Source organism: Trachinotus anak, unplaced genomic scaffold (genome assembly GCF_046630095.1).
Source record: "Trachinotus anak isolate AG129_WGS33_773 ecotype Australia unplaced genomic scaffold, CSIRO_AGI_Tana_v1 ptg000008l, whole genome shotgun sequence".
Taxonomy (NCBI): domain Eukaryota; kingdom Metazoa; phylum Chordata; class Actinopteri; order Carangiformes; family Carangidae; genus Trachinotus; species Trachinotus anak.
In genome coordinates, this window is record NW_027273859.1 from 24,003,224 (window position 1) to 24,075,312 (window position 72,089).

Genomic DNA, 72,089 nt, shown 5'->3' on the forward strand with positions numbered 1-72,089 from the left:
GTGGCTGTTTGGACATCTGCTTACTTGTTATTGTCTCTAATTATAATGATAAACAATTAGTAATGCAGATATGCATCCCTTTGGTTTTTGGGAGCAATGCAAACATGTTTTGCTGGACATGTAGCCTGACTGTGATCTGCATATAATGAAATGAATTATTTTCTGCACTTGAAATGTTTAATCATCGGAGGAAACAAGACAAAGAGCCAACAGCCATACTCTGGGCGGCTGTACAGCAGTGCTCTGAGCTACAAGCTCACAATATGACTATCTTACTGATGCAAAGCAGGTGTAATATCTACCACAATCACCATTTAGAGTGTTAGCATTGACATTTGCTCACAACTAAATACATGGTAGAGCTGAGGCTGATGGGAATGTCATTAGTTTTGCAGAGACTAAGGTTTTTGATAAATTTTGACGTGATGACCTGGAAGTTAATGGATCATAAATCAGTACAATTCATTCTGCAAAGGGCATGAATGTCTGTATCAAATTCCTGGTCCTTACATCCTGTAGTTGTTGAGATGTTTCAGTCTGAACCTAATGGGTGCACAGACAAACTAACACTGCCAGCCCTAAAGCCACGTCTCTCGCACGGCTAAAAAGATTTGGCGAACATCCAGTCATAGGGTGTAGGATTAAGATTAAAATGTTAATATTTAGCACGCAAGCTGCGATGTAAACTCCTACTAATGCTCGCTTTAACTTTCAATAACAGCCCATCCCTGCAAGAACTTTCTGAGAGACGTTAAGCTGCAATTCTCCATTTGGTGCATGGTTTGATCTCATGCCAGACGCCGTGTGTCAGATGTTTTTGGATGGGATTCAACAGCCTTTTTGATCTGAAGATGGTAACCACTGTGTATAGACTAGAAAATTCAGGCGGAGGATGTAATTCTTCCCCTTATCATAACTGCATTGTTTTCTTTTAAAATCCTGTGGCAATTTAGCATATTTTCTTTTTTTTTTTTTTTTTCCCCCACTGATGCCGTCTACATACATCATTTGACACCCTATTAGACTGGATAACACTGTGGAAGAAAATGCAGCGAAGACGAGGAACTCTGGCTGTGAAGTGATATACTGCACATCAGCCTATACAAACCTCTCAGATTACGCTTTTTAATCACATATCCGCTCCAGCAGGGCATTAGGTGGTGGATCTCATTGCAATGACGGGGCATTATATTCGGGCTTCAGTTGTGTGGGATATTCCATCACTATATTTCCCCGTTGCTGTCCAGGAGACCTCCCTGCTGCCGAGTTTATCATAACAGCTTGAGAGTGGATGACTGGCCAGATGTTTTTAATCTCATGCCGAGAAGCTTGCGACTGGGGTCACAATCAGATAAGGGAATATAGGAAGGGATTATAAATGCTGACAGTGGGGAAATGGCTATAGATCCCGCCATAATCGCTGATAGATGCCAATTGTCCTCTTTTACCCCCCAACACGGGCTACTCAGTGTGTACACTGACTCTATATCTGATAAACATGCCTGTTTATTTTTCAGTTTATGAAAAAAAAGCACCTAATGATTATGTCGCCATTACTGTGAATAACGTGAGTGAATTTAGAGCTCACACCCAAGGTGCAGGCTCATTCTTTCTTGCTAGTTTGTAAGGCCCCATTGAGAGTGTATGGTTGTGTGGGCAGGTTAATGATATCAGCTTGAGAGTAGTTTTTAATCACAAACAGACTAATGAGATAGGTTGGGCTGGAGCTACTCCAGCAATAAACGGCATCACAAGTCACTGCTTCCCTCCCTGCCTCCCTCCATTTTTCTCCTTCTCGATTTTTCTTTCTTTTTTTTTTTTTTTTTTTTTACTCTGTCTTAACCCTAAAATGACGAGATTTCGGAGAACCAGAGCGAGGAATGAGTACACAATGGTGCAGATTAAAAGGAATCGGTTATATTTACAGGATAGAACAGCAGGGCAGATTCACCCTGTTGTGAGACACTAGCAGGATATTGGCAGCGGAGGAGCAGAATTGATGGCCAACGCTGAGGGGAGGTGGGAAAAAAACACAATCACAAACGTGCTCTCACTCCTTTTGACAGAGAGAGGTCTTTGTTTACATTTCCTAGAAATAAATTAATATCAATGATGACATCAACGGAATTTAAAGGTGAAAAAACTAGACTAAAGCTCGGGTCAAATGGCTTTAAAAGAACATTGTCATTTATTTATAGAATTATTCATAGTAAATCAACAGGAAAAAAATACATCCATTTATCTCTATACTGTTTTGTGACTCTGTAGCCCTGCAGCGCCGGGAACAGAAGCTCCACGTTTTTGTTTTTTTTTTGTTGAACTCCTTAGCACTGAAGCATGTTTCACTCCATTAGAGAGTGAAAATTGGAGCCATGGAAGTGTAAAGAATTGGACATCAGTCCCCCTAAGCCCCTGAGGTACATCAAGAAATGTTGGCTCACCAAGCTCTCCCACTAAAGAGCGTGTTCTTCCCGTGAAGATGGCTTTGCAGCAGAGGGTACATTAGTGCAACATGTTACTCCATGCTGGCCGAGTCCTGCGGTTATATTTCATCCTGTGACTTACAGGTTTGGATGACAGCTGGTTTTAATGAAACAACTCACATGTTTCAAGCCAGTGGTCCTATTTAAAGAGTTTTTTTTTTTTTTTTTTTTTTTTTGGAACATCTGGGTTTGTCACAGTTTGTTTAGGTTCAGAAAGAAGAACTATATTGATAAGTTTGACTTAACTGTTTAACCTGTGAAATCAATGGTCTATGTCACCTGACTTCCTCCGTTTTATAATTATTATGTCTGCTAGAGGTCGCCAGACAAAAAAAAAAAACAAAAAAAAAAAAAAAATCATGGCTATGTGTTGACTAATGGGCTCTTTCTGTGACTATTTCTTTTCAAAATAAAGGAATATCTTAATGCAGTGGTGAAGTCTACTTTGTTTCAGTGGGTATACTTTGGATTGATTAGTGAGCAATTCCACTCACACTATGCAGTTCGCTCTTTAGCTACTCAGACGTGGGTAACATTTGCAGCTGCCGTTTAAGATCAGACATCCTTCCATGGGTGACTGAAAAAGCTGTATGTGTCGCCAGGGACAGAGAAATTCTCGAGCTTTCTTAGTGGGTATACGACGTATATCTGCATATCACATGCACCATCTTAACTTATGTTTACATGTTCTCACTACAGTGACAGGGCTAATTCAAAGTCTGAGAAAATCAATGTCTATTATGTGTCGGGAAATGACCCATTAGCACTCTGTTAATGTCAATCACTCGCCCTCAGTTTCAAAGATTGACCTCTTGTTTCTGTCACTTTGTAAATGTCAGCTGTGCACATGTGGTTTTTGGTATTTAAAATGGTTGCAGATTCTGGTTCCTGTGCAATATCCGATTATCCTCACTGTTGCAGAGAAATGCAGGATCACAGAGGTGTATATTGAATTTTGCATTTTATAATTCCTGGTCAGATAAGGAGAGTTGCACCACTTCCAGGAACTGAAGCTGCATCAACACTCAATTCAAGGAAAAAAAACATCGTTTTATTTGCTGTGCAAACCCCTCCCAACAATACAATATAACACCAAAGGGACTACACAAGGAAATTAATAAAAAAACAAAAGAAAAAGAAAAAAAATATATAAATTAATTAATAAGTACATGAATATGCAGATTATCACCTTACATTCATCCCTGTTGGTTTGTGTTTGTGTGTTACATCAGTGGATTAGCTGCTCACAGGGCTGGTGGGTGTTTTTTCAGTGGGCGTGGTGTGAGTCCTGCTCAGATTGTGGACATTTATTTTGAAGCAGATTATGTGACTGTGCGTGCTGCTGGCCTTGTGAGGATAACCCCACACCAGCACAGATCACTACATGAACTGGATAGGGTAAAGCACTCTCTGTGTGTGTGTGTGTGTGTGTGTGTGTGTGTGTGTGTGTGTGTGTGTGTGTGTGTGTGTGTGTGTACCTGCATATCTATCCAACAGTCGTCCTCCCCTTCATTACACTCTCACCAGCAGTGGACCAGTGCTCCACCAAGGCACATTTGGAGGTCCACAGTGCCAGGCCAGTGCAGGCCCAAATCTGCAACAGCAGTGGGGATTATAGATGCAGCACAGAGCAAACGCAGGCCCAAGCCTACAGCCCACTACTGGTGGGGGGCATTATTATATAGCTTGAAATTCTTCCACCTACATGTTGCAGCAAATGGTTTTTCAGCTGGATTTTCATGTCATAATCCCTTGCTTCAATATCTCTGGAGGGGGCTGTGGTTTCCCGCCGTCTGCAGTGGTACTGGTGTTAATGCTACAGGTTTTGACAACCAGCAACATTCGAACCAGACACCGCACCAATGGTGCCTTATGACCTTACGCAAACAAACCCACCACACTACGAGGCTTCCTTCTCTGAGCACTTTTTAAACTTGATTTCAGGTGCTGAGCGTCAAAATTCACTGAGCCTCCTAAGAATTGAACTTATGAACCTTTCTTTCTACTTTCACTGCAGATTCCAAGGATCAAACTCCTGTCAATCATCCTGAGTTCTCCTCTTACCTGAGATATAGGAACAGAGATACATGAGCTCTATTTCTGAGAGATTTTGACTCCTTCCTTTGAACAATAGAGCTGAAAAACTTAACACATAGCAGACCTAAAGCTACCTAACAGTCCACTACAGTCCACAGTTCCCTCAGCGATCTCATCAACAGTAGATCACTTTGGAGTTTACGTCACAGTTATGTTACCACAGCTGTGAGCATACTGTCCTGGCAAAAACAGAGGAAACGAGCAGATCAAGCAGAATGGGTGAGATCTCCAAAATAAGGATGGTGGATGGGATCGGAATATGCAAAAAATGATGACCTCCTTTCCTATTGGATACCGTTCTTGAAGACGCTGGTCGCACATTTTTATGGTTGCAAGCCATGAAACAAACAGACTGGACTGATTAACAAAGCCACAGTCAATGATGTAGTTAATGATAAATTAATAATAGGAGATCTCATTAGGCTGTTTCATAATGGTAAACACCACAGGGCAACACTAGCAACGTTAGCATGTAGGCAGATATATCATCAAAAACAAACAAACTTTTCAGTTTAGCTATAACATCACTCAGTATTTATGCAAGCATTTAATGAATAAAAAGGGTATATAGTAATATTATATCTGTGACATGAAATGGGAAGACTCTGAGGCTGTGAGTTTAATCCTTGATGAATTTTGAAGTCCAAACATCCAGATGAAAGACTTAAAGTTAAGACCTCGAGTGTCTCTGACCAAATAACTGTGTGTTAGAGGACTCAGTGAATTCTAAAGGCCAGCACAAAGTGAAGACCGAAAAGCACTCAGAGTGAAGTTCCCAGTGCAATCGCACTCAATCTTAAATAAAAAATGTGTTTTTCTTTTTTTTGTTTTTTCAAAATGACTAGATACAATGGTCCCCACTTAGTCTGACAGTCCACTTTTGGCAAGGGGGGGATGCATGTGTGTGTTTGTGGGCGTGTGTTTATGCGTGTGTGAGAAACAGACCAACAGAGAGAGAGACACAAGGAGCATGTGTATATGGGTAGCTTTATCCCTTTTAATCATATTAAGTTGGATCATTAGATGGACCCATTTACACAGTGCTTTTATGAGGTATGGGACCAAATCCTATTGGATATCGTCCTAATCTACTGCAAAAGCTCTGCAGCTTCCAGTTGCAGCTTTAGTAGGAACTGTGTGTCCCTCAGTGCAGGCCTGGGTATGAACATACGTGCAGCATTAATTTGACTGATTTAGGAATGAGAACAAATTGCCACTCTACATTCCCAAATCCAGGCTTGATTCAGAAATAATGAGCAGCTCAGCCCACATAAATGGTTCACGAGATTATCCCCCTCTGAATTATACAGCTCACCTCTTCCCTGGCCAGGAGTTCCAATAGTTTCATAACCTACAGACTTATCGAGAAACAAACCTAGATAAAGCCTTGGTGTGACTCAGATAGGGCTGTGCTCATCAGGCAAAGGTCCTTGGTGGTGATGTCGATCTAACCGCAATCCTTCAACTCTATAATAAATCTTATATTTGGAAAATGTTTTCCAACCTTGTGTCCAGTGCACCACACAATCTGCATCATTCACAGGGTGGTTCAAGTACTGCGACAGCCACATAGACTTTGACCTTCCTTGGATGGTGAAAGCCTCATTTTCAGTTCACTTTCATCTGAAATGCCTCAAGATTATCCCTTAGCAGCATTTCATGCTATGATAGCACTAATGGCAAAAACAGAATCATGATCCTCATTGTTTAAAAGAGGATCAGGGGGAAGGTCTTGCTGCTATGACCTTTGAAGTGGTCTCTGGGGGCTAAAGCCAATACAGTCACAATTCTGGAGGTGGCTCAAGAGACCACTGAAATTAGTGAAGGTCAGTGGGCCAAAGTGAGCCTATATCAACAATACAAGGACCTTGTGCAGCCAAATAGACTTCAGCCATCATTAATTTATTTATACCTGTGCTTTTCTGACTGTGTCTGGTCAAATAAATGTTGGCAATCTCTAAAGGTGTACAAAGCCAATTTTAGGCTTCGTGTGATAACCAAAGTTGGTGGGAAGATGCACAAAGGTGCAATAAGACAACAAGACAAAGTTGTTTCTGGGAATGTAAACAAAAAACAAACAAAGAAAAATCTACACATATTCCAGCGCTTTGAAACTACTTCATAAACAAATGGGGAAAAAAAGAGACTTCCTGGTAACTTCTGACACCGCTCGAGGCTAGGCTGTCACCAAGCAGCAAACTTTGCAGCTGAAAAATGAAGCCAATATGGAAGTGCCTCGACTGACCGTTTGAGACTGGCTCCAAAAGTGAGTCCCCGTAGTCTCCCATGTTAAAATGTCCAACTTTACAGCAGAAATAAACACGTTCACAGCCTGGTTTCAGTCTCTATAGCTAATTTCCTCCTTCATGACAACTGTGCAGAGGGGTGAATTTTCATATAACTCAACTGTTTTAAGTTATGCGTAATTGAGGGTGTGCCACTTTGAGTGATGGGTGGGTGACTATCTCACCACAAATCGGCATGCAAACATCAAAATGTGTGTGAGAGTACGGGTTTACCTTGACTTTTTTTCTGTATAAATTGAATCAGCAGTTACTTAGATAACTGGATTAAAAGTAGTTAGCATAGCCAAAACTGTGTAGCTATTCCTTTAGCTATTATTCAGGGATTTTCTAAATATGAATTACAGCATGAGCCTGCTGGCGGAGAAAGGTGAGCAGAACGAGGAGTGGTAGAGAGTGACGGAAATAAATAAGGAGAGAGAGAGACAAAAGTGGAGATAGATTTGATAGAAAGAGTGTGATAGCGTCCGAGCATTTAGTATGCAGAGCGGAAGGCAAACACTTTTAGCCCCTCTGCTGAAGTCTGGGACTCTTCTGCAGCTAGCGGTCTAAACTTTCTCATATAAGCCTTCGCCTCGAGCCATGAACTCAAATATTTCAGTCACATTCACTGACGCTAAGGAAAAAAAATGCCTTATTACTTATGATCAAAGGTTGGTGTTTTCTGGAGGAGACATGGAGTGTCTGCTAGAATTTGCATTAGGAGTTGAAGGCGGGCCATTTTCAGTGAATAGAGAGACATCCAGAAACAGGCGGGAGTTTGTTGTTTTCCCTGCTTTTAAGAAGAAAGTTTACATGGGTATACAGAGATACATGAAATCCGAATGTGAGTATTAGCAATGAAGAGTTAATTTTTTTTTTTTTTTTTACAGGTTCAAGGTGATGTGATTTAACAGAGAGAAAGAGATTAACACTGACCATTATTTCTTTCTCTTTACAATCTTTACAGTATTTTTTTTTTTATTGTTATATATTTGAGCGCTGACCTTTTTGTGGTTAAATTTGGAGGACATGTTGTAGAAGGGAGCTGGCCCATTGCCAGTCTCAAACCCAATGCTGAGAGCTCACGGCAGATCTGTCAGAATGCCCCTAATCCTCCCACTCCAGCTGCCACGCACAAGTCCCACCCACCACCCATCTAAATATGAGATGGTCTGAGGTGCTGCACTGTTATTTCTTCGTGACATTTTTGGCAGTCACACTTTTTTTTTTTTCACGTGACTTGTCATGAGCGTGTTGTCACCACACCCTCGCACTTCAGCCAATCACGTGGCCCCAGACTGTCAGCAGCCGTCAGCAAGCTCATATTAACTAGAGCAACCAAAGAGAGACACACCACTGCCTTTTTTTGCTTTTCCTGCTATAGTGAAATAAAGAAGAAATAACATTTGAGCTGCGTATTAATAATTTATTGCATTATTTCATAATGCATTGGTAAATTTATAAATATTTCTGTATTAATATGATTATTTCATAATGTTTTATTTATGCATGTAATATTTGCTATTTTGGAATTTCAGCAGCGGGGTCTGTGCACTCTGATAATATTACTACAGGACTTTCTGAGCAAATTATAACAGTAAGCATACAACTTCTCTAGCTGGTTCACATTTCCTTAGCCTTTCTATTGAGAATCATCAATCACTGTTACTCAGCTTCCTCCAGTAGTGGCAGTTAGTAACATCTGCCTCACCTGTGGTTAAACAAAAAGCTTAGGATATAAGGCCCTCATGACACAATAAGAGCTTCGGTGTGTCATGGGGTCCATCATTTCTTTTTGAAGAAATTACACCTTACAGCAATGGAAGAAGCGAGGTAAGGCTGAATACTGGTTTATTTTGTCCAAAAATGTTCGCCTCAGAATCCGTCATAAATGTCAACCTGTAGATATAAAACTACTTTTAGACCCAACCCTGACCACTGAATTACAATAAATGGGACTAGCTGGTGTTTGTATGTTGAAAGAGTGATTCACATAGATGTCAGCTGCAGAGTGCAGAATACCAACTAAATGCAACATTTTTCTATGCTGATTGGTTTCCTTTACCAGAGTGTCTTCCATATCCTGTAGTTATTTTGATTCCTTGCCAAGATGCTAATCCATGTTGCATCCGGACCCTCAGTGCAGATGGAGCGCCCATAATTAGCTTCATTTCCCTTCATCTGTGCAAAAAGAGGGTAAAACTGTTACTGAAACCAAGAAATACTCTCTGAGTGAGCGATGGGTTTCAGTTGTTGCACCATCTGATGAGAAAGTTCCTGACGTCCAGCAGGATCCTGCAGGCTCAGGTCATGATGTTTCCGGGCACTGTTAAATGGAGCTGTGGCCCCAGCATGGCACAGCAGTTAAGAGTTCACAGCCTCCGTCAGTAACTTTAAGGGCTTGTAAAGAGGCCAGAGCTGATGGGTTTTTTTAGTCTCCTTCGGCAGCCAGCTGGAAGAAAATTGGAATGATCCTGGGGTGTGTGTGTGTGTGTGTGTGTGTGTGTGTGCGCGCGCTTGTGGACTGTGTGTTGTGTGAAAGCATACATGCATACATATTCCAAACAGCTGGTGAGACTACCTGTAAGGACTTGGGGGGGGGGGGCAATGCATATGTGCACATGTAGAAACACTTTGAATAGCTGAATAGTTATTGTAGCCGAGATCATTTTAATTTCCATCTTGTGAGATAAACCGTAAATTAACACTGCCATGGCATGACACTGTGGTCTAAGTTTTTTTGAAACGGTGCAAACGCTGGTCTTAACACAGCTTCACACTGGTAATCAGCTGAGAAGAAGTGCGTGTTGGCTCCCTGCGGCTTTCTACATCCTTAATGGGCTGCACATGCTCCAAAATGGACATGAACTCAGACAGTGGATCCGCCTATACTGCACTGACTATCTGCGTAGGTGGACGTTTGTAGACGTGTTTGTCAGAGTATACAGTCTGATGAAATTTAACACACTTGAGTGGATAAGGTTGATGAGAGAGTTTAATGGGTTTGAGTGGAGTTAACAGTGATGGATGGAGGACCACGGTAAAGCCAATAATTTAGAGTAGGGGAACATTCCACCCATTTGGAAAAATGACAAATAAAATCTAAATTTCCATACATGTGTCTTGTTTCTTGATTTTAGGAGCCCTGACTTACCACTATGTTATAAAATCTCACCATATGCCTTCTAGTGGCCACTCCTGTACATTTGTCACATAATTTATTATACAATATATACTGTACCTATAGCCATTATTTGCGCATTTGATACAGACAATTACAGACCCATTAACAAATGCACCTGTTTTCAAAATATAAAAGACAGTTGAAAGCAAACGCACAGGAAAATCCACAGAGAGCTGCATTAGAACCAGGAATCTGCTGAGAGAATGAAGAGATAAAGGGGTGGTGGAGAGTGACCATGACATTTAATTATGTATGTGTGAATAGTGGTAAAGTACTGCATATAGTCCAATGTGTGAATGGGATGTGATGTACTTGTGAGGGTGGAACCTTGCTCCTTGCCAAATGTTCCAAATTTGATCTATGCCAGGAGGAACTCTAGCTTCCTGTCAGCGTGAGTCTCTTTTTCAAAGTCTCAGATCCACAGGCCTTGTATTTGCCACCATGATAACGCTTAAGATGATTATGTCAATTTTAAAGGCTCATGAAGTCAAGACACTGCATAAACATTTTTGTGTGCCTTTAAGATATTGATAATATTCCAGGACAAGGACTTTTATCACAGATCACAATGGTGGTTCCTTCCAGTGCACTAGATTAGGTTTTATGTTTGGAACAACACAAACAGTGATTTCTGTTAGATGAAATGCAGCAGATATTTATTTGAAATAAAAGAAGGATATGTATGGCATAATATGTGAAACAAAATTAAAATCTCCTGTAAGCCTTATTGAAACAATAGATGACATGAAAACTTCTATTGAGTCCCTAACTTCTCATGTCAAACCAATGTAGGAAATATTTTAAAAAGTTCAATTTGAATTTATATCCAGACCTGTATTAAAATACACAGCCTGACAGATATATGTGGGATTTTTCCTCATTAAAGTACAGAATTAAAAGAAAAAAGAAAGATGGAAATGAAGATGGTGACAGATCTAGATCACTGTAGGAAAAAGTCACTTTTTAGTAGGCCCCTTCATCAAATTTTATTAATTTTGCTTTAATATTTTGAGCTATCCTGCTAAATAACAAACTCAAAAGCAAACTGAAGTGAAGCAAATTGTGAAGCAGTAATAATGACCATTTGTGTTTTGAATACATATAAATGTAAGGAAATATGGTCACAGTCTCCCCTTCCTGAGTTACAGCATTAAATAATGGCCAGAAGTGTTTTTGAAGAACATTCTAATGTCAAAATTAAGTTGACCTTTGACCATATGAATATAAAATGTCATCACTTCATCTTATCCATATAGACATTTGAGTGAAATTGTGTCATGAGTGTATGAATTTGTAAGTTGTGGTCAAAAATATGTTTTGTGAGGTCATTGTGTTCTTTGACCTTTGTCCACCAAATTCTATTCGGGTCATTCTTGAGTCCAAGTGAATGATTGTGCCAGAAATAATGAAATACCCTCTAAGCTTGACCTTTGACCACCAAAATCTAATCAATTCATCCTTTAATCCAAGTGGACAAGCCAAACTGTGTTTTGTGAGGTAACTGCGACCTTCACCTTTAACTTTTGACAACCAAAATCAAATCAGTACATCACTGAGTCCAAATCAGTTTTTTTCTTTCTGCATATCTGAAAATGAAAACTCTAGCAGCAGACTTGCTGAACTCTTTTACACATTACAGTAGCGGAGCAGTTGTGGAGCTGCAGGCCCTTATCCATGAGAGGTTTGACCGAATCAGATACAATTACCAGCGTCCTCTCAGCCTGCAGCTGTGTTTGTATCATCAGAGGGTAGCAGGACTCTCTTGGAGTAGCCTCGTTTTTTCCTGTTGATTCCTCCCCTAGATCAATATCTTCTCAGGTCCCCTTCAGTCCTCTTACTTTCCTGGGTTAATGGACGGCAATGGAAAGCTCTGGGGATTTGGGGAGACCCTGCCTTCTAATCCTTTCACTTTGTGCAAGATAAATTGAGAGTTGGTGACAAGATCTTGACTTAATTTGGTGCAGAATATAAGTCTACATTATCCTGGCCTGTGGACACACCTCAGCACAGACCAACCACAGATAACTCACCCTATGACAAGGTTACATTTCAAAGGTGAAATTATTTCAAAATGTTATTTATTATTATTATTATTATTATTATTATTATTATTATTATTATTATTATTATTATTATTATTATTATTATATTTACTGTATTTTTCATGTCAAGAAAGCAAAACAGTACTTAATATGATGCCTTGCGGGTCTTTTAAAGCTCTCAAAGTCAAGGTTGTGATGTAAATAGTCAGTTTTTGAATATTCCCTCATCATTTTCATACACTGTTTAATAATTCACTCAAAATTATTATGAATCTGGCAGTGTTTGTAATATACATGACTAGGTCTAATCGTATGCTGAATTTTGTTAAGATGCCCGGGGCACTTCATTCAACATCATCATACTGCATGTGCAGCAGTCACTTAAGCCTTTTAAATATTCTGCATGGATGGATATTGATGTTGGATGTTGACCTTGTTTTAAATTGCATATTATCGCATAATCATTGATTTATTTGATTTTTCACAAAGCCTTAGGAGATTGTACTGCCAACAGAGGTTGCAAGTACTGGAGATCAAAAAGAGATCTGATAATTTAATTCCCATACAAGTTATTCTTAGACCAGTGGTTCCTTGACCAATTTAAGATCAAAGTCAAAACAGGTTGCTTAATCAGTTGAGAAGCAGAGGTGAAAAGTTGAAAAAGCATATCAGTAAAAGAGATATATATATATGTCAGCTCATTGTTTCACTTCTGCTGAGCTCATGTGGGTCCTCTCTGCAGTGTCTCAAATGCTACGATGCCAACGTCCTGAAGAGGCTGAGGAGAAAACAAACAAAATCTGGATGCCTAAGGTTTGGGATGAAGCCAGATACGACAGAAACAGTCGGTCATCACTCTCCCAACAATTCTGAGAAACAATGAACACGCCACACTGGGTCCACCATCTGTTTAGGAAGAGGAATGTGTTTTTGGCTCTCAGTGTGGTTAGGGGGACATAATATGAGCTGCTGTTACTGCTACATTCAAATGCATTTTGTAGATTGAAATGCATGTTGGTACTCATTTAGAACAGTTTTGCTGACATAATCTTAAAACAAAGTCCCCTTTAATTTAGTTTTTCTTCACCTCATTAAAGCAGTACACCAGCAGCAGAGCAGAATAGATTTTCATGAGCTGTAAGTATTAAGTGCAAGAGGTCCAGTGATTCTCTTCACTGTTTTGCTTGAAGCACTGGGGTGGCAACAAATGGTTAGTTTCATTAGTCAGTAATATATCAATTATTTTGTGATTACTCAGTCACTTAAATGTCTGAAAATACTGAAAATGTCCTTTAAAATTCTACAGTAACCCAAAGGAAAAAATTAATTTAGTTTTTCTGAACAATCGGTCAAAACCTAAACAACATCATATTTACATTCTATAAAAGAGAGAAAAGCAGCAAAACTTCACATTTGAGAAACTATGAAGACCATGTGTCCTGTCTTCTTTGAAAATACCACACCATTTCAGCAAGATCTATGAAATAAGAACTTTTATTCATAATATATTCATACTTGTACACAAGTAAAATAAAATGCATATCTATGGTTCCTTTGCAATCTCCATAAACAAACTGACAGCATTCTTTTGGTAAATGCTACCCATATATCCTTTCTGTCATGAAAATAGAACTGAAACTGGGGGAGGTAAAACATTTGTTTTTATAAACATAAAAAAAAAAACAAACGTAACATTACCCAACAAATGCATCACTTTGAATAAATAATGGGGGAGATCTTTTATCTTCAAGGACCCAACATTCTTTGTGTGCGCTCTGTGTCCGATTTTCTATATTTGTTTTTTTGTTTTGTTTTTTTTTTTGTTTTTGTCTTTTTTTACTTTTTTTTAGTCGTCCGGTGGTCTGTCTAAGCAGCAAAAGCTTTTGGGAGGGAAAAAGGGAGGAGTCCCCCGAAGTGTAGCTTAGACACAGTACAGTTAAGTACATAGAGAACAAACAATTTTGGGCACCAATTCTTTATATACATTAGATCTGTAGTGTTCTGTAAAGGCATCCATTTGTTAAATGTACTCTAACATCCTCATTATTGTTTGTCGTCACCCATGATGGGTCAATGAGACTTGCTTTTCAGTCACTGCCTGTTGTAGATGTCACTGCATCTTCTGTATCATTGTCATGAGCATCAACAATCTTGAGTCCTGTATTCAGAGATCAGGAGTCCTAAGACATGGCTAGAGATATCCAGATCATGGGAATGAAGAGAAAGTGAAGCACTTGCAAAGTAGAACCCTGGCCTTTGATGCAATGGGTGTCTGATTTGGGCTTTTTGGAACACTTCTTTTTCTTTTTGTTTGATGCTGTAGATGATTCCAGATTGTCTATAAGGTCAGGGTTTAAATTTTCCAAAGACTTGTCCAGGGTGTTGGACAAGGTTCCCAGTGGTCCATCATTCTGCTTGTTCTGGGTCTCGTTTTTTGTTCGTTCCGGCTCTTTATATTTAGTCTTGGACATGTTCTCCTTTTCCTTAAGAGGGTTGTTAGTGATTTGGCGGCTCTTGCCAGACAGGATAGAGGACTTGTCATTATCTCCAAGGCAACACCTGGGAATGGTGTCACCAAGAGGATTTTCGGTAGAAGGGAATTTCCCAGACTGTGCCTTGGAGCTGAAGAGATTGGTTTGGATTTGAGGCGTTTCCACACACCCCTCCAAGTCTTCACTTTTCAGACGTTTCAGGTCCTTTCCTGCTAGGAAATCAGGAATATTGCATTCCAACTCAGAGCTTGAACCTTTGAAACGTTTGAACCAGTCCCACAAGGTCCTAGCCCGGCAGTCACAGATCCACTGGTTACCATTTAAACGCAAATACTGCAGGGACACCAGTGGGTCCATAGTCTCCCCGGACAAGACAGTAAGATTGTTGAAGAACAAAAACAGGGATTTCAGCTTACCAAGTTCATTAAAAGCCCTGGGTTGGACATAGATAACCCGGTTCTGGTGTAGCAGTAGCCGGTCTAGATTGATTAAGCCTCGAAACATGTTGTCCGTTACTATCTTGATCTTGTTATTGTGCAGGTAGAGATAGGTGAGGTTGGCAAGGTCCATAAAAGTGTCATCATGCAGGGTTAAAATGTTATTGTCCTGCAGGTAAAGGTACTGTAGAGAGAACATTCCTCGGAAAACCCCAATGGGGAGCTCTGACAGGCCACACCTGTGCAGGTGGAGGCTATGCAGCTTAGTTAAGCCCCGGAAGGCTGTAGGGCTGATGGTGCGGAGGTTGCTATTGTCTCCAATGTCCAGTTCCTCCAGTTTTTCCAAGCCGTAGAAGGCTCCAGCCTCGATGTAGCTGATGTTGTTGGAGTACAGCCAGAGAACAGTGAGATTGTGGCAAGAGCTGAAGCTGGTGGACCTCACTACCGTTAGCTTGTTGGACTGGAGGAATATCCGCTGGCTCCGCACAGGGATCTCAGTAGGGATGGAAAACAGTCCTTGTTGTTGGCAGGCCACGGTGGGCCTGGGCTCACTGTAGCACACACACTTGGCAGGGCAGCTGTCAGTTTGAGGCACAAGGTTCAGCCACATCACCAGAAACAGGAGTCGCCCCCCTAAGGAGACAGAAAACAAGACAGTTGATTAGAAAATAAGTCAGAGTTCTAATGTAGTTATCAAAATCAGTCAAAAAAATAGATGAATTTAGTTCAGGAGTTAATATGCATAGTATACCTTTTTTAAATGAAATAGATGTGTAGTTTTTGCATTTTATTATGTTTTCAAAACAGTCAGGACATTACTGTATGATAAGAGTAATAGTTAATTTGTACAATGTAAGCCAATAACACTGCACATACCATCATATTAAAAAATGGACAAAAAAACCAAAACACTTTCATACATAAAGTGTAAAGTTAAGCACATTCCAAAAGATTAGGGATTCCTCTGTGATTCAGCATGTATTTTAACAATGATATTTTCTGGATCTGGGGACACATCTCCTCCCCGCTGCCTCTACTGACGTGAAGACCTAAGCAGCTGAAGTGAGTCCTATGAAGGCAGGCTCATTTAAAGTTGGGTGGATGGCTTTTATGTGGAATTAGCTTGCTGTAATAGGGTGGACATAACTAATGGCGTTTCAGCATTCCTGAAGTTGACATTTAGCCTGACGTTGGGAGATAAGCTTTCATGCTGGGGTAAGAGATGGATGCCTGGGGCCAAGATGGAAAGAGGGCTACAGAGGCCCTGCTAGAGTTTCCACTGAGGAGCCATGACTGAAGCATTTTTTTTCTAAGTGCAGCATGAAGATGAGATATACAAGAGGTGTGGTAGCACTCAGAGCGAAGCTTGTAAGATTCTTGAATGTGTTTGCCCTGAAGGCATCCATGTTTAAAGTAAGACGTATTCTGCATTTGCTCACATTAATTATTTCTGCTTGTCCGCTGCCGTGGTTCAGATCAGCTTGCTGTGCAGCAGCATGATGAGTGAAATGGGCTGGATTGCCACATGAGAATGATCACTTCTGACATTACACTGTTGTAGGTACAGCTGTGGTAAAAATGAAGTGCATCTATTGGGGCTCACACATTCCTTCATGTAGTGATGAACGTGTCAAAGTGTCACAAGACTGTCTGGTATCTGCCCATAACGGCAGGTACTCCTCCAAATTTCTGAATTCTATTCGATTCATGTCTTTGCTGAGGATTCCCAATCTCTGCACCCATGCACATTTGAGGAATCCCAGGCTTGCAGGCATGACAGGTATAGCGAGGATCTTGGAAAAATGCATGAGTCTTACTCAGCCCTTCCTCCCTTCCCCACTCTCCCTCCTCTCATTCCCCCTGCAATGTGTTTTGGTGCAGCTCATCTCTGGACCTTGTTAAACGAAGCTCTGGTGTGGCCTGACAGCAGCCCTCTGCTGCACTTTCCCTCCAATCTCCCTGCTCAGCCGTCAGACTGCCACCGGAAAGCTGTCAAGACTTTCCACTCTTTCTGCATCGCAGCACTTTTCCCTCAGCACTCCCTAACAATAGCAATATTTTATCGCACAGCATGCTTCATGTATCTGTTCCACTGTCTTCATTTTTTTCTGCTGTCTGCTGTCTATTCATTAACAGGCTATTTCCACCCACGCATTGCATGTCAAAGCCGGGTTTCCTCAGCTCTCTGCATAATGTGTCTTGTCTTTGTTAGCATCTGTTGAATGACAGCATAAGCCCCGCAATGTCATCAACTCCATCCCAATTATTTTTCGCTCACTAACAGCTTCTTCACATCTGCACCACGCTGATTGCATTACCATATGTTACAAACATAAATCTAGGAGCGGTGCCTTCCTGACACCTTTGTGCTGTTTCGCTTTTTCTTTCATGATCACATTTCGGAGTAACCTCTGCATGACTTCACAGTTACACCTCTTATCTTTCACTCTGGAGACTTGTATTGTATCTATACACAGCTGATGTTAGAGTTGTGTTCACACTATTGATCGGCCAACCAGCAGCGCTGCTCTATCCACTTATATTTTCATCACTGCTTCGTTGTCTTTGCTTCAAATCTGAATCATAGCAAAGATTATACCAACTAATATTTGGCTGGCTGTTGTTGAGTTATTGACACAAACTTTAATATCTTAAAAAATATGACAAGGTTGCGTCGAAAAAAAAAAAGAAAATCCATTTCTTATCGTCTTCCGCCAGCTTCGGTTTCAACACTTAATCTTCCCCTATCTGCTGTGTCAAAACATCGCCCTGAGCACTGCCTTCCTGTTTCAGACCCTGCCAGTGGCCTCTCTTCTGAGAGCTATATTATTGTACAATAGCAATCATCACTCTGTTTAAGAGCAGACAAGCCTCTTTGTTTTCTCCTGACTGACACTGTGGCCCCTTTAGCTTTGAGTAAAGTACATCATTTAACCCCCCCCCCCCCCCCCCCCCCCCTCGTCCCCTCTCTCTCCTCCAAGACAAGCACATCTATTTACAATGGGAGCCTGATAATATATGGCTGGAGAATTGCAGACGACCGCTCTACTTCGGCGGTGCGGCTTCCTTGCTTGACTAATTAAATTATCTGTCAAAACAAATCCTCCAAAATCATGTGATGTAGCTGAGGACAGTCCGGTTAGGGCATTCAGTGGGGCTGATATTGGTCTATTGGATATTGGCCTCTCAGTGTCCCTTTGCTGGTGCCTTGACGGTGAAGATATGATTTCATTCAGCCAGCTTCAGCCATGACAATCTGTACAACCTGCAGTGAAACCTGTTAACAACTCACTTAAAAGAATTTCATCACCATGGATTTCAGGAAAGTTTTTGCCTTATGGTCAAAAAAGGAGACTTAAATATTGAGAGAAAAAAACTATTTGGACATGAAAGAAGTCAGTGTTGAAGAAAATGAATACCAGATAAAAAAAAATACAGTGCTCTAGTAGTAAAGGACACTACATTCAGTTGCAAAAACAGAGATGCCCACAGGGTTGGAATGAGTGGGTGCAGACAGCTTTGTTTACTTATCATAAGAGTGCATCACTTAATCAGACTCCTTGCTGATTTGCATGTGTCCCTGGCATGTTTGGAGCCCCGAACAGCCTCTCAGAGATCAGCGCTTTGTCTTATTGTGGAAGTACAACATGCATTTGAAAGCCCTTCCTCATGCACTGAAATCCGCAATGAACAAAGAGGGCACGTCAGGACAGCACATTCAGAGGGCGTCCGATTCATCACGGTGGCTTTACTTTGAAGGGCTGGGGATTGGGCAGGGATGGCTAACATGACAGTCTTATCCCCTTGGCCCAGAGTGGAAGTGATGTCTCTGTCAGAGATGAATCACAGCACTTCTCCAGAGGGACCCCCTGGCCTCTTTCTGGAATCGTACATTATTGTGTTGCTCAGAGGCGGGCCTGCATTTAATATAGCCATGATCCCTCTCTGTAAGGTCATGTATCTTGTGTGAATCCATCCACGCATACATAAATTGTTTTTATATCATGTTGAAATGAATAACTTAAGAGAAGCTGTATGGGATATGACAGTTGTATGAAGCCAAATTTCCAAGCAGCCTGTGCAGCTGTAAAGTGGCTTTGCAAGCAGAGAGTAATAAAGGGCAATAACTGTGTGGCACAAACTCACAAACACAAAGTTGTTATGAGCAGGAATCCAAAAATGGGGAGATTACATTCTACCACAAAGAACAGATTATGCCTTGTTTTTCTTCTTCAGAAAGCACAACTTTTTATGTTATTTTAAGATTTTTTTTCAAACTGCTCTTTGACTTCCAGCTTGGTATTTACTGTATAGTCAGAGGCTGGTGGCAGGGACTCCACCATCTTCTTAAATCAGTTATTATAGCACTATTTTTTCCCCCCTATGTTTATTTGCCTCCTCTTGTGAGGTAAATAAAGAATCATGAGAGAGCAGATGTGGTTTTGCCATGTGTTGTTCATTTTGAGAGTGGTGTCAATTTGACATCGTGGAGAAGAGAGGACTTGGCGAGGGCACTGCTATGACTGCGTGCGGAAACATCAGTGTCGGGAAATGTTTGGATAAGAGTGTTCCAGTGAAAGGGTTCAATAGGGTCTACCGGGGAACTTCCTGAAAAGGTGTTTTGCATCTTTGTCAAAAGCTGTTGAATGAACACTATAAGAGAGGAGATCTTGACTGTATTAGTGAAAGCGCTTTGCAAGTTTGACTCAAGAGCTTGTGTGTAAACAGTTTCTCTCTGTGCACGTAAAAACTGATATTAAAGAGCACTTCACCTGATGGGGTAAGACTTCTTTTCTTAGATAAAGTAGATAAGAGAGAAGTTTTTCCCTCCACACTCTCTAAAGCTGATCGCTAGTCGTCGACTGTTCTGCTTCCGCCTGCTCTCCCATCTGGGGCTCATTACCATTCTCCACTCAAAACGAGTATGACTTGTGAATCAAGCAACCTGCTAATGGTGAAATGCTTTTAAATTGCGCATAAAGCAGGCAGTTATGCAAAAAATTTTCCTCAATCACATTCACCCACAATACCAGCAATTTTTATCTAAATTCAGGCCCACCTTTGGTGATTATACTTGGTTCAGAACAAACAATCCAGACTATTTCTTCACCAATGCATTATTCAAATAATGCAGGTGTTTCTCCTCAGGCTTCGTCCACAGTAGAAGCTGACACAGAGACGGCCCAGCACTCTTTTATGAGCCACAAAGTCGACTCTTCACTGCGACAGTCTGAAAAACTGGCGATAACGGACACAGGTTCATGTCCTCGACACCTGAGCGATTCGTCGAGCCTTTGCTTTTGGCTCTGATGGGGTTTGAGTGACACTCTCCTGGATGTTAAGCAACTAATTGTCGCTCTTGTTGCCGTAGATGAATCCCTTTTCATGTACTTTAACTTTTTTTGAGCACATCCTAAAACCACTACCTGTACTTTCACTTATGTAGAGCTTTTGAATGGCGAGAATTACAGAGTAGCCTACAGTTACACTGTCATGGCAGACCAGGAGAATATTCCATTTAAGTTTGCTTTGAACCTCTTTTCACTCATAAGCCTGTGAAAAAAAGTTTTATTATGGGGAGGAAATGGTGTTCACTTTCAAGAGCATCACTGTATTGCAGAGGGATTGGTCAGTAGGGCATATTCATGTGGAAAAGTGATCAGACAGCCGAACTGGCCCGTTTACTGTGGCTATATTTGCCCTGTCACTGAGAGTATAATGTTGAAAAGAACTACTTTTCTTCTTCTTCTCGATTTTTAGCACAAAGTAATATTTTTTCACTTATATTCCACTTACATTTTCAACCTTGATGCTGTCTAATTTCACTTTCTATTGGTGTCTTAGCTACAATGGTACAATTTTGGTGGTAATGGTACTTTTATATTGAAAAAGTTGCATATATTTCTGTATCTCACTGTGGACCTCATTTGTCTTCAACCCACTTCCCAAAAGAAGGTGCACACACACATCAACAAAACAAACATGCAGCTGAGCGTACAAAGACAGACTTGTGCTTGCCCTTACAACATTGATGAACCAGATGCCATGATCTTAAATAAAGATGCACACATCAGATCAAACAGGTTATTTAGGACATGATGGACTAGCGAGCAGAGCCGGAGTCCCTCGGCTAACCGTGGAGAGGCTCCAGGATGTAGACGAGGACACAATTAGAAGATGAACAGGGTGCAGGGGTGGGGGGACAGATGAGGTTCTGTTTGACACACATCTGACACAGCACTTGCCCAAGCAGATGGCTCATGAATAACTGAAGGAACCGGAGGTCGGCTGGCAGAAGGTAAAACACAGTCTGCATGTGGAAAAAGGCGGTCTTCACGGACCTACATGCATGTGTGCGCACATGCAAACAAGAAGTAGCGTGAGGAAAAATTAAATCAATATCAGCGCACATACAGTGAATAGCTCTGGCTCGGCACAACTGCGGTAGGCAGACAGTTGTCATGTCATACTACTGAGAAGTGACAGCAGTAACAATAGGCAGTGGGTTGGCAATATCCTGACACTGAGGGAATGAGCTCACAATCAGAGGGCTGTCGGATCGAATCCCTGCTCGACTGGTGAGCAATTGGACGGGAAAGTGGAACTGAAGAGTTCTCCCTTTCAACAACTGCCATCAAATTACCATCGACCCTTGAGTGGTGCACTGACCTCCCAGCTGCTCAAACACTTGCGCAGTGGGCTGTCATTCCAGACTGTTGTGCTCGACGTTTAGTAAATTGTTGCTGCTGTACACCGTGGTGACAAGAAAATGATAAAGTACATTTACTATACTTTGAATGGAGTATTTTACATTGTGGTATTGTTACTTTTAATTAAGATTACACTGGTGATTTAGTATTGCACTTTGCAGTGGAGGACTGAGATAGATATAAAAAAAAAAAATACCAGTCAAAGTCGATGCAGCAGAGGCTAAAATATTCAGATTTTTATTCTCTAGGTCGAACTCCACAAACAATTGATCCCATGTCTACTACTGCAAATCAAAAGCTATTCTTTATTACACCTTTCCTGCCTTGTGAAGGCCCACTTCTTTCAAACCCCATGCCAGTTTGTGTCCCAGGTTTTGTGTTACAAATTTGTGGTCTAAAAATCTAAGGTTGAGATACTCAAGCGTTTTCACAGACTGCGTAGAACTCCTCATGACTATTAAATAGTCTATGATTTGTACAATTTTTTAGGGGTATTTGAGGCAGTATTCTGCCACTATCAATCAACTTAGTTGCTGTAAAACGGCAATGCTTTTTCTTTTAAGTTGCATTTAAACAGAGCTAAAAGAGAGTTAGGCATGCTTAAATGCCACTACAGTGGATTAATTGTAGCGTGGTGGCATAGTGCCACTGGATTAGAGGGCAAAAATGGCACATTCCTCACCACTCTATTGTATAGTTGGCAGCAAACCAAGTCGCCCTCAGTGCTGCTACAGCTCACTATGCAATGTTCCAAGGAAGGCGTTGGGAGTCAAGTCTACCCGTGAGGTTTTGCAGAATGGCTCAAATCCAGCTCTGTGCCCGCCTCCACATGTCACAGACATGGGCAATTTTCCCATGTGAAACCATGTATAATGCATAATTCAAATAATGTAAGCTGCAAATAATGCAGGCATCCACCGAGCATGAGTGTGTGGGGGTGTCCAGATGTATTCCTCAAGCCACAGAAGTGCAAAAACTCGGAATGCCCTACTTTGGATTTTGTGCTGTGCGGGGAGCAAGTAGTGCAGCCAAATGTTTTTGCTTAACAGAGTGCATAAGACTTTATCTTATCTACACATGGCTGGAGGGAAAATAAATGAGGGAAGCTCATACAGTGCATGCCCCCATGCGTCTAGTCGTTGCTTAGCTCTGAAGCGGACTTTATCACAGGTGTTAACAACATTTTAGCAGGAATCCTTGTTTTTGTTCAAAACTAAGCCTGTCACCTTCCTCTTCAGAGGATTGCAAAGAAAAACAAGTTTGAAGAAGCATGGTTATAAAATTTCTGATCTAACTGCTAATTGAGTTATAATTGAATTACAGACTATATATACAGGCTGACAGCATAATCACATCTACCATGACACTTGGTAGCTGTGCCACATATGGGTATTTACAAGGTTAGACTACCAATGCCATTGTTTGGCATGTGAATGGTGCTACAGATGGCACAGTTACGTGGATTTTCTTTCGTGGAGCGTCGTCACCACAGTCCCAACATGCTTCGGGGTAATGTAAACAGAAAGGAAAACATTTTCTTGGAATCACTGAGTTAACTGTGGGCTTCACCTGAGCCCTGTTTTTGCCCATACTGGTTTACATCCTGTTACTTCTCTAACATGCATTTTTGCATTCGTAATTAGCATTTCATGTTTTCACTGTAATCACTGGATAAATTGAGTGAACTGATTCAGAGGAACACAGTCTCCTAAAAATTATGCTTAATTATGTGACCAAATTCATTTCCTATTAATGTAAATGAGGATATGTTGTCAATTTATGTATTTGGCAAGGTGCAGCATATTTGTTTTATGCCAAAAAGATCTGCTCTTACAGCACTATATCCACATGTAGCTACTACAGCATTATGAAACTTTTTAATGGTTATGTTTAGGCACTCACAGTGTTTGGTTAAGATTAAGGACAGATTGTGGTCTGGTTTAATACAGAAAAACCCCACACCAAATCCACCACAGCCCACTCCTAATGAATCTGCTGGTGTTCTTGAACACAGCGCATTCATTAAAAAATAAATAAATAAATAAACCAGATCCAGCCAGTGACTGCATGGCCACCACAACGTAGCTGGTAAAAGAGCTTAGTTGTATATTGTGAGGGGAAAATAAGAACTGTGAGAAAACAGATGTGTTTTGTCCTGTGTGGAGTTCATTGGTTTCGGAGCATTATCAATCCCATATTTGTGCAACCAAGAGGACTTGGTGAGGACATTGTTCTGCTGTTGCAGTTACTGAGAACATTAAGGGAGAGAAAACATAATTGTTGGGAAATGTTTGGATGGGAGTGTTCCAGGAAAGGGGTCCAGATGGCCTTATTGAGCAACTGTCTGCATTGTTTTTTCTGCATCTTTGCCAAAAGGTGTTGACTGAACACTGTAAGTGTATTAGTCAGAGCACTTTACACATTTGACCCAAGGACTGGTGTGTAAACTGTTTCTCTGTCCATACCTAAAAACTTATATTAAGAGACAGGACAAAGTCTTTCAGAGATGTCAACTGTCAACAGAAGTTGGTTTCACTAAAAAGACTAATTGGATTCAGAAATGTAATGTATGACATAGGTCCCTATATCAAGAGTAATGCTGCCATATATGTCAGCTATATATCACACATATAATTCTTCTGGATATATGAAGATATAACTTCATAGCATAGATGAAATACCCTTAGTAAAATGTGTATATTTACATATATTAAAAATATTTGTATAATGGATGGATGGATGGATGGATGGATGGATGATTTTAATTAATTACTTATGTCTTATTAACTTAATTAAAACATTATTGACAGGCTTTGGGATGGATACGTATTTAATCCATGTAACATGTCCTCAATATAAGCATACATACATAAACCTACATATTTGTATGTGCTAGATATTAATGTCAATATATGAATCTGTTTTCATTTCCAATAGGCTTCATTTGCAATTTTTACATATGGGTTTTTATTTTATATGCACATATATTTCATATATGAAAGTGCAATATATGTACATGTATTACATTTGGATATTGGCAATATGTATATTATGTATGAACATTCCCATTTGACTGTGTATCATTTTTTTGAATGAGTTTCTTGTATTTCAGGTGTTCTAAAAAAAAAAAAAAACCATGATTCACCACTCCCCAAACTGACTCAGGCTCTCTCACATAATTCCAGGGCTCTCGTATCATCAATCTAAAATGTGAGGATTGCAAGCCCTCACTGTTAATGCACTACACGGGCCTAATGAATCACTGCTGCATTATCTAAAAAGGATAACAGCCCCAGTAAATATTGGATGATCGCTTCATATAAAGCTAACACCTCCTCGTGTGAAGTGTCAGCTGGAGAGGGAGAGCGCAGTGACAGCACCCACAGGCAGCCTCGCAGATTTGGGCACGTGAAGATGAGCAAACACACTGAGGTGGTCGGAGAGGAGAACATGCTGTAAGGGCTGGTTACACGGTTTGATGCTAGTTTGATGCCATTGTAGTTGAGCTGTTAAAGAATGGTCTATTCTGTTTTTCTACACCTGGAGGTAGAGCTGCCGCAAACATTATCCAGTCCTCATCTTCCTGACAGCTCGATTCTAGACTTCTTGTGCTTGTTGAGGAGAGACTAGCTCTGGATGAAGTGTTTGTGTCAGTTATAATTGGTCAAAGATTAAGTGCTTGTTTAATGTATTTTTTCCCCCAATGTAGACTATGCCAAAGTCATTCTGTGAGTGATCCATTTAGTTGGCTTATAGAATTGCTGTGGAGGAAAGAATGAGGGGGAAACCAAACACGGATTTCTAAATTGCCAGAGCTGTTACTGCTTTGTTCTTGACATGGATGCCAAACTTCACCTTGCAGAGCTTTTGTCCTCAGGGTAGAAACAGCTGCACGCACACACATTAGTCATTCCAAGGTTATGCATAGGTGAATGATCTGTACAGCACAGAGAAGTGTTTTGAGTAGGTAGATTTTTGTCATTCATGTGAAGATGTGATGAATGATACAGGTGGATCTACAGCCTGAGGGCAGAAGGCAGTGAAAATGAGCCAAGGAACTTCACATGACAAACCATCACTGACACTCTTCTTTTTTTTTTTTTTTTTTTTTTTACTGTCATGATGTGTCATCTAACCTTTCTCAGTCTTCTCCTGTTTTGCAATATTGCACTCTGCTGGACTGGCGAGCTGACTATGCAGAGCGGCTGCAAACGTGTCATCTGCAATCACCTCAAAACCAGAAGACCTGACTGAGAGCGGGCGAGCCCAGAAAGACATGCTTCAACCAGCAAGTGCAGCTTCAAGGAGCATCACTGAACTCATCCTCACTGAAGTGGATACAATGCTTACTATGCCCATATGTCATGGCACGCAAACACACACACACACACACACACACACACACACACACACACACACACACACACACACACACACACACACACAAATCCATATGGTGAAAAAAAAATACATGCATTTAGATCTCCTACCCCAACATCCATGTGTATAATCAGCCATGTAAGAGATTTCCAAGTCTTGTTTGATTATAAAGCAGGTCTAGGTTCTATATTGATACTGTGAAAGTATCAAAGCCTCAGTCCACAGAGAAATATACATGGCCTGTATTCAGAAACTGAGCCTTAAAACAAGTCTTCAGGACTTTTGTAACTTTGGGATTTCACAACGAAGCAGTCACCTCCCTCAGCCCCACTCCAAGCCCAGCCCACCTGGACCCACGGTCCAACTTTTCTGATTGATCAAAAACTCACTCACAGAAACCAAATCCTGCAAACAGTCAGCAAATCAGAAGAGAGACTCAGAGCCTCTCTCCTGATTGGCTCACTGACCAGCTGTTACTCGAGCTCCAGAGAGAAGCCTGAGAGAGGAGATGTAAAACTACACTGAGATGGTTTTTGGTACTAAAAACCAGAGATATATCTTCTTGTGTAGTGTGTAGTGTAAAATGTGGGACCTTTAAATTTATATGTCTATAGGACATCACCTGTCTTAAAAAGGCATTAAATATCAGTAAATGCAGTCACAAGAAAACTAAATGTAGCCTGCACGTTATCTCTCAAACACAGATAATAAATCCTCAGCTCTGTGTCTGTGAGTAAAGCAGTGGTTGAACAAAGTACCGACTCTAACAGGAAGTCAACTGATGCTGCAGAGTTACATTTCACGAGAAAAACTCAGACAGAATTGAGATGACAGTGCTCAGCAAGCTGTTATCTCTGCTGCTGTAGCCACAACTACACCGTGACACATGGGAGAGTTTTCATTTGGAGGGGGATGAAAAGGAAATCACGGCACATTTTAATGATGTGTGAATGGCAGAGAGCGACTGGATTGCTGTCCAAGAAAGGGGAAGTCAATCAGCTGGAAGAAGATGAATGGGGAGAAATGACTGGGGTAAGGTGGGCAGGTGGCGCTGAGTTTTGCGGTTTGTAGTGACCGACCGGCTTGTTGCTGGCTCGCGGGTGGCATTTACAGAGTCTGTCTCATCACATCAGAATGTCAGCACCTTTAATCTTGCAACTCACTTGCAGCACATTGGATTACCACACCTCACACAACACCACATGCTCTGAAGTACCATCACGTAAGGCAACCATTAGTTATCCATTATCTCTAACAAACGACTGTGTAATTTCTTTTTTTCAGTCCCCGTGCGTGACTCATCAGGCGCACAGAGGAAGGAATACAGAGACGCGGTGCACCCACAGGCATCTGGAGGAGATCGCCAGGGGAAGAGGGACGTCCTGAGACTAGCAGAAAATGAAAAGAATAGGATAAATAAATAAATTAGGCAGATCATTGTGCGAGCGTTAACTAATTCTGGCCAGCTTTCTTGTAGATCCATCTATTTTGGATGTGTAGGCAGCCTCGGAGGCATGGTGACCTGAAAAAAGACAAGCCTCTCCCTTCCTTTCATCTTTTGAGTCGTTTCCTGCAAGCAAATGTATGAGGGCCAGTAACACGAGGCCTACCTCTGCTGTTCTTCCCTGTAAAAAGAGCAGCTCTCACAGCAGTGCTTTTTTTTATTTTTTCGACCATCACATTGTATTTTTTTTTTTTTTTTTTTTTTATTTGTTACAAGCCTCTCTTTCCAAAATAGTTGTCAGAGGGTTACGTTAAGATTTGTTGCGCAATAAAAAGTATTGAAAATCCGGTAAATATTTGTGGAGGCTGAAATACTCTGTGAGCATATGTAGGTGGATTTTTGACATTAGTGAGGTATAGGATCTCATATCTTCCTCTGCCTCCGCATATATCTGATTCATTCTCTAGCCTAGACCTTTCACTTACACCCAAAGCAAGTGAAAACTGTAGCTGTGTGAAACTGAATTTGGCCTGCCTCTGACTCAAACAGTATTTACTGTATATTTTAAAGCACAGCGCCGAATAGAGACCTTAAAGCAAACACTAGCAGGTCTCTGTTCTCTGCTATGCTTTAAAGAGAAATGACAACCTTGCAGCATCTTGACTGAAAGTGAAACATCACTTTGTGAGTGTCGTTACAGGATTGGGTGAAAATAGGAGGTGAATAAAAAAAACAAAACACTTGGTAAATGGAAAAAATAAAATAAAATAACTGAAGTACATAAAAAATAAAATAAGGTAAAAGAAAACCCATGACGATACTCATGGGGGTGTAGAAGAAGCCAAAAAGGCCCATGCCAGAGACAGTCTGGGCACTTTCATGTAAAGGTTACAACGCTACTCGTCAGAAAAGGTGGGCAAGACTTCCGAAGTTGGATTTCATCAACCATCACTTTGAATCCTGTGTCCAGAGGACGATGGCCATCTGCTCCTCTTTCTCATAGTTTCTCTTCTAAATGCCATAAACCGAAACGTACAAGGCAGGGATTCCACAAGAAAGCCGGCCATCTTATCTTCCTGCGAGGGATCAGGCGCAACCTAACTGCAGGATCTCTGCAGTGCACCACAGCAAAGGCTCACTTAGTGACTTTGAGGGTTTTGTGTGTGTCCCATGGGGATTTTTTCTTTTACTTTCAAAGGGTAAGGGTTGGGGGAGTGGAATAATGGACCCGTGCATGCAGATATGATTTTAGGGACATTCTCACTTTCTGCCCCCCCTCCCAAAAAAGAGAGAGAAGAAACGGCAGCGGCCTGGTTGGTTTAATAAGCCCACTTCAGAGAGTGTCTTATAGCGAGAGCTAGCTCCTTTGGAAGAATGAAAGGAGAATGACTTGTGCATTATTTACCACCTGCCTCAGTAGCGCTGCACCGTGCGCAGACAAAGCGGGCTACTGCAGGAAAATGGATTTTTCTGCAGACGAGCTCCGATAAGGATAGAGGGATGAAAGGATAGAAAACAGAAAAGGAGGGGGATGAATGCAGAGAGACATTAGTAAAATCCCCACCCATCCAACCCCAAAATCAGTTATAATTCTTTGCACCAGCGTGTCTGCTATCTGCTCCTCTTCCTCCCTGTTGGCCTGATAAAGGCACTTCTTTACATCAGAGGCCTCCACGGATCAGTCACCTTTTTTACCGGAAAGGTCGAGCGCTGGCCTAAAGCTCAGCTCATGCTGGGGAGTCATCATTCCTGTTCTTTATCTCCCAGGTGAGGGATGATCCAAGGCTGAGTGCCATGCAAGTCTGCCCCCAATATGGCCCCTAACCCCTTCAGCACCCCTCACACCTCCTTGGGCTGCATCCACAGAGATAGGAGAGGAGCCGGTGACGTATGAGCACCGGTTTCACAACACCTCACGGCAAAGCGACCATCAGATAACACCAGAGTAAAGATCCAACAGTGGCAAGTAGTCACGGTGGCGCTGCAGTACCTGAGCGATGCGTTGGCCAGGCTATCTCCCAACACCCCTCGCTCCTGAACAAGTGAGCCGCGAGATGAGAGGCAGGGATAAACACGTCAGCATATGGCAGCCACCTGAGATTTTCCCTCTACCTCCCAGAAAACAGAAAACTCCTGCAGTCTGCACAAATCACTTCCCTGGATTCCAGCACAGGTGTGTCTGTTTATGCTAAGGTATCTACAATTGTATGTGTGCATCGCTGCTGTTCTTACGGTCCCAAAATGACTGTACCACTGTTAGTGATGCGCTGGCGCAATTTGCGTGTCACTGTACTGTGGGACGACCCAACTGACAAGACTTCCTGCTCTGCTGCCTGGCTAATGAGTCATTCCAGCCCTGGAGAAAAACAATCTGGTATTTTTAAACTGCATCCTTCAGCTGTTCCTTTCTCCCTGGAGCTCCAGTTTGTAAGCTCTTGGTGGATTGTAGTAAGAATGCCACTTCTAGTGCGTGTGCTAATGGGCCTGACGTATCTGAATAATACAAATGCATTACAGAGCTTTTAATGGTACTCTTCGTCCATCCATGGCCTGCTGACTTAATGCACTGCACAATGCAACCAAACATAACGTAGTTCAGATCCTAACCAGTAGATGAGTGTTACAACTTGACAACACACTAATATCACCAAAGGGTTTTAAATACTGGCACAATTGTTAGTATTAGGTAGGTGTGAATGTCCCTTCACATTTACCCAAAGGTCTAGATTTGAGGCTCTAAACAACAGGACAAGCATGTGAAAATAAAAGAGGTAAAACTATAGCTTTCAACACATTCAAAGTGGCAGCTAAATGATATCCAGATTCACATTTCCTTTAATGGTCATTTTTATGTAGGTACATAGAAACAAAATAGTGTTTTGCATAAAAACACCAGGCGGAATTAAAGAACTGAAAAACGACATAGGTGGCAGATGTGTTCAATTCCTTTGCTTAACTAAATGTTGCAGCATCACATTGCAAAAGGGTCATGGTATATGTACCTAAATGCCAAGACTGTGAATGTATTAAATTATGTAAGTGAGACCTGATTTAATTTATTCATTCAATCCTTTGTTTATTGCTGGTGTTCTGATTTTTAATGTTGTAAAGTAAAAATGTCAGTTTTTGGATTTCTGTGTTTAACTGTACACCTTACACCACATGTTCTATGAGCCAGTGCCACAACTATAGCTGTAGTGTTTTGTTTTTGTCTCACCTGTATCAAACTCTTAACATAAGCATAACATAAAGTGGATTTTAAACACTGATGTTTAGGTAGTTTAATCTCTAATAGGGAATAATAATTTTTAATAGAAGTACATAAAATCTTAATCTGCATAGTAACTAGTAACTGTACGTCTCTGATGTAGGCGTCTGAAATATCGTAGAGCCGGACTGTGCCACAATGAATTCTGGGTAAATTAAGACTTCTTTCAAAAAAAAAACAATGGCCGACCAAGGAACGTCATGCAACTGCTGAGCTCTATTTACCACGGCAGAAAAATATTCAACAGTTACAGGGACGTTGTACTTGGGAAATTAACTCAAGAGTGAAACAATGAAAAGATCTGATTGCTGCAGTCTATAAAAACTGTTTTCTTTCTCATTGCTCTCTGCATAACAACGTTAGCAAAACCACAAATTATGAGCCATGTTTTCCTGTTTTTTGTTGTTTTGGTGCTTCTGGTCAGCTGCAGGTGTCATTGATTGTTACCAAGGTAACATTAGTCCTAGGCCTGAGTTAGCCTGAGGGTAAGGTGTCTAATTTCTTTGGTCTTTCTTTTTTTTCTGAAACAGTCTTCCTAACATTAAGCATAAAGTAACATCTTAAATCTACTTTGTGACTGGAAAATGAAATCATTCACTGGCTGCACAGAATCTTTGATCCTGAAATAAATAGGACGATTGTAAGAAGAAACCTTTCTTCTCTTTGTTCTAGTTCCTTTATCAACTTCCATCACTGTTACCTCAGTTGTCCTCATATTCCGGTCACTGCTAGTACATCTGTCATATTGCTCACTTGGCATGAGCACATCCAAGCCACTGGTTGTGAAAAGCCATCAAGTCTTTCAAATTAATCCTCTTTTCTACGTAACATCCTTCTGATTGATTGTCTGTGTGAACATATGTGGCAGGACGTGTCCGCCTCTGTCCATGTGATGCTCTTGTATTAGCGGGTGGTTTGTGCACGTGCCTTTACACATTATGTATATATGTTTGCAGGCTACATTTGACACGCAGCCCTGACAAGAAACAGGAGAGAAACAGGCAGCACGGAGCCAAATCCTCCTTGATCCCCTCTCATAGGAAAACATCTAATGTCTCCTCTCTCTCCCTCCGCCTGCATTCTGCTTTGAGAGGCGCTAGCGTTGTGGTGCATCACCTGAGCAGCCATCACCTGACAGCAGGGATTTCAATCATTCTGCTGAGCTCGTAGCCCCGTTCCCGCCACCTCCTCCTCCCCCTTACTCCCAATGCAGCCACCCGCCACTGTCATGCTAATTTACTAGCGCACACTGATGTGAGCACTCAGGTTTTTAGAGCTTTCTCATAGACCCCATCATGGGCTGGCAATTAAAGTTATGCATGATTTGAAAGTGGAACACAAAAGGTGATAATTTTACTCTCTCCTGGGGAAAATGGGCTCAATCAAAGGTCATAAGACAACAGTGCTTTGTTATACTCACATGGTTTCCAAAGAGGAAAATAGCTCAGAGGCAGAAAATAGAGAAAGCAGGGAGAGCTACTGTAACTACACGTATCTTCACAGGTATACCAGTGCGTTTCTACAGGGCATCTAGAAATAGCAGCTGTGCAACAACTGCAGTGGTTAACAATAGATCATGTTTGCTCTTCCACTTTTGTTGGCTATATCTATGGTAAACCGCCTCCAGTGAAGCCGAGTAAACAAGAAAATAGAGGGTCTGTGTTTGCTCTGAGCAACAAATCACGCTCCCACAGATTATCATTAGTCTCGGTAGCCAGCAGAAAATAAGACAAGGGGCTCGTGCCTCAACGAATTGAGCACAGATTTGGTCATAAAGAAGAGCAATAAATCACAGCGTGTTTGTATGAGTCCGAGTTAACAAAGAGAAAATTCTAACAAGCTAATCTCCAAAAGCTTGACATGCACTTTTCGAAAACAAAGAAGGATGCACTTTCAGAGCTCACCAGGAGCTCATGGAGCGTCCACATTTCCTTATGAACATGACATGCCATTTATGATTAATGGCATTACCGGCTGGCGTCAGATAAGAGCTCAATTAGCTGTGTGGGCACAGACCTTGACTCTATCTCCAGTGACTAATCCCATGGCTTTTGTTATGATCAGCAAGAGCAAAGTTTTAATCTTGGCTTCCAAGTGCCTGGCATTGGCCCAAACACAACAGATTCATTAGCAGTTAAAAATAAACCCACTTCACTGCTGTGAGTCGCAAAATTCAGAGCTGACTGATGGTGTTTGTGTCACGCAATCTTCCAGTCTCTTGCCATTCATGCGCTCTGGCAACATCAGAAGCAACAGCTATTGGCAATAAATTAAATTAAGACTTTTAAGTGAAATGAATGCATCCACCTTGTTAATATTTTAGAAAGAGGGGGCCCCTTGAGAGTTATCATCCATGCTAAGCCCACTCATCCCTCCGGGCGGGTGTGCCGCCTTCATGCTTGCACTGACGCTACTTCCCTACAAATATATTTCCAGCTACAGCTGCAATGCCCAGGGAGTTTTTGCTGAAGCCCATAATCTCTGCAGAACTCGGGAACTGTCAAATGACTGTAGTGTTTTAGACGGCTATAGTGCAAAAAGGTCCCCCTAACAATGCTCTTAATATTTCACCAGTTATCTATTGAAAACAGTCAAGGGCAATCCTTTCAATCTTACAGCTTTAATTTGCTGTGGAAACTTTTAGCGAGGCATTATGAGGATCCTTGATTAAATATTTAAAAAAGTCACACAAGGATAAACCTTTCAAAGAACGGGAGGGGATGCTACAGTATGCTGGAAAGTATAGAGATGGCAGAAGAACTCTGCACAAACAACATGATAAAGTGGTGTTTATTTGTGCTGATGAGGCTCAAACAATAGCAGAGATCAGGCGTGTTCATTGTTGTGCAGTAAAAACCCCAGCGTGCATGATGCTGCACTTTGTAGCGCTCACCCTCTGCAGGGGGAAACGTAGCGCACCATCTGTTCTCTGATCCCCAGCAACAAACAACCAACAGACCAACGCAAGCAGACAGACCAGTACACACAGGCAGGCACCACTCCCGCACCTGCAAAGAATTGTGGGAAACAGGGAGGCAGCTACACAGACGCAAGGCAGCTAAATGAGGGATGAAAGCAGTCATCAGCTGCTAGGATTTGATCAGGAGGGCCTGAGCTGACACTGCTCTCCCCTGGAAAGATGCAAATTGAGGCAGACACCGCAAAGGAGCCGCCGCGCGATGAGAGAGATTCGATAGCGAGAGAGCAGGAGAAATGGGGCTGGGGCGAGAGAGGATGAAGAGACAGAGAGAGAAGGTAGCCGCCATACAATGAGGGAGCCACTACACAAGAGTATAAAAGCAGGGTAGAATGGAGAAAGACAGAGAGGCTAGTGTATCTAAAGAGACAACCTGCAACAACAAGAGACTTGACAGGGTGCGTGGGGGGGCGCAGGGAGAGAGATGGAAAGAGGCAGGGATAGAAAGAGAGGGAAAGATTTGGGGATGCAATCCAATTTTAAATCCAAGATGCCAGGCGTCCTCAGAGCTCGCCTGAATCACGACACTAAGAAGCCTCATGAACATTATTTTTAGGATTAAGATTAAAGTGGGTGGCTCGCCACATGCAGGCCCACACCCAAACAAACACTAACAACGTGTGAGTTCAGGCTGTCGCAGGCGTACAGCGCTGCTAAACAAACACAAACACACACCACACAAAGTGCTAGAGGATGGAAGAGGGGAGAGAGGAGATCTAATTGGCTAAATATGCTATGGACATGAGAGAAAGGCTTAAGCTTGCCCCCTAGTGTTCATCCCTGTCCCTGATGGCATCAGAGCAGCACAGTGCAGAGAAGTCTCCATCTTAACAAGGTATTATGTCTGTCATTACATCCTCCGATCTAATTTCCTTCACACAAGCACGCACACACACACACACACAAAAAAAAATAACTCTGCCAGTAGGGTGGTATTAACATTTGACCTATTTTCAGCACATGCTGTTCCAATATTTTTCTCAATCCGAGTGTCATGTTCTCGATTTTAGTGCAGCTTTCTGCCTTTTCCAGTCTTTTAAGACAGCGATGCTCATTTCAGGAAATGTTCTTAAGCAAGGAGAGCTGCATCAGGGACAGTGAGAGCTCCATAAGGCCTCAATGAAGATTAAAATTTGTGAGCTTTTTTTTTTTTTTTTTTTTTCTGAAGCCATCAGTGTTAATATTGATGTTTTCACTGTTTTGATAGAATAATATGCATGTTTGGATCTCATATCAGGTAAAACAGCTTTTGTCCTATTTAAATAATTACTGTAATTTTGGCTAGATAGATAGATGGATAGATGGATGGATGGATGGATGGATGGATGGATGGATGGATGGATGGATGGATGGTCCATAAGTATGTTGATGAATAATAAAGCAGTAAAGCAGTCTGGCATCAAAGGCCACAAAAAAAAAAAAAAAAAACATGTCCTACAGTGTAAAAAAAATAGAAAAAAGACAAAATAACAGTAGACAGCTTCATGACTAATGGTTTATATGCCTGTGGATCGACATCAAAGTCAGCACCACATTAATAGAAAGATTCATTATTTGAAAGATAAAAAAGAATGCGATCCATTAACTAGACCTTTTTCCACTCGGCTCTGGAAATTCTCCATTTTGTATTGCCAGCAGCAGATTTGATTTAATAATGTGCAATGATTCAACAGCAAAATGCCAGCACCAGGCCAAGCCAAACGTAGAAAACACACAAAAAAACATTTACATTCAACATGCTTGAACTACGGAAATTACATAGAGTTACTTAATGAAAATGAAATTGGATGGAGACGCTGTGGGATTACTGTGATTCAACTCCCATAATCATAAAGTTTGTGAAAAAACAAACAAACACTCAACACTGAATCAGAAAGTACAGAAGTTTAACTCGACAAAAAACACATTAGCGGCACGGTCCTTGTGTGACAAACAGCCTCACAGGTCATTTGTGGAAGCGCATTTATTATGGTAACCACGACAACGAAGGTCCTGTGATCTTAATGAACATCAAGGAATGATTTCCTAAAAAGTAGATTTTATGCCTAAATCGCGACTGTTCCGAGCTCAACCATCAGTTCATGATTGTAACCATGACAATAAAAGTCCAATAGGAGGTGATATCTCAGGAGATGCTTCTATGGGTTGTATCATAGCGTATAGGAACAAACAACTTAGTATGTGGTCGGTCTGGTTGTTTCAATATAAAATGTGGTTACCTCTACTGAGCAAACCCTGCTCTTTTATTTTATTTATTTATCCTTTTTTAAACCAGGAAGGTCCCATTGAGATACAATGTCTTAGTCTGGCTGCAGTTCATTTCCTTCTTTGTTAATCTTTCCAGCTACCCAGGCAATGTGTGTGTGTGTGTGTGTGTGTGTGTGCGTGTGTGCGTGCGTGTATGTATGAAAAGGCAAATTCATTGGAAATGTTGCCCTTGCGTCCATCATGCTGAACACCAGAGACATATTGTAAACCGTTTTTGTTTTTTTTGTCTTCTGCATCTCTTTGTTTTGGGCTAAGCTTCGCAGTTTGACAGCTCAAATCCCAGTAGCCGATGGTTTAAAAGGCAAATCACAACAAAGTAAGTGTAGCAGCTTAGCTGATATCAGCTTAACATGGTTATCAATGGTGTTTTTAAAAATATCAGTGAACAGTGTCAGTAGTCTTAATTAAAGTAAATTCCTGTAATCAACAAGGATTTATCCTCTGGTTCGGTGATTATATTAGCAGACAAGAGGACAAAACCCTGATCAATAGTCCATTTGTAAACAAAACAGTCACCTGAAACAGTAAGCCGAGCGAGGAGATGGCATGGATTTTATTTGTTTTTCAGATGTGATGTGAACATACTGTATATTTGGTTATAATCAAAGTTTAAAGATAATAACGATGATATATATCATAGATACCAATGCTTTTCAATTGTCTGTCAAAGCACTTTGTAAATCCTATTTTTAAAGGTGAAACACAAATAAAGTTATTATTATTATTATTATTATTATTATTATTATTATTATTATTATATAATAAAGGAAACAGTAGTGGCAGGAAATATATCAACGTTAAATGTTTGCTGCCAGAAGAAAGCAGGTGATGATTACTTTCATTACTAATTAATCTGTCAAATGGTTATTTTTCCTTTTTACTGGATAAAACACATTGTCCACATTTAACCAAATGTCCAAAACTCAAAGATAACAAATTTATTAATTGATATAAAAAGGAGAAAATAATCAAATCCTCACATTATAGAAGGTGGAACTAGAAGACGTTTGGCATTTCTCTTTGATAAATGAGTCATGTGATTAATTTTTTGTCCATAAACTAATCAGTTAACTAATCATACTAATCATCTCAGCATGAAACCGATGCACACCATCCATCAATTGTTTCAGAATCCCATATTTCTGTTACATATTATTCTACACTATTGCTGACTGGTGCAGTGTTATTACTGTGTTACTCTGTGTTTTTATTTCTTCTTCACTTTTTCCCAGGCTTTGCTTTGCAGGCTGGGAAATGTAACACTGGAAACCCCGACTGTTAACAATCCTGGCTCCCAGTCAAACCTCTTGCTTGCTGAGGGACCCATTCTTGGTTGGGGCAGGAAACACCTACATGCAACAAGATCCTTTGTTAAAACAAGCTGTTTTGGTTGCACAATTTCACAATTAAAATTGTACTATTCAAAGTCTTGTTAGGTTAAATAGCAGAATGAGAGACATTCGGTAATGAGTCTGCTAGAAAAATAATGCAGGGACGACTGCGAAAGAAGACCATGGTAACAGCATAAAACAGACTGCTTTGGTATCACACGTGGTGTAATGGAGGACCATGTTTCAGTGAATCCTAATCAAAAGTGTCTGACTGATTTCTATCTCACTCTTTTAACTTTTAGTCTTGTCTCTTGTCTTCTCATTATGATTTAACAGGGCATAGAAAAACAACCCCCTGATATTTACACCTATTATCTCAGCATTTCTCCTTCCTAGTGGAACAAATTGGTTGTCTTAACCACAACTCCCTCACACAGTGCAGGATACAAAAGGGGAAAGGGTCATGGGAGGAAAAGCACGTTTCTGAAAATAACAGCATCTCACTCAACAGATATTTCCATAGTATTTCCTCTGGTATTACACTAGAGAGCTTGTTCTCAATGGTCGGCCAACACAAACCTGGACATGAAGGTTATTTGACCTTATGTCTCAGCGCCGGATCAGTATGACCAAAGGATCCTATATGGACAAGATAAGCACCTGCCCTTTATGACTGAAGTAGCCTATTACACTGGGTTGTGCAATCTCCTCTGTGAAGGCTGCCCTCTTATATTGCCAGCAGAGCTTAGGATGGAAAATGCAAAGCCATCACCTTATTGCAAGGCAAGAGACTTTGTGGATTACAGATTTTTAATATACATTTTTTTTCCGAAACTGAGTATCATGGCACAAAGCAGGGATAAGCAAACAACAGCATAAAATCCGCTTGTAAATGCTCTATCAGACCTGTTTGTGTTTAAAATGGTTTCATTTCTGTATATGTGCACATATGCAAAGGGATTTATTTCTCTGAGAAGCTTGCAGGATTGATGTTCACTGCAACCTGACCAGCTGGACATTATTGGCGGCAGAAAGGAGTCAATAGCTAGGGTGAAGAAAGACGTTGGATCAAAAGCAGACGTCAATGGACTGTTGTCACCTTAGCTAATGCCATTATTTAAACTCCAGGATTTCATGCTCTTGTCAGTGGGATCTGGCACTGAGCACTAAGAGTTTGCTGATTTCCTCCCCTCTTTTCAAGACTAATATCCCACTAGGAGAACTTATCTGATGGGACCTTGTACTTAAATCGACACTTTGAAGATCAGGACTGGGGTCAGTATTTGGAGTCTATTCCCCTTAAAGAGCTTATACTTTCTTGTGAGCAGTGAGACTAGACACACTCCCCAAAACAGAGTCAATAAAGTATCTGCTCATCAGGAGAGTGTGACAGCCTGAGAGATGAGACCACATCAATCATGCAGACTCCAATAGCCACTCTGTGGCTCAGATAAAATAGGCCGAGCAGACCGGCGGCTCCTTAAATAGGCAGCAAAGGAGCCAACTGGAGACCTTCTCCATCCCTCTTATTTGGAGAGAGGTCAAGAGGTCATTATACCCGCAAGAACTTTTGAGCTTTTCACTGCTGTGTTGACTGAGAACCAAACACTTTCTGAATCCCAAAATGAGCTCACCTTCTTTTTCACTTCTTTTTTTTTTTGTTTTGTTATCACTTTCAATAAAGTCAAGCTGATTTTTTTGCCCATACCTCCAGGAAAGAAATCAAATGCCATGCACATTTCTGAATAAAAAGGCAGAGATTAAAAGACTAGTTCACCCTCCTTTCCCTAAGGTAACTTCTACTTCTCCTCAGCCTTTTCATTGTCACATCTCATTCCTGCCAAAACAACCTTTGCAGAAATGCAAAACTAGATGCGTGATGAACCCAAACCAGCTCTGGCACAGGCTCCCCAGGGCAACTTCAGAGCAGGCAAGTAACAGCAGCAGCAGCTGTTGTGTTCTGGCACCTGTTGACTGGGGATGTCACCCGAAATCTGAACATGTGTCTGTGAGCTACTTAGAAGCACACTGCCTTTATATTACTGGGGAATCCTGGAACATGTTTTGAGGTGTTTTGTTGGTGGTGTGAATGCGATGAGACGGAGGTCCCATGCGGACTTTTGACCTACTTTCCCTCTCAGAACCGTATTTTGACATTTTCTGTCCGACATCGAAACCCTGCAGTTAAACACTGCCATTCAAGTCAAGTCAAATCTTTTCACACTGCACATTTACTTTAAAAATACATTCTTAATGTTGTGTGACAAATTCTAAAAAGTTAGTAAATGTAAGGAATACTGGACACAAGAAGAACTCAGTGTAACTTGTCAAAGAAAATGACATTTTAGGCAAAATTTTGAGCTTCAGGTTGAAAGGTGTGCTCCACTAATTTTATCGTGTCATGGTTTGTTTCACTCCTTTCCATGAGGAGTACTATACAGCCTGTCAATACAGTGGAACAATAGCTGCATCCCAATTCAGGGGCCACATCCTTTGGAAGATGTGCTCTACGAAGCCGTCATAGACTGCTAAGGTCAAACGGGCTTCGCCTGCCCTTGCCATTGTATCACAAAGTAATCCTCCTAGCAACCATGACAAACTTTTGTATAAGGAATTCAGGTTTTAGGGCTTTTGATTTTAACAGTTGTAACATTAGCTGTTGAACTCAGCTGAAAATTAATACTTACATTTAAAAGTGTACTCCCTGGGCTCTCTGTTGGCATTGTTTGCTGCCATATTATTTTCAGTACTGGCGCGCAATGAATCTTGCGATATGTTGGACCAAGAAGGTTCCCTCCATTGGAGCCTTCGTGGAAGAAGGCATTTCTTGGCCACATGTGAAGGTGCCTCATTTGACATGGGACATCCTATCCGATGGATGCAGACCCTGAATAGGGTCCCAGCTCATGTCTTCTGTGGCTTTGAGGGGTGTCTTCAAAAATAACATGATATCACTATGACATCATCAGGGTTCTTCAGTAGCTCTATCAACATAAAAATAATCCACACTGATTTTGATAACCAATTAATCATTTTTAAGCAAAAATGCCAAACATTTGATGGCTCCAGCTTCACATGTCTGAAGAGTTTCTGCTTTCCCTTGTCTTGACATCACTATACTATATTCTTGAGTTTTTGACAAAACAAGACATGTGATGGGCTTTTATTTGTTTTCTGATGAATTATTGCCCAAACTAGTCATCACTTGAGTGAGAACATAATGGCAGATTATGGGCCCTCCATGAAACAAACTTAATTAAGATTTGAGTTACTGGGAACGTAGCAACATCGCTGCAACAAAGATTCCCAGGGCAGGAGAAGTCAGCTGATCGAAAAGACTGTAAACAAGTCATCCGTTCATTTGGACATAAAGCCATAAAAACAGTGCCTACTGGAAATAATCCCTCAGTGTACAGGACAGACATGTGCATGTATACAACAGTTAGAGCGGTGGGTCAAAGTTGAACCAGGGAGCTGGTCTGTGAACTGTAATGGATGTTTGCAACAAATTCTGAGCAATTATTCATACTGCTTGCCTGTTTGCTCTGCTTGTGTAACTGTCTGACTGTCCCCCCCCCCCATCTTCCTTCTTCTTCCTAGAATTAACTTGGTGAGTCCCATGTTATTACTAGAGATAAGATTGATGCCGTCAAGTCAAATTTTCCATTTTGCAGTGTATCTCAGCATATGACCATGGTTATGTATGGCCATATGGGCCTTTAAAAAAAATCACCACTCATACCCCTGCTTCTCCTCCACGGCGAGAGAATGCCAGCATCAGTCACTTTCATCTGCTTTCATCACCTTTTTGCAGACAGATAACTAATCTGAGCATCTCCTCCAGTATTCGCTGTGTTACAGTACGCAGCTAATGACACAAATACACTACAGGCACCCCGCCATTCATCTTCTCACTGCCATCATCAAGTCAATTAGCCTAGTCAATATGCTGTGTCAGTTATTACCCACATTATGCCATAGGTAAATTACCTCTATGCAGTGCAGACACCTTTATCAGCTTGACACCAAGGTCAAGGCAGTTGGATGGGAATCAGGATGACTGATTGACAGCCTCAGTTTGGTGATTCATGAGCGCTTCAGTGGGGACGTTATATGGAAACGGGAATGCTGCATAGGAGGCATCGTGACATGAAGATAGTTCATTCTAAAGTTGATGTAAAGATCTCCTATACACAGAAGAAAAAAAGACAGAGGAACAGCATTAGTATGCGTGCTTCCCCTCTCCGTCTCCGTCCGTCGTCCTCAGTTCCTGGAGTTCTCTGCAGCAGTTTGATCTTCTGTGCCATCACCAGCGCTGCTACATCATCTTCCAAGCTCCTTCATTCCCCGTTTTATCTTAAACATGCTATGGCAGTGACAGTGACGCCGCGTGGGGAAAGAGCAGCTGAAATCTTCTTCTGAGAAGCTGGGGAAGCTGTTGTGACACTCGATCTCTAACATTTGTGCTGCCGGATGGCTCCACAAGGAGGAGGAAGACGGATGTATACTCCTGCCGTGGGGACGCGGTTAAAAAATACTACAAGTTTTGAGATACAAACACAGCCGGCGAAGAAACTTTCAAAGAAACATGAAATGAAATATATACAGAGCTGGGGTGACAGAGAGAGATGGGGTTTTGTCTTTCAGTCACAGCACCAGATGTATGTTTTGTTGCGTGGTCCCTGTGAATCCATTTCCCTGCTGATCTTAACAGGCTATAGGAAGCCTGCACTGACTTATATGGACTTTATTTCAAACATCTATTTGGTATTCAGAACAAGCTGCACTTGGCTTGACTCTTTCTAATTTCCACACCACATTTGGGAGGCAGCATTGCCTCATCAGAGGCTCTTTTTTTTTTCACAAACTGAGTGGGGAACAGCTGCAAGTCTGGAGTTTTTGTTGCCGACATGGAAAACAGTCATTAGAGCAGTTACTTGGAGTGTTTGTGGAGCCCATTTTGCGTGCCAGTGAAAAAGCACTGTCACCTGGGAATCCAGCAAATTCACAGAACCCGCTCGTCCCGGTAAATATTGAAATTCCGTTTTATTAGGGTGTTATTAGGTTTAATACCTGTAACCATCACCAAACATTTAAATAACAATTTCTCTAAACAAGCACGAAAATAACAGTACGGCTCCAAGTGTCCCATTTTGCATGGCTCAAATTTCAGGCACATCTTATCTTATTCCAGCTGAATGTTAATGAACCTGACAGCACTGTGACCGAAATATTCAACCTGCAAATGCCTTGTGCGATTTAAAAAATATGTGTTACTTGTTTTCTGTATAATCAGTCAGGATTTACAAGAGTCGATCAGTATTTGACATCTATGGGTGTGGGCTTTATTATGGGTTCATATGATTTGGTTAAATGCAATGAATCATGGACACCACCAGAATGGATCAGAGGGAAGTATGACCTGAGATGTGGCAGCTGATGACAGAGACGTTGTCTTCCATGCAAATCAGTGTTTCCAACGTGCGTCTTCCTTTTTTTTTTGTTCCCCTTCCTTCTCTCCTTCCTTTGTGTCTCTGATATTTTAGGTTCATTTCAGTCGCATTGCATTTTAATTTGGGCTGGCATCCTTGAAATTAAAGGAAGATAAAAGGGAAACTGGCGCTATGTTAATATCTCTTTGAAGATGGAGTCAATCTGGCAACAGAATGCCTGGCCCTTATTTTCCCTTCCCTTTCCCCTCTTCCTGTATCGAGCACTGTGGATGAGAGATAACTGCAGACTCAGCTTAGCAACAGCTTACCTTAGGTGGAGGAACTCTGCTTTCATCTTGCTCCTTTTGGCAGAAAATGGGCTTTGTTTTGTCTTTTTTCAGCTACAGCTGGACACTGAATATTTATCTATGTAATTTCTGCTTATTCCTACATCTTTCCCCGCAGAGAGACACAGGCGACACCTGTCTGGCAGGATTTTCAAAGGTATAGATTAACCTCCACCACAGTTTAGATGATGGGTGTGTGAGTGTCTGTGTATGAATATATGTGTATGTATGTATGTATGTATGTGTATATATATATATATATATATATATATATATATATATATATATATATATATATATATATATATATATATATATATATATATATATATATATATATATATATATATATATATATATATATAATGTGTGTGTATATAAAGTAGGGGATGTAAAACACTTTCTGCTCATGGGCTGTTGTCAACCACTGCTTGTGGAATAATGGCTGCACAGTAATAATGCCTTCGTGTGTGCAGTCCCAGCCATTATGCAAGTCCTTCATGCATTTAACCTGCATAATCTTCCATTAGCATTGCAGATAATGAAAATGTTGTAAAGCAGAAACAACCTGGTAGATTGTGGTGCAAAACGCACTTAATGGCCAGACAATTTTATGTAAATTCTGATGATGTAACCACTCATTTTTGCCAAGAGTTACTGTTGAGGACTGCTCCAAAGTGCGGCAGTGTTTCAGCAAATGCTGCATCTGAACTTTTTTCTTTTTTTTCTCCAATACTTTGTTAATTCAGAATCAACTAAGGCAAATAAACAGAGTAAACAGAACAAACATTCAAACAAAGAAGCTCCCTCCCACCTCAAATAACACAAGAGTCTCTGTGAAATAAAAAAAAAAACTCAATCAACATAACTTGAAATATTGAGTCATGCATATAAGTTGTAGTGATTATAGGCAAGAAGTTGAATGATATGCACAAATAAAAATTAAATAAATACAAGGTAATATACCTTTATATATACACATGCATACACATATACATATACAGTATACATGTATAGTCTATATGTCAGAAATCATAGAAGCCTTCTAATTTATTAGAAGAGGATTAGAAGTTCTGTAGCATCTCACTCGGTCTACATATGGACTTATTATACCTTTTGGAAACTGCTTCCTATCACTTCCTCTAATGCCTAATTCTATTGTCTTTCCACCTTCACCTGCTGCAAGTGCCACATTTATATCTAAACATGTTGTCAAAAACACTTTTCATATACAGTAACAATAACGTAAAAATACCGCATGAATGCAGGTGCAGAAGTTAATTTAATGAAAAAAAAAATCCTCTCCTAATAACCTTCTCTCATTGGCACAACAGTTTGTGAATCTCTTTGTTTCATTGCTGACATGGATTTTTTTTTTTTTCCCTGCCAATCCTCGAGGGTGGCTTTTGAACTAAAAAGTGTGAAGTATGAGAAGCAATCCGCCCGAGTTTTGATGACACCCATATCAGCACTCTGCACCCAAGCCTCCATCTTGTCTTGTGTGAGAGCCGGCGAACATGTCACGCTGCGACTTTAATACCCAGTTAATTACTCTCATCTTGACCTGCCGGTAAAATGAGCCCTGCTGCCACTGCCGCCCATGTTTCTGTTATCTGTGCAAAAATGCATTAGCGTGTGTCCCCTTTAATGGCTTTAATTAGTCGTGAACGGAGCTGATTCTCCTGTTAAGTGGATGAGGATTCGATACTGTAATACAGTCACAATATGCTCCAACTCTATCTCACAGGAGGTGCACAGGAGGACAGTTTGCACAGCAGTGACAGAGGGCGGGCTGGATGAATCCATTCAGTAATAAAGAAGGTATCGCATACTCCTGAACTGTATCAGGCAGCACTCACTCACTACTCTGGTATGAAAAGGACATAATTAGAGTGCTGCTGCACTGACAGAGGAAATCCTAACACAGGAGTTGTTTCAGTGTCAGTTACATAATGTTAAAAGAAAGTTTCCACCTGAGCAGATGAAACATCAACAGGGTCTACAGTCTGCAGATGGAGAGACAAACAAATAATTGGAATGACTGAAAAGAAATATGCAGCAAATACAGCAAAACTGGATGAAGATAACAAATGCTACAAATAAGCCTGTTTTCTCCAGCCTTTCAAGACTAAAAGATGTCTGACGTGAAACCGCCAACACAAACACATCATTGTTATTTCAGCTTTAGTCGACAATATTTGCCCAATAAACGCTTCCCCAATAAAAACAAAAAAAAAAAAAAAAACATGCAGATTCAGTAAATGAGGCGACTTTGAGGAAGAGAGGCCCATAAAGTCCATGTCAGTAAACCGGATCTGCTTTCATGCGCTCATCTGCAATAAAGTTTCCAGTCTCTAGTCACTCCATTTGCTGAGTAATGCCTTGCCTGGCAGTGGTGAGCTGCAGTGCTCTCACACTGGAGGAAGCTAATGGCTGTTTATGGTTTCTAATGCATGATGCTGTAGCTCTTTGAAATAACAGGTCTCTATTACGACATGTGCAGAGAGAATCCGCTGACAGGAAATACTGTGACACGAGTGACCTCCTAGAATTTCTGAATGCGTTGTCTTAATGTCTTAATCCACTTAATGAGCAGTGGTTCATGGGAACTCTAATTTTCTATCTAAAGTTTGTCTAGTTGACATGGGTGCATGTTTGCATATTTACAGTAGAGACATGACCCTACCAATTTCTGGAGGACAGAATTGTGCATATCATTTGGGTGGTTTCATTCTTTGTTTGGAGTGAAGTAATTAGATTGTTCCGATGTGCCCTCCCAGGGGCTACATCTCCAAGACCACCGATTAAGCATGCTTGCATTTGATTAGCTGAGAGGGTCGGGCCTATCTCAATCAAATACACATATCGTACTTCCTGCCAGACATGGAGGGGGCGAGAGTGGATCATTGTGCCGACAACAGTGAGTTATACAGTACAGACCTCAAGCATGGGTGGAAATGCCTATTCTGGATGACTCCCTGTCTTCTGTTGCCTAAACTGCACTGCACTGGTTTGTAGAGGAGACTGGAGATGGTTTTTTAATTTTTTTTAAATTTCTTTCTGTATGTTGGATCTCTTTTAGGCCATTGTGTTCAAAAAATAATACAAACTAGTTGCATGAGTCTGCTATTAAATGGTGTGGGTCAGAATGCACAGTTTAATCTCAAACACAAGGAAAAGTTACAAAATCACCCCACATATCCTGGGGTGAAATGTTACATCATGATATCAAAATAATGACACTAACTTGATACTGAAAGATTTATATCCACCCATCCATTATCTGTACCACTTATCCGTACAGGGCCGGGGGGCTGGAGCCAATCCCAGCTGACATCGAGCGAGAGCAGGGTACACCCTGGACAGGACGCCAGTCTATCACAGGGCTGACACACAGAAACAAACAACCATTCCCACTCACATTCACACCTACAGGCAATTTAGAGTCAATGACGGATTGACACCCAGAGTTCAAACCCAGAACCTTCTTGCTGTGAGGCGACAGTGCTTAACAGTGCACCACCATGCTGCCCTGAAAGATTTTTACTCAACAACTAAATGACTTTTTAACATTACTGGTGTGTGCCCATGTATGTGTGTTGTTGTTACAACTAACACAGACTCTTGTCACTAGCTTACCTCACAGCCATCAGCTAAAACATCAGCACTGACTAACTGACTTAGCATGAAGGCTAGATCTACACAGACACACAATAAACATGATTTAACTTTGAAGAGTTTAACTACTAAGCAGGCACAATAAATGAAGAGAGCAAGGAAAATACTTCCCCACCTCAGAATTCGTTTTTTTCCCTCCCTTGTCTGTGTCTGCCACCAAATGCTACGTCCTCACAAGTGGAACAAGGACTAAACTGAGCATGTATAGAGTGAATCAGGTGATTCGTGACTTGTTAAGAAATTGGAAGTGGTACAACTGACCCATGTTACAACCATCTCCCGTCCCCTACTTTGTAAATGTCATGCCACCAAAAAAGAGAATTAAAATGAAACCCTGCAAGCTTGGTTAACATTGTTATTAGGTAGCTAGTAGTTATGATTTTAGTTGTTATGATTGTTAATACTGATGCATGTCTGGATTAGCTGCATTTTACTGTTGTAGCTGGTCAAGGTGGAGCTAGTTTTAAATATGACATCAAGGGGAAAGGGGAAACTATCACCACAAATAAAAACGTTGATGTCAGACACAAAAGTATTGTTTGTTTTCCTCTCCTTTCCATTGACAATTAATCTCTAAAGTTTATTTTCTTTTAATCTTTGATCTGCTAAATGTAAATACGGGTCTTATGTGTTTATTAACCATTTGCATGAAAGCATGTATGTGTGTAGTTCTTCTTGAAAACAATCGAAATGAAAACGAGAATTTTTGAAGGACAAAGATAAAAATATTGCTTCAGAATAATAATGAAGCACCAAACAATTTCAAACATTTAAACCATGTCTTAGCTTTCAGTGTTTTACCTTCAGAATAAGAACACAGTGACTGAAGACTGTTGATAGTAAGGTTTTTGGATCATCCTCAGTAACCCAAGTTATCAGGGATATTGTTTCTGGAAGGACATGTTGCTTTTCACTTGTGAATGCTGGAACCTTTCAGCACCAATAAACACAACTCTCTTCACCTCTGTTTTATATCTCTGCGGCAGATATTTCAACTGCGTGAAGGACGCAGCCTCACCTTTTATATGCATACATCAAAATACTTCTACTTTTATCCTGATTTTCTATTTAGCTGATTCCTACATTTAGTTAAAGGATAACAGTTTCGGCTTCTTAACTATCGAACCTTACGTATTGCACAGCAGATTTGCATTTATGATCTTGATTGTGATGCATCCCTGTTCGCTCTGCTTACTTGTTAATCCATTAAAGTTTATGCATTTATGTTTTAATACTTTGTTCTTGTCATCTGCAGGCTTAGAATAGCTCTAATGTAGACACATAGACGTCAGAGGCCTCTCTTGACCTCTTTATTCATTCTATTTATATTCAGTGAGATTCAAAAGTCTGAGACTACTTTCCTATGAATGGAATGATTGCTCTGCGGTGTAATCGATTTTAAAAGCACCCCCTGTAGACTATATATAGTAGCGTTTCTGATGGTTTTATATCGAACATGATGATGTTTGCAGAAAAAGGATTGCATTAGAGGTGCATCTCTTTTCCTTCATTAATTTATGAGTGAAACCCCTGAAAATGAGGGTTGTTAATGAGATAAACGCGGCATGAGATTACAGCTCATTCGTCGGATGTCTCAGAAACGCATTTTACTGCACACTGTGCTGTTGACATTAGATCTATTTGACTTTTGAAGGAAAAGATGTCTGTGTCTCCAGCAGTGGAAGTCGTAGGTTTGATAGGTGTGATTTTGTTTTCAGCACCTAATTTCACCGTCATGCTGGAGTAGGCAACAATAAACCAAAGGAAAACCTGGAGAGGCTCAGGTGTCTTTAACTTGGAGGGGAAGGTATACCTATTTCATGGCTCTTTTTCCAGAGTTAACAGTGAGAGATGGGGATGTTACATGCACTCGCCCCTTCTGAAAATCAGCTCCGTCTTAAACCTTGTGTGAGTCAGCAAGCAGCAGGGGGGGTGGGGGGTTCTAGCAGCCAGTGTGTGCGTGTGCTTGTGTGTGCATGCGTGTCTAGCTCATCCCACTGAAGTGTGTATGAGCTGAGACGCAAAAGTGGAGGAAGAGCTCTCTCTCTCTCTCTCTCTCTCTCTCTCTCTCTCTCTCTCTCTCTCTCTCTCTCTCTCTCTCTCTCTCTCCTGTCTCATATTTCTCCGTGGTGTAATGTGCCGCCTATTCATGCGATGCCTTTTAAAGGCATGGTGGGAATCGCTTCACAGTCAGGCACAAAACTCAATATGCTAATGCCCTCCAAGGGAGCGATGGAGGGAGAGAAAACATAACCTGTCAATTACCCGCGGCAAAAACCACTGAAAGATTTATTGAAAACCACCAGAAATTTCTACAAGACAAAAGAGCCTAAATATGCAATTGATCAAAACACGAGCCACCAGTTGTTTGATTAGAAAATCATGTCAGTAAAATTAACCTCCTCTGACTTAATGGCATCAAGTTGAATTACAATATGTTTTTTAAAAAGCATATGGCAGTGGTATCTTCAATTAATTCTTGAAAGTACCAGGTGGAAATTTACAGGCTTTGATTAATGCTAACAGAGAAAAAGCTTCATCTGTCAAAACTCATTATCCAAACAAGTGGAGCATGATGTGTACTTTTGATGAGAGATGCAAAGATGAAGATGGAAAGGCAAAAAACAAAAAACACCACACATCACAGAGCCACCATGCATCTGGAAGGCACTGCTGTGATAGCCAGCTTCCTTCCAGTGGCAGCAAATTTTCACCCTCATGAGTATCTATTGGCTCAGGACCCAAAGTCACCACAGCGGGACCATCAGAACTGGTATCACACTACTTCGTTCCTCACACAGGCATCATCAAGACCCCTCAGCGTAATTTGTTTACTGCTCGGAGATGGAGTGTTGGCAGTGCTCATCTTCCTCACTGGAATAATTGCTGTGATGACAGGCTTTGCTGGGAACACGTACAGGCATGTGAAAACAAGCACCATTTCTGATGAGAGGTTTTGGAAACCGAGCCAAGGGTGGTGTGTCCGCGACGGCGACATATCCCCGGTACAATCTTTTTCGCTCATCAGATCAAATTCTTCCTTTGTGCTCTCCAATTCCTGAATGTCAAAGGGATTCAATGGGAATCTTCCACCTGCTCTAATGTGCTGAGAGCCCTGTCAAGATGCTGCAGTGCAGGATCTACATGCTGTTGCTTCAATCCTGCGCAGTGCCCAAATATAGTCATCCACAATATTTTCAGATGGGTACATTTCCGTTCTGAGACTATCACTGATTGCTACAACATGTTAGGAAGAAAAAAAAATCCATATTTGCTTTGCTTAAAACCCATTTTGAATCTTTTGCGGGGGACATTGTCCAGCGAACAGCAACAGCACTGATGGAGATAAAGACAAAAACAGGGCTGTTATCATGATCACTTATTAGCCACCATATGGCTGAAAAGACAAAGATCATTACACAGTGCTGAAAGTGATACTTTAAAACAGAAAGTGCAGCGATTACGATGTCAAACCACCAGTTATGGTGCAGAAACATAGAAGCAAGGCACACAAACAGGCTAAAATAAAGGGAAAACTAAGTGGACATACTGTTTACAGAGGTTCATGGCCTAAGCTTTGGATGCCGTGACAGCCTCAGATGGCATCCTGGTTTGTGAGGACCTAAACCCATGGATGACATATGGCCCAGTGTTCCATGTGAACCTCATCAGAGGAGGAAAATCCATGTCTGCCACTGTCCCGCTAGCCACGGGATCCATGCAGAATCCCTCTCCATCATCATCCCCCTCTATCTTCCCACCCCTCCCTGCTGCTTCCCCTGAGCCAGCAGATTACAGATATCATTATAATGGACGTCCTGGCAGGCTAGCTGCGGTCACATTTAATTTGCCGTGGTCTGATATCTACACAAGATAATCAGCATTTACACCTGAGAGTGAAGACAGGAAGATGAGCGACAGTGTGTCTGTGGGTGAGACAGTAATAGAATTAGAAGACAGCGACCAACACGATGCGAGAGGAGTCAGAGAAAGCAAGAGTGAAGGAAAGATTGTAAAGAATCAGAGGGAGTATGTATTCAGGCACACAATCCACAGGGACAAAAGGAGAGAAGCAATGAAGCACACTCGTCAGATTGGCATTTTAATAAGAATAACCTACTTTGGGCCCCAGAGATGACTGAGAGCAAAACCTGATTCACATGGACGTCCCTGAACACAGATGTTACATTTTAGCTTGGAGAGAGATGCCTTTCCTTCATAGTGTATTTTGCTTTGCAAGGGCAGCCTTGTCCAATTGCATGCAAATACGCAATAGTGTTCTTTTAGAGTGAAGGTTGTAGGCCACTCTGATTGTAGCAGACAAGTGGGATCGCCATTGATTCCTCTTTTTATGCTTGTGGGTATGTTTAGAAAGTCTTACTTAACTCTTGCAGCAGTTACAGGATTATGCATTTCCTGCTCAACAAATCCTTTTACCCTCACCTCCAATTGAGGACATTGATTTGTGTATGAAAGGAAGTTATATCTGTCACCTAAAATTTGTGGAATTCTTGTGTAAAGCCACCAGAACAGGTATATATTATATGTTTAGCACCTACGGAATGAGCTTTCACATCTACAACAGATCAATTTCGCCTGAGCCGGGGAGTGACGACCTATTTCCTTTGAAGGGCTCCCCATACATATTTCAGCTGTGAACTACCTACCAAGCTCAGAGAGAGACACATCACTGTTGTGGATGTATTGCAATGTGGCTGTATGAAAGTGCAATTTGTCATCGACTTTGTGAAAGCCTTTGTTCTGCCTCAGTCTTTGATGGAAGTACAGAACAGTGTAAAATTCAGGATCTATCTATCTATCTATCTATCTATCTATCTATCTATCTATCTATCTATCTATCTATCTATCTATCTATCTATCTGTCTGTCTGTCCTTCTATCTATTCTGCAGAAAGAATCTATTCTAAATTCTCAAAAACAAGATTCACTTTTTTTTCAAATCATATCAAAGAAGCCACTTGACGTTTTAGATATACAGAAATACCATACTTGGAAGAATAGTTTTTGTCTGAAAAAAGAAAACAAAACAAACTTTAATTATCTCTCCATCAATCTGCGAGCATGCAAATAGTTTTTTTTAATTTTTTTTATTTCAAAAGTTTAACTGCTGGACACAAGATGTCACAAAACATCACTGAAAAGTCCGTTCTCATATCTGTGTCATATCCCTGTGTTTTGTTGATCCATCCACCCCAGCCTCCTCCTGACGTTGACTTTTTCGCTATTTAATCTACATCAGCACACTTTTCCCTTTGTTCCTGTCATAATTACTATGGCCACTAGATGTCGCCTAACAACAAAACTATGAGTAACTATGGGTGATAATAATCTGCTACACAAATGACCTATGGGCTTGTTTTTTACAGGAAGACAGTCTCACAAAATCATGTGTGTACAGACACGTCTTAAACTTGGATTTCACATGAGCACAGATTCTGCAAACATGGGTGAAAGACATTCTCTATCTGGCAAATAGTACCGCTGATCTTCTCTTATCCTTTCATTGAATGAGCCACCCTCTCAGTCACTAATTGCGGATTTCAAGGTGTCTTTTTTTCTGTCTCACCGCACGCTGTAGAACCACCTTTAAAAGGTTACTACTACTTGAATATGCAGTCTTTGAGTTCAGCATACTGTAGTTGTCCTTCACCTAAAACAACAAATCAGCAGCTCTTTATGCACGTCACAGTCCTTCAGAGTCCCCCATTGACTTAAGTGCCTCAACGACAGCATTGCCAGGTATTGAGCAAGACACACCATCAAAACACCAACTCCCATCTGTCAAGTTTGCAAACTAATCACAACGACGGGCCAATTCACACAGGATGATCAGAGGGATTGGTAGGGGGTCCATTTTGTGTCACTAACGCTAATGAGGCGCCGCGGCTAAAAATACCAGGGAATATTTTTGCATCCATGAAGGGAAAAAAAATAATTTGAGATTCCTCCTCTTCAGGATATCCTCCTTCTGAAAAATTCAGTAGAACATTTGAGTTCTGCTATTAAAAACACAGCACTTAATACTACAATAGACTTCAGATCATGTCGCAGACATATATAATCTTGAAAAGGGCAGTCTAAATATGAGTTGTATACCCTTTTCATATCACATTCTCTCAATCAGCATTGATACTCAAATATTCAACCTCCCTTTAAACCAAAAGCACTTTTTTGAGTGAGAAACGAACAGCTTTCGAGATTTTTTGACTGTTGTGATGTTAGTGTGGATAAAGAGGAACTTGTAGGATATATCATACCAATCCAGTCATTAGTAAAAAGGTCAGCACCAGAGTTCTATCTATGTTCTATCCGTCTGTGTGAGTTTTGGTGTTTAACCCTCCTCCTAACCCTGTGATCAGTGACACTGCACTCGTGCTCACATCTTGGATCAGTCGGCCACTTTATCTATCTGAGTGACACCGCAGCCTGCGAGAAGACGTGCAGAGCAGGGCTGACTTATAAGGATGACAACGGCTCCATTCATGCGTCTAATTTAAGAGCGGCTTCTGCTCTGCCTAATTAATAATTTACCAGGCCATCAGTCAGCCTCCCTATTGTGGTGTAATCAGCGTCATCAGTGTTCAGGCAGCTCGCTGCGCTCTTTAGCATCTACAACAGGATTAGAACAACCAGGCAACTTTAACGGATACGGACAGAAAATTGGGCATTGTGACTTCCAAGGACGCAACGACGACAACTGTGAAGCCCCTCAGGTTGAAAGGTGACTCTGCGCGGTGGAGCGTGATTGACAGATTAACCAGCTCTGTGTGTGCATGCTAGAGGCTGCAGCTGTGTAATATTAATGCCATGTTAAAGGAATCAACAGATGTATATTCACTCCCTTGGGGGGCGGGCGGGTGTTGGCTTGCTGGCTCAGCTGATCACCATGTATCGATGGTTCTTTTGTAAACGCAGCTCTGATGCAACCGCATACTGAGTGCAACATTTTTCAAGAGTTGGGCTTAGAGGCACATTGGGGGGGGGGGGTGTTGCTCTGCTCCGTCATGTGTAGGCACCTTTAAAAGATTATGATGCAGTGTCGGGGGATTTTTGTAAAAAGACATAAATAAATCCCCCCATAAAGACTCCATCCGCCTCACTTCCCTAAAGTTGCGTAACGCCAGTTGATCTGGTCCTCCCTCTTTTCCCGCATGCTCCTCAAGACAAGAGCCAACACTTGTTATTTTTTGGGTGGGTGGGTGGGGGAGGGGGGGGGGTGGTTTGCATCTACAGCGTGCTTTTTGCTCGTTGTCCCTCCAAATATTCTGACAGTACAATAATAACCCACAAAGAGGATTAAGGACTGGTAATCTGGGGGAATAGTGTATTCCATTTCTACTGCTTTCCGTATTTTATTTTATTTTTTTCGCCTCTCAGCTTCCTCTGTATAAACAAATAGAATTTTACTCATTTATCCACTTAGTTCCTCTGTCTTGCTGATTAGCAGTGAAGGGCTGGGAGACTGGGATAACCTAGAGCGGATGGTTCCAAGGATATCTGAGGCCAGCATGCCTGTGTGTATATCAGTGGGAATCTGTGCGTGTGTGTGTGTGTGTGAGTGAGTGTGTGTGTGTGTGTGTGTGTGTGTGTGTGCGCACGTACTGTATAAACAAATGCAGTGCTACTTGAAGGGCGCGGCCAATTAAAAGAAGGCCCTGAAGGAGTGTGCTCATCAGGATGCAGTGAACACAGCAGATCCACTCTCAGATAGCCTGCTGCAGTCTGTCACTGTAACTAAGGCATTAATACAGCCACAGTTCTGTAGCATAAAAATATTGACATCTTCATCCTTTAGACTTCAAGCATTTAATAAGAAATATGTATATAAGATCCCACAGGATCTCTGAGGTGTATGGAATCCAAAACATTCTGCCTTTGACTCACATTTTTTGCATAAACTCTTGTATTTGTTTAAGTGTGTCCCAACTTTTGCCTGGTACTGTATGTGTTGTGAGTGATAATGTTAATATTATCCTAATTTACCTGAATGTGAAATCATCATCAGAAACCCAAATTTGAAACAATTCTACCATATAACATTAGAAATTGCAATCAAAAGTCCATAATATGGGTCATTAGACTGTAATAAAATGTGATACTGTTACTTTATATTGATGATTGCATTGGTATTGGCACATAGGCCAGCATGCATTTCATAAAACTTCTAATAACTACTTGTAAAAACTAGATCTCCATATTTTAATTCAACCACAGCAGCGCTACAGAGATTAAATCTTCCAGTAGTGCATTGCATGAAGAGAACAGTTACACTTTGGATATATTTAGAAGGATTAAAACTCATTTTTGGAAAGTTCAAAACACCCTTATCACAGTTATTACACTATGTGTTGCTAAGAAACTTTAACGATGAATCAGGGTGAACAGGTGAACGTGTAATTGGATGGGAATGTTGTTACTGACTTGCGAGAGAAACAAACAGGTTCTGTTGTTATGGAACAAAAATGCAGTGTTGTGCAGATAATACAAAGACAAGTGGAGCCAAGGCTGAATGCTGGAATTGGACTGCATTGAAGCTGCCTTAAACTACCTTTTGTATTTACCCTCATTGTCTACTGATGCCAGTGGCAACACAGGAGACAGTGCTGAGGTGTAGCTGTGCACAACTGAACTGCTGAGCAAAAACATCTGCAGACAAACCACATGTTGGGCTCTTGTTGACCATGCTGACCCCTGTTGACCCCTCTCAAACTTCATCAGAAAGGGGGCAATAACTCATCTGTGACCTTTATCGGCCTCTGTTGGTGACCAGGAGGCATTACAACAACATTAGCACAACTTTCTCTTCTTCCTCCTCCTGGAGCTGCACAGATCTCTGGCGCAGATAATGAGGCTTATTAGTCTTTATAGTTGAAAGGTCTTGCTCATAGCACCGTCCTCAATTGTTAAAGACTTGCAAAAAGTTAGTAAATGAGACCAGGGAGACTGGGAGTGTCTTCAAATTCAGGCTAAAAAACTAGCCAGAAATCTGTGCAACTGGCAGAGCGATCAATGAGTCAGTTTTATTGATCAGCACCCTTCCCAGCTACAGATATATGATTTCATTTTGTACTACAGGGATGTAAAAATCCTACACATTTCCCTTTGAGTGCCTCAAGAGAAGAGCGGTGCTTCTTGCACTGGTCTCATTGCTGACTTAAACAAATCTCAACGTGAGCTGACAAGAATGTAAATATTCCTCTATGCAGAGCTGCTAATTCTTTTTTTTTTTTCCTCATTTTTCTGCAGCCTTCATGCGCTTGACATGTGATAAAAGACAGTGACTAGAGGATGCATGGGTGGCGAGTCTGACAAAGAGCAGGCGTGATAAGTTGCATAACCTTCACACTTCTCAATTTTGCATGCACTCTTTCTTCCTTTCTTCCCCTTCGCTGCCTCTCCCTTCTCTCAGACCTCCCCGTGTACTCACAGAACACTACACCCACACACTCATTATCCCTCGCATCCCTCACTCTGTGCTTATATATACACACATCCATCCAAACACAAAGATGGATCAATTTCACATTCCCTTTCAGGATGCGGAAGATGCCATGTCTCATTGTCAGTTGATGGCGTGATGATTGATTCCATCTAATGCTTCTATGCAAATCAGATATTGTTCTCTTCTTTTGTGTGCCAACTTTTTTCTTTATGGCTTTATATTGTTCTAAACAATTATCTCGCCACCTCAGATGCTGCATCTTGTAACCTATTTTTGAAAATAGGGCAGGGGTTTTTGGCAGAGTACTGCCAAAAGAATAACAAAGTTAACTAATTGAAAAAATGCCCTCATTGTGTAGTGGTTTAAAACTCCCGAAGTGAAAGCTTTCAGTTCCACCATAATGGTTTTATCCATTCATTTGGGCTTTATTGGCTTTGCTTGGCAGTAGACAGGGAGCAACGGCACCCCCGAGCAACAGCTTTCCCACAGAGGCATTTGATCATATGCTGACTGGGTGGAAAAGAGTGTAAATTAAAGTCCCACCTCACTCTGACACTTTAAACACAAGACACGACAGGCCATATTTCCTCCGCCAAATCAGGAGCCTGAGAGATGGATACCAATTATAATTGCAGCAGGAAAAAAAAAGAAAATCAGACATAGGTGTGTGTCAGGAGCCTGGTGCTAAATCACACTAGCAGTTGGATGATGAAAACCTGCCTGTAGGGTCTGTGGGACCCAGAGCCATTCTGTGCCAATGAAGGGGTGTGCACTTGAATTTGCATCACCCTGTGACATATCAAACAGAATGCACAAGTAGATGTGCCTCTTTGCATTTCACAACCAGGAAAATCAAAGTTACTCTGTTGGCCCACAATAATCTGCAGCTTTCTTACCATAATCCTGCAGTTTTAGCCAAGTAATGAACAACGTGAGGAAGAGGGAGTGTGTACAGCATGTTGCATAAGGACTGTGTGTGTGTGTGTCTGTGTGTGTCTGTGTGAGTGTGTGTGTGTGTACATGATTTGTAACCTATTTGGGGCCTTTTCTGGTATAAAAACCAACCTTTTCGGGACCTGTGGTCCTCATTGGGACCAAGGCCTGATCCTAATGAGGCAGGTTAGAGATAAAGCGTGAATGGAGGTTAGGTTGGGGGGGGGGGGACCATAAATTGAAGTCAATGCAATGTCCTGAGAAGGATAGCTGCACAACCCTGAGTGTGTGCAGAATCCATGTGTGCAGGGGTGGGGTAGGGTGGAGATGAGGTTTTTCCGCCAGCTCTTGATGGAACAAATTGGATGATGCATACATGCACTTATCTAATCACGGTGCTGCCTATCAAGCATCAGACGCCATGTCAGTGTTATCCCCTCTGCACTGCATTAAACACACTGACACAGGCCTGCAGGAACACACGCAGTGACACGCCAGGTGCTTCCTTCCCCTCCTCCTCCTCCTCCCTGCCTCTCCCTGCGCACACAAAAGGCGCACACACGCAAACAGCCTCCTGGCAAGAAACGAAATCATTCTTAGCCCTTTTCCGGCGGGTATGGGAAGAGCGTCCGTGTCCTCATTAGAACAGCAAGTCCAAGTCAAGTCGGTGAAAGCACCCAGGCCCAGTTCCCCGTAACTTCGGCGGCACCCTGGCAGTGGGACGATGCCACCAAAAAAAAACCCAAGCACTTACAAGCCCAGGGGCTGGGGAGTAGATCGGTATTATTGGACCATCTGCAGACTTCATCAAACGCTCAGCCTCCAGCCTCCAGACGGGCCGAAGCGGATGCCCGGGTTAAGTTGCGATATCACGCAGAGCACATTGACCAGCACAAACACGCACACGGCCCCTCGCTCTCTCACACGCACACGCTCGCGCACTGGTGCACACAGGCAAACAACAAGAGAAAGAAAAGGTGGGGGGGGGGGCGCGCAAAACCTGCTCTGAATTATGACTCAATTAAGAGCCACTGAGTCAAGGTCGTTTACAGACACAATATCCAGAACTGATCCCGAGTCTGCTTGTTAGTCCGCTCCAGAAATCAAAGAATACTTTGTTACTGTGCAGATTAGATGAGGGTTTTTGCGGATGTTGGCAGACATCAGTACCAGTTTAACCAAATCCTGGAGGAGCCGGCAGAGTAACTCCAATTAGGACATGTGATTTATCTTTAGCTGTGTCTGTTCTCCACAGAGCAGCGACTCTGCCCGATGTGGATTTTATCAGTGCGCAGTAACCCAGCAGCATCCTCCTGTCTGCTCTATGAGAAAACTTTACAAAGGCGTCCTATTGTCTAATGTGTACTCACCATCAATAATAACGGTCTTCATGATTTTGATGGGGGTGAAATCCAGAAGCCGTGGGCTATAAATCCAAGTGGAATGAATCCCAGGGCGGGCGCAGACAGATAGGATATCCGCTGTTTATTGCAATTTACGGGTAATTGCAAATCCAGTGCACGGTGGGAGACGGACAGCCTAAAGCACCCAGGCACCCTTCAAACTTTAGCCGTAGGTCTTCCCGAGTGGGGAGCCACGTCTCCGGCTGCACCCGAGCTCAGTCATTTGGGCGAGGGACTCAAAAAAAAAAAAAAAATAGTCAGCAATAAACATCCAAATTGGGATCAAGAAGACTCGACACGCCAGACGACACCTCCCCAAAATATAGGACGCGCAAACGGCTCCGGAGAGGAGCTCAAAGTGTTAGCGCAGAAAGTGGAGAATCAGCGACACGGGCGAAAACCCACAATTTGATCCATCTTTTGAAATCGCAGCACATATCCGGTCCGATCACTTGCCCCCGCCGTATATTTCCCAAGTACACGGAGAAAAAGTGTGTGGTGGATGCGCACGGATGTCGGCCGCACTGGTGCGCGTCAGTGTGCGTTTGCCACTGGGAGGTGGAAAGGGAGGGCGGGGCAGCGAGGTGCGTTTGGCGGAAAGGGAGAGATAGAGAGGGAGAGAGTTCAGAGATGAATGTTTTATGGCTCTCTATCACGCTGCAAGAAATGTTCCTTTCAAATCTCAAAGTGGAATTTTCAAGGCGAAGCAAATTGTAGGCTGGTTATTTATTTGATCTGCTGCGTTTTCTGCCTGGTTTCACGACGGGCCACCTGCAGTTATTTATAGAAAATCCCTGACACAAACAAAAACATGCCGGGAAAAAAAACCACGTCATTTTACATAACTGATGGACTTGATTTGAAGAGTGAAACTGAGACGAAATGTTTGATCCAGACAGACATTTCTTGCAGCGCAGGGCTGCACTCTAATGAATGTTTGATGTGCAGTGGGGGGGGTGGGTAGGTGGTGGTGGTGTTGCTGGGTGGGTGGGTAGGAAGGTGACGTGAGGCGAATCTATTTGGATCGGACACTACCAGGCACGCACATGCATACGAAAGCACCCCCCCCCCCCCCAAGAAAAAAAAAAAAAAAGCCAGGCGGGGAGCCAGGCCTGCTGGTGGGACCCGCGCTTCCCCCCGGGGAATGGACACTTTGGCCACTCCGGTGTTGTAGGCGGGCTTGTGGAAAAACAAGCAGAAATAACAGAAATTGCAGATCTGCTTGGTAAACTGTGCAGACGGAATAACGCTCAAACCCTTACAGCAACCTGAGACGTGGGACTGTTGTTGTTAAAAATGTGCTCTTGATAGTTTGTTTTTTTTTCTTGGCATTGCCTCCCCATCATAATTTATTCCTGTCTTTAAATTGCCCTCAAAATAACTTTATATTTTGGCCTATTAATACTATAATAATACTATTATTACTGTTATTATTATTATTTAACACATGCTGATTTTTTGTTCTGTGTATTTTTTCTACATTAAAAATCTAAGTGCCTGCAGGCATAGTATGTCCTTGCAGAGATAATGGTTTCTTTTCTTTTTTTTTTTTTTAAGTGATCAGTATTGAGCAGCAAAGACACAATCAGTGCAACACTGACTGAACCGTGGACCAGTCCACAGTCGGCCTGGTCTGCAGCCGTGCTGGGCTTGCTGGGACCCAGGAGGACCGGATTGGTTTTATCTTTGGGTACCACACGCCCCCTACTGGTGCACATAGGAACAGATTTCCTGCACCATGGACAGAGACAGAGAGGCCTCATCTGAGGATGATGATTCCCTGCTCGCCCTAAGAGACAAGCAAGGAATCATGCTGTAGGTGATGTGGGTTTTCAAGCTCCAGCAGGAAATCTCTTGAATTCGCAGTGGAGACTATGTTGTATATATTCATTATATAAAGGAATCTGGAATATTTCTTGTACATTCAGAATGAAATTTAGGAAGGTTTCAGAATTTCCCTCCAAATCTTGAGCTGTTTAGCTGCTGAATAGTGACGCATACAGACAGCACATAGCTTGTGTGTATTTTGAGGCACACTGGCACAGGATCAATTGCTTGCATGAATTACAATGTAGTCTGTATGCAGAGACAGAAAGAAAGCCAAGAGATTACCATAGGGACCAGGTGAATGGAAACCACAGCCAGGTGGGTGGTGTAGCCGAGTGAAATGGAGGTATATATGTGCAGCGGGCTAATCCCAAGCTTACAACTACCACCAATATTGAATCACACCATCAGAATGTGTCAGTGAGCCGCTCGGCTAGTATTTGCTCACGGTGAAGACCCGGCAGGGCCAGATGGCCAGCGGAGACACGGTCCAAAGCCGCCGCAGCAACCCGCTGGGAACGAGGTCACCCCGAGAGAAAAAGGAAATGCTGTCACCTTTCACAGTTGTCTCGGCCTCTCCTGCTTTATCTGAATGCATCCATGAGGACAAACACATGTGTCGGCATAATCCTGTCATGCATGCCGCTTGTTTGTGTGTCCCGGAGTGCACTGTCACAGGCGAGGTAGCATTTCCTGTGCTGTATTTTAAAGAAGAGAAAAAATAATGATGAGCAGTTATCACCACTACGAACAAGGGTGGAGGGCAACAGACAGCATATTAGCCAGACTATTATTTTCACTGCAACCCACTGTATAGCCCAGCTTACACAGAATTACAGACTAAAGAAAATGCGTTCTGCAAAAATCCACTTCTGCAAACATGTTTATATTTGCTATGAAATTGCTTTTATTTTTTATTTTTCATTTTTCATTAAACGGACAAGGTCATGACTTGCATATAAAAAGGATCTTAATTTAGTCACTGTTTACAGTGTTGACATGATCACAAAAATTGGCCACAGCAAGGCATTCCCAGAGTATAACCCTGCCTACATATATCACCGGCTGGAGAAACACTCATTTGGCTCACTGGTTGAGATGTCTCGTCGTGCCAGGAAGTGAGGGGTGTACTGTAGCTGATTACTATACCTCCCCCAGCTCATTATACAACATGCCCACTCGCTCCTGAGTCCCCCGCTCATTCCATTATAGTATATCACAATGATATGTGCCACCAAGTGAAAAGGACACAGGTAAATTGCCATGGGAGCTTTGAGGCTGAAGGCCTTCCACAACGAGTGACTGTAAATTAACTAAGGGCAGATCATTGCCATGGGAAAAAAATTGGGATTGGGAATCTTTAATTCATGACAGTAATGAAATGAGTCAAGCTATTGAGTCTCAAAGGCAATGGATCCACAGGCCGAGGTTCTACTATCCTTTTCATCACAAGTCTGACGGATCAAAAGGAGAACAGGGGCATAAATGACTTCCTTTGGTAATGGGGAAGTTAGTTGTTCCACAGCCACAGGAGCTAGAGTAAGACCAGCGTTAATTACAGCATATGAATGAAAGCTGAGTTTAGATTATAGAATGACAAGGTTCATGTTAAGTAAATGTTTAAGGTCATGCAGGTTCCTTTGGGAACCTTCGGTCATATTCGTTTTTCCTCCTGAGCATTCCTTGTCTTTTCCATGGTCCTTAGAAATTTCTAGATATTCAAAAATAGTACAAAAGATGCAGATTTGGCTCCATAACACATTCTCTGCCAATGCTTGTCCATAACTGAACTAGAATAGTACATTTGTCACTCAGGGCAATTCGACTCATTTCACAACTTTCCACCCAAGCATGCAGCATGGGGTGAATCGGATAAAAAAAACACTTGAGTTTAATAAAAGGAACAAAAATAAAAAAAATCAAAATCAAAAATCAGTGTAAGGAAAAGGAGAGAAAATGTTAATCCTCCTCAAGATAGTTTGTGAAGTGTGATGTTAGGTAAAACCAGTTCAGAGCAATGTTGTTATTTTTTTACACTAATCGCTGGAATAAGAGTTATTTTTATTGGTATTGCAACTAGTAAAGAAATTGGTGGATTGTTCCTGTAGGTCACATTAAACAAACACACACACACACACACACACACACACACACACAAGTGGTATTTAAAATGCATCAGAAGATGCAAAAGCAACAAAGCGCATTTAAAGAACATCTTTGTACAGAGTAATTGCACCAGTGGGGAGTTATTTGAAATGAATAGAACTGAAATTAAGGGATGGTAGGTGCCGCACTGCACTGTGTGTAGTCCTTATAAAAACCTAAATGTAAAAAAAAGTTAAAGTGTTGATCATTCATTTTTATAGTTGATGATTTTGACAAAATACAGAAATTACCATACATCATTGTTTTTTCCCTCAGATAAAGAAATATTTCATAATGTTTGTCTTATATGCATGAACTATGCATTATATTATTATTATTTTTTCTTTTTTTGCCAAGAAATGCTCCACTGCAAAAAAAAACAAATAAATAAATAAAATCATGCAGTATGTTATCTCACACTCCTAATAACTCCTAATGATACTCTAATGATCCTAATTAAAAGAGGTAGTGCTGCATTAAAAAAAACTACCATCACAGGAGATGCATATACACTACAATTACACCATGTTTTACAGCTGAGAGTCCAAAAAGGTGTAATATGTCATTTTCTCCAGCAGGAAAGCATGTTTAAAAGTGTGTTTATTTGAAAATGATCATAAACAAAAAACAAAATAACATTAAGTGTCAAGGTGAAGGTTAAGAATGTTTTACAGCCTTTGTAGGACCCCAAACAGAACATTAGTTTTAAGACACAAAGAAGACTGGCAGCATTTTTAGCCTCCTGCCTTGTATATACGTACACATCAGAATTTACATATTTAATGGATGATGCAGAGAGTAATGGCACTTGTGAGGGAATACTTATGTCTGATTGGATTCAGCACATCAAGGGTAAATGAGGAACAAAAATTACCCAAGAGCAAAATGAAACAAAAAAATAAATAAATAAAATCACATCTGCAGCTGCTGCATGAGCTCAGAGAGGAAACAGCTGTCCAATGATACCACTCTAAAGCCATGTACACACTGAGTATGCTGCTGAATGTGTGTAAATACTAGTTTTTTCATGCCAATAGAGCATATTTAAACTTGAACTGGTATTGGGTTCAGCTATACAAATATGTTCATGAAAACAAGGTTAAAGCGAATGTAACACCTGGATATGGGATATTAGGGGCATGTGCTGAACGCCATCAGTGAAATTAGCTGTAATTAACTTCATTATTACAACTACCTCATTCTGTCTTTGTGTCTAGTTGTGCAGTGTTAAGTGAAACACTTTGGGAATATGGTAAATTTTCCGATCGTCACACTGATAAGGCAGCTTTGAACTGAAATCGCCCTTGAGGAGCAGAATCCAATCGGAGAGATGCATTCCCTCACAGGTGCCATTGCTCTCTGCACCATCCATTTCTTATTTTTATTTATTTATTTATTTTTTGTTTTTCCTCTCCTTTCTTCTCCAAAGTTGCAGGACAAAGAGTTCGCTCTGCTCTCCCTGCTCTTGCTCATTAGGCCTTGGAGTCAGATATTAATTCTGGCCCGGGTGAAAACCCTGTTGCCATTAAGATCCAGTGACAGCTCATTTTCCTTGGTGGCCTGCAGAAGACAATAGCAGTGATGGAATTGTTTTTTTCCAGTCTGTAACCTCATTAACTCATCGGAATAAAGACAATGTGGAGTTGTTTGCATTAAGATGTAATTATGCTGATTCACTCACTTTCTCCCTCTCTCACTCACTCTCTCTTCTCTTTCCATTTGCCATTTTAATTAGATTCTCCTCTACTCAAACACTGCCAATGTGGACTAGCTTTTGATTCATGAATTAAACTCCCACCCACCCATCACTATGGGTGGGTGGATCTGAGTGTCATATGTGAGAGGAAAAAGAAAGAGGGAGGGGAGAAGGTGGACGGTAATGTAGGGCCAGATGCAAACATGCCATACGTCTTCACTAGTCATGTATTACCTGGCTTGACAAGGCTACATTCCTTGAGACTGTCACTGGGTCGGAAAGGACAAGTGTGTGGAAATTTATTCGCCTGCAATTTCACATGCTTGGTGGCCTGACCTTGATTTTTTTTTTTTCTTTCTTTTCAAGTGAGAGCTAGAGTGGGGGGAAAAAAGGGAAAGATAGATAGACAGAGAGAAAGAGTGATGCTTGGATGAACACAGGCTTTGTGCATCTGTCTCATGTAGATTTGATTTGGTATTGTCTACTGGCTGATAGGGATACAGATAGCATATGTCAGCCAGGAATTCTTCCTGCTCCTTTCTCAGTCCTCAGCAGTGTAACCGTTCATTATGTCCCTATGAGAGGAGAATTTTCAAAACTTATGCAGGACAAAATCCTAACTTACTACACCACCAATTAATGTTATTTTAGGGAAATGAGCTTCATCTCAAACTTGAACTTATTACCTGAATCAAGATGATGATTTTACCCTTAGGTTTGCTTTTCTGCCTGCCAACAAGAAATCTCAAAAACCTATACTGGCAAACAAGTTAAGTTTTTGGAACAGGAGCATGTCATCAGATCTGTTATTGACATAGATCTATTAAAAAGCAGACCCAAACTCCAAAAGTAAAAATCTATTTAAAATTTAAGATCAAATTTGCAGTAGTAGAGTTAAAAATACTTCACCGTTGGCAGACATTCACTGTATCTGAGTGGCTTCTAATGTGTAAGTCATTACATAATGAGGAATATTTGTGTGCCTTATGAAAACCAGTTGGCAAGTACACACACTTTCACATTTTTATTAGATTAAAAAAGGCTTAAGGTCTGGCAGATTCCAGAGGACGCAGCATTCTTTACACCTATTGCAAAAGTGTTGGGAGGTTGGAAGGACACACTCCTGATTTTGTTCATCTTATCTTGCCTTAGGACTCAAAATATGACATTTTCCTTGAGGTTTCCAGAGGAGAGGAGGCCATTGGGTCAGTAAGACATCAAAGATTGTTCCCTTGGGAGCATGAATGTGCTCAACAAGTTGCATAGCAGTGGTGTACAAGATATTGAACGTGCAATTGAACAAGACTAATGGTGTGTCCCAAATCCAAGCTACATATTCATTCCAGGCAGGTTTTGAGTATGAAGTGTGTCCACACTGGAAAGGTGACAGAATGAGGTATACTGAAACATCGCAGTGTGAATACTAACAAAACTCGATTTGCGAGCGTGTTGTTGATGGATGTGATTCTCCCACAATGCAATGCATAAAAGAAACAGAGGAGCTGCTCAAAGCTGGGAAATCCTTGAAACGAATGATGAGACATCTCCAGAAAGATTTTGGAAAACACGTATTAAATCTTTATGTTTCAAAGATATTTTGTTTTTGATTTCTTGATTTTAATTGGACGTGGCATTTCAAAGTTTGATTGACGTCTAATGTGTGTTTGGCATCAGTTTCTATTAGTATAAAATAGTAAATCAAATTTTCTCCACACTAACTGCTAATTTTATACTTTTATGATTAGTAAATCTTGTATTATCAGTATGTAGAATGAATTTAGGACATAAGAGCCTACAGCCATGCCAGCTCCTCCTTGAGGCTGAAGGCACAGCAGTGCTTTAAATTAAGTGCTTGAATTTCATAGCAATCCATCGAATCGTTTTTGCGATATTTCAGTCTGGACCAAGGTGGCGGACTGACTTTTAAAAAACGGAAATACTGGCCTGATGGTGGCTCTTGAAAAATGAAGATGTCTTGGTCTTGACGACTAAGCTCTTGACTGACATACATGCAATGTAATCATCCTCAGGGCCACTTTTGTAGCAGGGTGATAATTAAACACCAGCTTGTAAGGGCTTTTTTCACAGCTTCATTTTGCACATATCTCTTTCTGCTATTCTCTGAGCACTTTGTCGTTTGAAAGCCTCTCTTAAATTCCACATTATTTATTCATAAAGGACAAGGGTTTATTGGTTTTTATTTTAGAGTGTGTGGTCACTGCATTTTAAAAAACAGGCAACTCAACCTTCCAAGACTTGTCTCCTATGAGGTCTGCTTTGTGTAACTGCCATACATCCCAACAATTTGTCCCCACTTGCCCTGAATAAAACAACCCACAACAATGGAGTCTTACATAAAGGGGACACATTGCACTCCCTTGGATACTGAGTCGATGCAGGTCAGATTAAAAATCTACAAGGTGAGCTGAGAAGCACCAGCTGAGACACTACTCCCTCAGCTCCTTATTTCTTAAATCCATCTCATTCCAGATTATTTAGGGGTCTAATTCCATCGCCCGAGTACATAAAGCCGATTACACACCGTCTTTCAATGGAATTAGGTAATTTAGCTCACGTTATTCAGTGTAATCTCCACCACCAACCTCACTTCAGCCGCTCCCTCACTTTGCTTGATCTTTTTCCTTTACGATCAAATTTAAAACCTGAAACTTGACAGTTTGGGGACATGCCTGGAGTGAGTAAATTGAGACACAGTAGCTAATTCTCAGTCACACTCACAAAGTGGAAAACAGTTAAAACTCAACGGCGGCCTCACTCTGTTCCACCTATCAAATTATTCAGGGAGTCTAAGCTTTACCATCAAATTCCAGGCTGTTTTTTCGGAGCTTGTGTTGTTCACAAGCTGAGTGAAGGCAGATCTCATTGTAGTTCTGAATCAGATTGGATTATGAGCTTAGTCTATTTTTTTCCCTGTTCTCTCATTGTATTAGGCTCAGGGAAATCATCACAAGGAGTGCAATGATGCAGTGCTTTTTCCCAGCACAATCAGATTTGTTGTATTCCTCATGACAATTATCATCTGAAGTCATCCCTTCTCAGTAAATGTTACATGATATGCCACAAAGTTATTTCAGAGGGCTTTATCAATTGATGAACCTTAAAACCACTGGAGTTCAATATTAAAATTCAAATGCAGTCCCGAGCCTCAGTTACTGAGTTTATGATGTGAAATCATATAATGAGATCTTCTTACTCCCCCAGATGTATCGATGGTATCGTACGATGACACCAGTAATGTGTGGCATACATGTACTGTGCAGCGACAGGGCCAGGCTGATACAGTCTGATGGAATGTCCACGTTTGAATCCGAATGTGGTCTTCTGTTAAATCTTTCAGAATAATGTGGTTTCCGGTGAGATATTGAGATTCTGTGTGAACGTATAATCAATCTTACATAGAATCTAAATCTCTTCTCTAAGCTTACAAAAGACGATAAGACACGAGCATCAAGATTTGCAGCCTCATGGCCACTGAAAACATGACCCTTGCACAATGATTAACCATGAATAAAAAAAAAAAAAAACAAAAACAAAAAAAACATGCTATATATCTCAGATTGTCCGTAATCTGCCAGTCTGGCTTGCACAACAACTATTCATTTCCTTTAGAAATATTCTCTGCCTACCAGAAAGAAAGAGACTCTAAAAGCCTCTTAGCAGAACACATAAATATACATCGTTTTCCTAGAAATACTGTGTAAATCTTCCTTATCCATTTCACAGGTACTCTGCCCAAATGAAATACAGATGAGGCAGTCCATTTGATTTAAGGAACTTACCCATGTGCAAGGGGCTTCAAAGTAGCCCTGAGCAGGAAGTGAAAGAAGAAGCTGTGTAGCCTTGAGCCTGGCAGTATGCATCTGCTTACTTTGCCTATGAAAATAATGGAGAAAAAAAATCACACGGGGTCCAACCTTAGGTTTTTCTACTTTGATACCCGAGAAACAGGATGATGCTAAATCCAAGGCCTTCTTTCAAATTCAGCTTTGGTTTAAAGTAGAAGCTTACTGATGCTGGTGACTCTAGTTTGCATTTCACAACAGGCAGCACTAATGTCTTTCCCAGTGGGTATAAGCATCTAACCAAAGACTCATATAGCAATCATATTAAAACCAATACACAATCCACTCTAAGTGAAATAATGACTTCTACCCATGCTAGCATGATCTCTAAAGGAGAAACGGTACTCCATCATCTGAACACAAGGCCCTTATGAGCTTAGTGCTTAATGCAGAAATTAATGAACAATGGATTGAATCCATTACATTACTCATAACAGGCACCAGGGGAGCATGTATGGACAGACTTGTGCCAATTAAACACACACGCACACATAAAAAAAAAGAACAAAAAAAGAAAAAGACAAAACAAGTTACTTTTTTGGTCATCCAGTAGTGTATTTCCTCCTATACATATCCAAAACATATGATGATATCCAGACATGTGATTGACAGCTCACGTGTCAGCGTGTGATACGTGCCCGGCAGCCACAGATTTGACTCTTGAACCTGCCATCTGAGAGCCAGGCACCACACACGAGTGGACCATTTGTTAGAATAATTGCAGCTCTGTTGGCCATCCCTCGTAGCATCTTGGACTGAGTGGGTATTATTCATCAGTGGCAAGATTTAAGTTTTGAAGAAACAGGACATTAGTATGTGTGAAAATCAAGCAAAACAAACCCTGAGGGGCATTGCTTACTTAAAGCACAAGACTGCTTGAAATGATGGTACTGATCATTTGTTGCATTAATCAAAAAACATGACGCCTGATCACAGAGGGCTTCAATTCTGTTCGTGTACGTATGGAATAGTGCTCATTGATTGTTGAGCAATGTGAGGTTAATGGTTTGCAAAGCTTGTGGCTGTAGGGTTTCAGTGGTTTGAAGGGGGAAACATCTTATGAGTAACGCCCCTCCTTAATTTAGCATGTGTTACCCTGTGATGCTCCTCTGTGGTACACAGACCTGTCCTGGAAGCCCCCCTGTTGGGAATGTGCAGAACTGCATGGACGTGAACTAATGCATCATTGGTTGTTTGATGTTTGCTGAGTAGAAATTAAATAAATTTTGCTGCCAAGTAGATTTGGAGTGATCATAGATGTCATGGGATGATGCGAGGTAAGGTGGTATTAAACTTGGCATAATGAGCTCTTACATCTGATCTGGGCAGCCACCTCCACACAGTCCCATGGCAAACAGCTCTCACTTTGTCTCTCTGCAAGCCACTGGCCTCAGGCTACCAGCTATCTCTGCGAAAGGTCAGCAGGAACCCTCTAGGCTCATAAAGACAGGCCCATTAACACATCCACACTTGGAAACCGGCATTATTTATTCAGGATCCCTCCTTAGGACGAGAATGGGGATGTGGGAGGAGGCAGGGAGGATGTAGGAAGAGATGAAGGAGATCAATGGAAATGTGGAGTTTAATTACCGTCAGCTCGGCAGGCCATCTTCACAGGACTAAATCCTTGGCAGGGGCTGGTGGAAACAGACTGGCAATACCCAGGGCCTGTATTTGTGTTTCTGACAAGTTTCACCATTCGCAGTGGTGTTGTATTAAACAGAACTTAGATCGAGAGGAGAGCAGTCTTTCTTGACAAGGCCAACACACTTTATGCTGAATAATGAAAGAAGTGTTTTCGTCAAAAGCTCTTAATTGGCTTAAAGGAGAAAAGCATTTGCGTGGGGTTTGAAAAAACCTCCCTTCTTGTCAGGATGTAATTGAGCGTCCTCTGTAGATAACTTTCCAGTCATGATGCACTTACAGCATCACTAAACACTAACGTGTTCGCCCGGCTCAAGGATAAACACTTAGTTTCACACCAAGTGAAGGAAACGTGATTAAGTCCCTATATCTACACATCAAGCGATAAACATCATTAAATGGAAACTGCCCCGTCTAATTTGTTGTGATGTGCCTGTGATGTCATGATTGGATGTGGTCCGCTAAATGAGAGAGAGGCAATTCCAGCTGGTTTGGAAAAAAACACTTTGATTAATCATGCCATGTTGTTGACTGCAATTAAGCTGTGATAATGAAACAGGTTATTTCAGGCGTGATTCACACCGGCTGAACAAAGAAATGCAAGGCCTTAAATGTGTCCATACATAAAATCTGACATGACACTGTGATGCTTTAGTGGCAACCCTTTTGCACACAAAACAAAAAACGGACTCACACAGCATGGCGATGTGTCACAGCGTGTCATTGCATCTTTTCATATGAGGGATGTTTTGGTACATTTTAGATGATGTCCCATGATTGCATACGTTTTTCTTTTATGTAAAATAATGGGTTTACTTGATATTCATGTAAGCAGAATTTTCCTGTGATACTATGCAAAACGGCAGGTTACATCCCCTTTGAACACATGGAGGAATCACATCTCCATCGGGTTGTTAGGGCTGGTGCGCAGTGGTGTAAGTTTTGTTAGCTATTTCCATGACATCAAAGAAGTAACTATGTTAACACATGTCGAGATTTTTGCAGGTATGTCTGCAGCATCTTGGATGTCTGTACACAGGGTTTCACAGAAAATTACATTCGCTGTGGACCATATTTTTGCCACTGCTTTTAATGAGTGCAGCACAAGCCCACAGCTTGTTTAGGTGGAATTTGTTTCTCTTTAACTGCAGCATTTTTTCTTGTATTAGATTGTGATGAATGAATGCACATTTTTTAATTTGTACTACTTGGGAGACTACAAAAGACACTGCAGATGGATCATGTTACTTTGCTCATCAATTAACCTCCGCAAAGTACAGTGTCTTTAATATTTAAATAAAGTTTAGAACAAAATCTAAAAGTACAAAATCTGGAAAATAAATTTGCTGAAACTATTTGCAACTGTAAACCAGCTATAATTATAAGCAAGTCAGATAAATGTGAATATATTATATATGTATTAACCATATTTTTTCAGGGTTATTTCACTGAGAGGCCACCTCTCATTCGCAGGAAGGCCCTGAAAACCTTCACAGAGTTACACACAGTCACACCTGAAAGCTGCCAAGTATAATCGCAGTCTGACCTGGTGGAGCTCCACGGAAGCATTAGGGGTTTAAGAGCCTTGCTCAAGGGCACCACAGTGGTGTTGATGAGGGTAAATGCTGCTTTTTTCACTTTTCCCATCCAGATTTAATCCCACCCGTCCGAAGATCGAACCTGCGACCTTCCATTATCAGTTACAAACTTGCTCCTTTAGGCCGCCATTGCCGCCCTTGCATTAAAGTTGCACCTCTGGAATGGTTAATGCTTCACCTAACTTGAACTCCTGGTGTAGGAACTGCTGTGAAATTCATCTTGCTCTACTGCAGATGAGTGGTCTCACTCCACAAGGAAACACACTGGACTCCTCTCTGTACCTTTGCTCATGATAAACAGCCTCAACCATGACCTGATGGCAGAAAACATGAAATTGAGGATGTAGGCAGGAGAGCAGGTGCTCTCGCCTTTGACCGCTACCCACAGTGTATTGAGCGCACACAACGCAGGCGGTGGTCAATACACTCAGACCCAATTACAGGCTCCTTCCTGAACACAAAATGGGTGTAATGTCATTGCCTTCTCAGAAGCATTTCATATAACTGACACACATGCAATGTGTAAGTGCATATGTGCACATGTCCATCCATACATTACTTATTAATTTTATTTAGTCAGGTAGGTTATCTGATAACAGTCTGTTTTACAGTAACTGTTGCCACTTTCCCATCATTACTACTTTATTCAATTAAGAATCCATA

General features: G+C 41.4%; 1 protein-coding gene across 2 annotated transcripts; it reads right to left on the reverse strand.

Annotated features, from left to right (window-relative positions):
- Window positions 1-13,569: 13,569 nt before the first annotated feature.
- Window positions 13,570-59,215, reverse strand: rtn4r (reticulon 4 receptor). 2 transcript variants are annotated; one of them, XM_071483677.1, is made up of 2 exons: window positions 58,621-59,215; window positions 13,570-15,653 (listed from the first exon to the last, which is right to left on the reverse strand). In XM_071483677.1, exons 1-2 carry the CDS (start codon window positions 58,640-58,642, stop codon window positions 14,272-14,274), a joined length of 1,404 nt encoding a protein of 467 aa, XP_071339778.1. In that variant the 5' UTR covers window positions 58,643-59,215; the 3' UTR covers window positions 13,570-14,271. The 2 variants fall into 2 exon arrangements, with proteins under 2 accessions (XP_071339778.1, XP_071339777.1); XM_071483676.1 differs by lacking the exon at window positions 58,621-59,215 and adding an exon at window positions 26,221-26,496.
- Window positions 59,216-72,089: the final 12,874 nt, after the last annotated feature.

Bases quoted from the DNA above. Each gene is read 5' to 3' on its own strand.
- rtn4r (XM_071483676.1), bottom strand. From the start codon at position 26,248: ATGGCTGATTATACACATGGATGTTGGG. The intron at 15,654-26,220 runs GTAGGAGATCTA...CTGTCTCCTTAG, and splicing joins TTATACACATGGATGTTGGG to GGGGGCGACTCCTGTTTCTG.